The sequence below is a fragment of the Heteronotia binoei genome, chromosome 20, assembly GCF_032191835.1.
Source record: "Heteronotia binoei isolate CCM8104 ecotype False Entrance Well chromosome 20, APGP_CSIRO_Hbin_v1, whole genome shotgun sequence".
Taxonomy (NCBI): Eukaryota; Metazoa; Chordata; class Lepidosauria; order Squamata; family Gekkonidae; genus Heteronotia; species Heteronotia binoei.
In genome coordinates this window covers 21388944-21461032 of record NC_083242.1, presented here as the reverse complement: position 1 = coordinate 21461032, position 72089 = coordinate 21388944, and positions in this window count along the sequence as shown.

The window sequence follows — 72089 nt, the reverse complement described above, 5'->3', positions numbered from 1 at the left end:
GCCACTACAGCCCTGCGCCTATTACTCGCGGCAGCTCACTGCTGCAGAGAGGAACTATACCATCTGGGAGAGGGAGTTGCTCGCGATCAAGGCGGCGTTTGAGGTTTGGCGACATTACCTCGAAGGGGCTCGCCACCCTGTTCAAGTGCTCACCGATCACCGGAACTTGGAACACCTCCAGACCACCCGCCGTCTCAACCAGCGCCAGATCCGGTGGTCCCTATTCTTCTCTCGCTTCGACTTCCGGATCTCCTACATCCCCCATACCCAGAACCGGAAAGCAGACGCGCTCTCCCGGAAACCGGAATACGCCCCTGCCTCAACTGAGACCGCGCCCGCTGCTCCAATCCTGCCGCCCTCAGTATTTGCAGCCACCTCCACTTCACCAGCACTCGTGGAGGACATTCGGGCTAGCCAGGCCAATGATCCCTGGGTCCAGCAACACCTCCAGGCTCTCCAAGATGACCCAACAGGGGAGTTCACGACTCGAGGCGGCCTCTTGCTACACCGCGAACGCCTCTATGTGCCGCCCGGGCCCTTGCGGGCAGAAGTGCTACGCCTGACCCACGACTCGTTACCCGCCGGGCACTTTGGACAGCATAAGACCACCCACTTGCTGACAAGGGAATTCTGGTGGCCACGAGTTCGCGCTGATGTTGCCCGCTATGTCAGCTCCTGTGACGTCTGCCGACGGGCCAAAGACATCCCAGCCAAACCCTCAGGGTTGCTGCAGCCCTTGCCCACATCTTCAGGACCCTGGGATACCATCTCGATGGACTTCATCACGGAACTTCCACGCTCCAAGGGTCAGACTTGTATCTGGGTGGTCGTCGACCTATTTACCAAGATGGCCCACTTTGTTCCGTGCCCGAAACTCCCCACAGCTCAGGAGACGGCCCAGCTTTACCTGCAACACATCTTTCGTCTGCATGGACTCCCAGCCCATCTGATCTCCGATCGGGGCCCTCAGTTCTCCTCTCGGTTCTGGCAAGCCCTCCATTCCAGCCTGGGTACTCGAGTGCACCTGTCCTCGGCCTACCACCCACAGACAGATGGCCAGACAGAGCGCACCAATGCCACGCTAGAGCAATATCTCCGCTGTTACACCTGTTACCAGCAGGATGACTGGACCACTCTATTGCCCCTAGCGGAGTTTGCATACAACAACGCGGTCCATTCATCCACCCAAATGACCCCGTTTGCTGCAACCTACGGGTACCACCCTCGGTTCTTCCCAGCGATCCTACCACCCACGAATGTCCCCGCCGTCGATGCCTACCTGCAAGAACTCCGTGCCAGCCAAGACTTGCTCCGAGAGCAGCTACAGCAAGCCAAGGAGGCATATAAACGGGCTGCGGACCGAAAGAGGCAAGAAGGCCCTCCAGTGCAGCCGGGGGATCAGGTGTGGCTCTCAACTCGCTACCTGCGCCGGCCTGGTCGGTCTCACAAGCTGGATGCACGGTTCATTGGACCCTTCCCCGTCGTTGAGCAAATAAACCCCGTCGCCTTCAGGCTCCAGTTGCCACCCCACCTCCGCATTCACCCCGTGTTTCATCGCTCCCTCCTTGTTCCGGCTGCACCCCCTGACCCAGCTCGGACTCCTTCCCCACCGCCGCCACCACCAGTGTTGGTGGATGACGAGGAAGAATATGAGGTGCGCCAGATCCTGGACTCCCGGTACCATCGTGGAGGCCTCCAGTACCTGGTGGACTGGGAGGGATACGGCCCAGAAGACCGGTCTTGGGAGCCCGAGGACAATCTTCATGCCCCGGACTTGGTGCACCAGTTCCACAACGACCACCCCGACCTTCCAGGTCCCTCGACGGAGGGGGTCCCTGGGGGGGGGGGATAGTGTCATGGGTGCTGGGGACCCTTCAGAGGAAGTTGAGTCTGATGAGGAAACTGTGCCCCTGCCACCTGCACCAGTGCCCCTGCCTCCTGCTGGAGAAGATCCCAGCCCCCCTGCCTCGCCCTCTCGGGTGGCTCGTGTGCGTGACCGCCTCCGGCAGGACCTCAGGGATCGGAGGAGGGCGGCACGCTCACAAGCAAGACGCTCCCTGAGCCCTGAGTTCTGAGAGGATTCTGGCCCTTCTAAGAGCAAGGATGCTTGAGTGGTAACAGGATCCTGGCTGCCTCCCTGAGCCAGCAATTAGCCCAAACGGGCAACAGCCAGCAGAGGGCTATATAGCTGTGGGCTTTGGGAGGAAGCTTTGTGGAAGCAACTAGTCATCTCCCTGACATTCTAGCATCCACTCCGGCTTGACTTTGGTTCCTGACTCCCTGACTTTGGCTTTGGACTTCTGGACTCCCTGACCTCGGCTTCTGGACCTCAGACCTGCGATACTTCTACAGTGATTCGGATTTGGCGCCTCGGACCCTCCTGCTTACTGGCTACAGACCTCGGACTGCCTCTGGACTTTGCCTGACCCGGCCCCAGCCGTGACAGGCAGCTGCTGTGAGAGCCCTCTCATGTCAAGTCGACGGATTCAAGAACGAGTCAAAGTTGATACTAAGAATACATTTATTGATAACCAGTACTCTGGCGCAAGCCTCTAGCTTGCTAAGAATGAAACCAATACATTGATTCATGGGTTTTAAGATACACTTCAAAAACATTCCTGTGGGGGGGGGGGGTCCGGAGGAAACATTTACACATAACTACCAGATGCTTTCTCAGGCGATAGCAGTCCGCCTGTCCTTGCATTATCATGCAAGGCTTCCTCCCACCTCAGGCCTTGAGAAGGTGCTGACTATTTCTTTCACAAAGTTGCAAATCAAAATAAGAAATGGGGAAGGGAAGTAACTAAAGGTAGAACATTAGCAGCAGTGGACCCATTTTGATTTTAACCAGGCCTAATACTTAGGCCAAGATCCCCCAGTCTTTAGTCATAATCAGTCGATCTTGACATCTCAGCCCCACCCACCTCACAGGGTGTCTGTTGTGGGGGAGGAAGGGAAAGGAGATTGTGAGCCGCTCTGAGACTCTGCCCTTGAAAGGGCAGCTGCTGTGAGAGCCCTCTCAGCCCCACCCACCTCACAGGGTGTCTGTTGTGGGGGAGGAAGGGAAAGGAGATTGTGAGCCACTCTGAGACTCTGTCCTTGAAAGGGCAGCTGCTGTGAGAGCCCTCTCAGCCCCACCCACCTCACAGGGTGTCTGTTGTGGGGGAGGAAGGGAAAGGAGATTGTGAGCCGCTCTGAGACTCTGCCCTTGAAAGGGCAGCTGCTGTGAGAGCCCTCTCAGCCCCATCCACCTCACAGGGTGTCTGTTGTGGGGGAGGAAGGGAAAGGAGATTGTGAGCCGCTCTGAGACTCTGTCCTTGAAAGGGCAGCTGCTGTGAGAGCCCTCTCAGCCCCACCCACCTCACAGGGTGTCTGTTGTGGGGGGGGGGAGGAAGGTAAAGGAGATTGTGAGCCACTCTGAGACTCTTCAGAGTGGTGGGCGGGATATAAATCCAATATCATCTTCTTCTCCTCACTTCAAGAAGGATGTGGACAGAATGGAGAGGGTGCAGAGGAGAGTGATGAGGATGGTCAAGGGCCTGGAGACCAAGCCCTACAAGGAAAAGCTGAGGGGCTTGGGAATGTTCAGTCTGGAGAAGAGGTTGAGGGGAGACATGACTGCTCTCTTGAAGGCTTTGAGCTGTTCCTTTTGGCAGCAGAGGAGAGGACATTCTTTAGTCTCCCTAGCAGGGAGGGATGGTGGCTCAGCAGTAGAGCATCTGCTTGGTAAGCAGAAGGTCCCAGGTTCAATCCCCGGCATCTCCAACTAAAAAAGGTCCAGGCAAATAGCTGTGAAAAACCTCAGCTTTTGAGACCCTGGAGAGCCGCTGCCAGTCTGAGTAGACAATGCTGACTTTGATGGACCGAGGGTCTGATTCAGTAGCAGGCAGCTTCATATGTTCATCTTGAATACTGCCATAGAAAAACTAAGATACTAAAGAAGGCAGTAAAGGTGCTGAGGTGGGGAGAAGACTGAGAACTGCTAACCTGTTTGGGAAAGGGAGAAAGAGAGACCAGGTTCCCTCTGCCAAAAGTAAAGGTTTAGGCTGGCTCCTGAGGAGACTGAGTAAGTACATGCAGTTTTGAAAAGAACAAGAATTGTTTTCTGAATGTTCTCCATTACTACTCATAAAATACTGAGCCCTACTTAATTCAACCTAGGGAAGGTTTGCCCATTTAAGCAAACATTCATTTAATACATATTGGTTTAGCCTTGATGATTTAGAAATTGTACACACACACACAAATGTATATATGTTTTTGTGCATATTCACAGAATTATAGAGTTGGAAGGGAATTCTAGTCCAACACCCTCGCACAGCGCAGGAAATTCACCAATACCTCCCCCCTCCATCTCAGTGACCCCTGCTCCATTCCCAGTAGATGCCCCCCCCCCAAAAAAAAAAACCCCTCCGAGATCCCTGGCCAAACTGGCCTGGAGAGAAAAGTTGCTGCCCGACCTCAAAGTGGCAAACATCATTTCCCTGGGCATGTAAGAAGTATATATTAGACACTTAGACATATTTATTAGACATATATACCCTGCTTTTCTTGCCATTGGGCACCCAAAATGACTTGTAATATTGTCATCCTCTCCTAATAATGTAAAGCACTATTGTTGATATTTGTTTAAATATTTATGCCTGGGTGTGCTTTTGCTTACAATCACAAATGTGCTTACATCAAACCATTTAAAAAAGCAAGGAGTCATAAAATTAAAGAGCAGCAAAGTGCTAATTGAAAAAAATCTTAAAATGAATACTAAATGTTTAAATTATCTAAAAACAGGACAAATGAGTAAAGCGGAATAACAGTATTAATAAATATCTCTGCAAACCAGCCAGCTAATGTTATGATTCCTAGTAGGATTGCCAGGTCTGACTCAGGAAAATCTGGGGACTTTGGGGGTGGAGCCAGGAGCAAGGTTGTGACAATCATTTTTGAACTCCAAAGGGAGTTCTGGCCATCACATTTAAAGGGATCACACTCCTCTTAAATGCCTCCCCTTCCATTGGAAATAATGGAAGATGGAGGCACCTCCTTTTGGGGCTCATAGAATTGGACTCCGTGGTCCAATCTTTTTGAAACTTGGGGCTTTCTAAAAGGAGAGGCACCAGATGCTATGCTAAAAATTTGGTGCCTCTAACTAATAAAAACAGCCCCCTTAGAGCGCCAGGTTCCCTCAATTCTCCTTTATACCCTAAGGGAACCAGTCTTCATAGGATATAATGGCGTGCTCAGTGAACATTTACCTCCCCCTCCTGCTTTCTTCTAACCCTGAAGTGGAGGAGGGGGGTCCTCCAATTCAGAGGATCGGCTGCCCCCAGCTTCCTAGGCAGAATTATAAAACATTGTATAAGGAAGAGGAAAAAGATGTTTTGTTACTACCTAACCAATGAAATGCTGGGGAAAACAAATATGTTTTAAGCTAGCACTAACTATTTGGACTCCAAACTGTGCAGAGGGCATTGCACAGTCAGGGCACCACAACTGAGAAGGCCCTGTTTCTTGTGGTCACCTGTCTTACTTCAAATAATGAAAACAAGAGTGAGAAAGCTCCTAAAGAAGATAGTGACAACCAGGAAGGCTGAAATAGGAGTGGACAGCCCTTTAGACATCCTGGTCCCAAGATGTTTAGGACTTTACAATCACTGCCAGTGATTCACTGGCATTCTCAACTGGACTAGGTTTTTGCAGAGCCGGATTAACAATGAGGCCAAGCAGGTACTGGCCTATGGACCCCCATAAGAAAATAAGAGAAGCCATGTTGGATCAGGCCAATGGCCCATCCAGTCCAACACTGTGTCACACAGTGGCCAAAAAAACCAGGTGCCATCAAGAGGTCCACTAGTGGGGCCAGGATACTAGAAGCCCTCCTACTATAGCCCCCCCACCTCAAGCACCAAGAATATAGAACATCAGTGCCCCAGGCATAAGAGAAGCCATGTTGGATCAGGCCAATGGCCCATCCAGTCCAACACTCTGTGTCACACAGTGACATATATACAGACACTGTGGCTAATAGCCACTGATGGACCTCTGCTCCATATTTTTATCTAACCCCCTCTTGAAGCTGGCTATGCTTGTAGCCGCCACCACCTCCTGTGGCAGTGAATTCCACATGTTAATTAGAACTTATTAAAAGCCTCTTTTATTAAGCTGCAGGGGAGAGGCAGAGATAGGCAAACTTGGCAACAATGCCAGCAGCAGTCGTACCAGGCAAGTTGGGCAAAGAGCATACATTCCTTTAGCGGCCCCAGGCCAGCTCCCGCGCACCCCATTTTCCCCTTGTTTCCAGCCCTCCAAGCCTGCACGCACAGCTAGCAACTGAGCTGCTCTTTGCCCAACTTGCCTGGTACGGCTGCTGCTGGAGTCGTTGCCAAGTTTGCCTATCTCTGCCGCTACCTTGGAGCTTAGTAAAAGAGGCTTTTAAGAAGGTGCCTGCAGGCTGCAGCAGGGGCCATGGGCGGTGTGGTAGGTGCTCAGATTTCGACTGCCTAGGGGCCTCCACAGGGTTTAATCTGGCACTGGGTTTTTGTGTTTTTTTAAAGGAAGTGACTGTCCGTGGAAGATGATTGCCTAAATTTGCATTACAAATTATTTTACCCACATAAAGTACATTTTAATAATCACCGCCACATTGTTTGCAACAGGCATTGCCTAAAAAGCAAGTAAGAATATATATCTGGCCCCCTTATTATTTTTTTTAAAGAATACATTATTTATGAGCAGATATTGACTTGTGTACAACTCCTTATGTATTCTGCTTTCAATTCTGAAAGCCTTCATTTATCTTGCTCACACTTTGACATTTTTTTCTAAATCTCTTAGGTTACTTGCAGGTTGCTTTTTCCTCACTGGGATTTCACTCTGTATTTGACCTTAGAGGTGCTTCTAGCTGTTTTTATCACAAAGATTGGGAACGGTAGTGGTAATATCTAAAAAGTTGTCCTTTAATGATTAATGTCATGAAACAACAACAACAAAAAATACTTCTGGAGATTTTGCGTGCAGGGATTTTTTTTTATGTTAGTCAATGTGCCACCGAACACAAGTTCTGATCAGGAAGATGGCTGACCAGACAGGAACATGGCCAACAGGAGCTCTTGAAGGGTTCACCAGATCAACACCTCTGTCTGCTTAGAATGGAGATGTCACACTCTGTCTTTTCTTTCCCCCATCCAGACCACACAGTAAAGCCACAGTTAGCCTTTCCCATGCAATACAGCTGTCATATTTCCAGCTGTTACTTCAAAAACACAAAGGAAAAATAAATAACATCCCCTATAACCAGAGGTCGTTTTGTAGAAAAATAGGTGGTGGAGCTCATCCAGGGATTGTTATGAAGCTGCACTTACTGTTCAATGGACAAGGAGGTGGAACTCTCAGAAGGAGGAGGAGGAACTCAGAAAGGTTCAGAAGCTGCACTCCTGTGAGCTCCCACTGACTCCGAGGCCTGCCTATAACCAGCAGAATATATGAACATATGAAGCTGCCTTTTACTGAATCAGATCCTCGGTCCATCAAAGTCAGTATTGTCTACTCAGACTGACAGCGGCTCTCCAGGGTCTCAGCTGAGGTTTTTCACTCCTACTAGCCTGGACCCTTTTTAGTTGGAGATGCCAGGGACTGAACCTGGGACCTTGTGCTTACCAAGTAGATGCTCTACCACTGAGCCACCGTCCCTCCCCTAGAACAGAAGCTTCTAGAAATGTCACTAAGCTCAAGACTTTATGTTTTGCGGGGCATTCTTCAGCAGAGTTACATCCTTGGCTTCACACTGGGTGCAATTGCACAAGAGATTTGGCCCAACCTAGCCACCCCTCCATGCAGATTTAATGTGCTCAATCACGTGTGTATCTGCCTCCCAAGTCCTGCCCATACCTACCTTGTCTGAGGACGGGCTGGAACCAGATTAAATAGCTACCAGGAACTTCCCAGTAGCAAACCTATAAACCAGGGGTGTCAAACATGTGGCCCGGGGACCAAATCAAGTCTCCAGAGGGCTCCTATCAGGCCCGCAAGCAACTGGCAGTCATCTGCTTCCTTCTCCCTCTCTCTTGCTTCCTTCTGCATCACAGCTTGCTTTGCCAGGCTTGCTCAATCACACAGGAGCTACCTGTATTTTCTCCATTGGCTAAGGCTCCTCCCTTGGGGAAGAAGGGTGGGGAGAGCCTGCTTTGCCAGGCACAGCAGAGCTACTGAACCAAACCTCTCTTCCTTCTGTTGGCTGAGGCTCCTTCCCCTCCTGCTCCCCTGATGAAGGAAGGAAAGAGCCAGAGCTTCCTTTGTCCAGTTCTCTGGGCCCCATGGGAGAAATAAAAAAAAAAACACCTTGAAGACTAAGTGCTGATATTTTAAGGATGTTTTAAGGTTGTTTTTTTTTAATCTTTGTGTTTGTCTGTGTCCTTTATAAAGTTCATATCTCTGCTACCTAATTATGAACAGGTACACACATGCCCCAGCACAACCCGACATGGCTCAGCCCAACAAGGTCTCATTTCTGTCAGATTCGGCCGTCATAACAACTGAGTTTGACACCCCTGCTCTAAACCATATATAGGGTGCATTTCCAGGCTGTCTGAATGGCCAGACATGCGCTGCACCCATCCCACACCTGCCTGGCATGTGCATGATCAGTCTGAATTCTCCTCTTGTGTATATGTGACCCGTGCCTCTCCCGGCAGCAGGGCAGGGGCTGTGTGAATGCTGAAATATGGATAAAAGAGAACCAACTTTTTCAGAGCTGGGATACTGCCGCCCTAAATCTCTAGTGTGATCACACCCATCCTCTCTCAGCTTAATTTTCCTCATGGAGATGTTGGGTGTTTTTACACTGACAGTTTGTGGCTCTCTATCTCTGCTTTGGGAACTTATCTTTTACACTACATAACATTCTCACAGCTGTTTTGCTTCGTCGCTGCCCAAAGCATCTACATTTGTTTTGGTGAGATGGGTTCTGAAGCTGCTGTTGTAACGTTTTTCTCAAAACTAGTTTTGCTCTGGACATTTCTCTACAGGCGTTTCAAACTTGTATTGTAAAAGTTTTCAGGCATTTTAAAAGACTCCTCCAAAAGCCACAAGGTGCAGTAATTTGCATGAGAACTGACAGCACTTGAGATTTTTATATATCATTGCTTGCCTCATCTTGTAATTTAAATTTGTATTGTTTTTGCAGTGTTGACACAATTTTCAAGCAATCGTATACATTTAACTAAGCACTGGCATTCCGTCTGCCCTCTGATCAGAGACCCCCCCCCCCCAATTGAAACGCTTTCAGCAGGAAATGCAGAAGTTTGGCTATGCAAAATGAGCGCAGCAAATCCACCAATGTAAAAAGGAAAATAATTAAAGCGGAACAATGGCAGGCGATTTGAAGGCTCTAAAACTCTGGATCAAACTGAATGTAAAAACACCCATTGTTAGGCTAAAAGGTGAAAAGGAAACCACAGACACCACTCTGGGCTCCTTGGAAGGAGGGTGGGAGAAATCTGTGCTAGATAGATAGAACTTGTGTTTAGTGGCACACCATTTCTGAAAACAGATGTTCCATTTAGTTTTCTTGACTGATACAATCACTGAAAGACTTACTCTCCCTGAAAGCCTGCCATTTCACATGTTGCTGCTAGTGTGAGATGCATTTCAAGCTGGGAAGGGTGATCTTAAGACAAGCTTTGTGTTTTTTTAGCTGTGTATCCTTGGTTCAGTATCTTCTTTGCATTCACATTGTTGTCGCCAACTTGTCTCTTTTTTTTTGCTTGTTGTCTAAACATAAAATTCCTTTCCAACCCCACTCTATCCAAATAATAATAATAATACACTTTTATTTATATCCCGCCCTCCCCGCCAAGGCAGGCTCAGGGCGGCTAACAAGACATGGTAAAACCATGATACAATAAAACAATATATAATATAATTAATAATTTAAACAGTAAAACCAATAAAACAATATAACATTATAATATAATCAAATTGTGTATAAGATGGCTCGGTGTTATTGATGTTATCAGGGGTTCCGTCTTAAAAAGCTAGCTGGAAGAGGACAGTTTTGCAGGCCCTACGGAATTGGTTAAAATCCCGCAGGGCCTGCACTTCTTCCGGCAGTTGATTCCACCATTGGGGGGCCTTCATAGAGAACGCCTGTTCTCTGGTAGTTTTTAGTTTGGTTTCTTTTGGCCCAGGGATTTCAAGAAGATTTTTTTAACTTGATCGTAGTGCTCTCTGGGGAACATATGGAGAGAGGCAGTCCTTAAGGTAGGCAGGTCCTCGACCATATAGGGCTTTAAAGGTAATGACCAGCACCTTGTAACGGACCTGGTAAACAATTGGCAGCCAGTGCAACTCCCGCAGCCCAGGCTGCACATGTTCCCACCGAGGCAGTCCCAATAACAGCCTGGCTGCTGCGTTCTGCACTAGCTGCAGTTTCCGGGTTCGGTACAGGGGCAGCCTGTATAGCATAATAATATAGCATAGTTTAATGTTTTTGTTTAGAAGGATTCAAGAACATTCATCAATATATAAGGGTAGTGTAAACAGGTAAAGGTAGTCCCCTGTGCAAGCACCAGTCGTTTCTGACTCTGGGGTGACATCGCATCACAACTTTTTCACGGCAGACTTTTTACGGGGTGGTTTGCCATTGCCTTCTCTAGTCTTCTACACTTCCCCCCAGCAAGCTGGGCACTCATTTTACCAACCTTGGAAGGATGGAAGGCTGAGTCAATCTTGAGCTGGCTACTTGAACCCAGCTTCCACTGGGATTGAACTCAGGTCGTGAGCAGAGCTCGGACTGCAGTACTACAGCTTCACCACTCTGTGCCATGGGGCTCTGTGTAAGGGTAATGCAGGAGGACTCATTTATTGATGTTTGAAATATGTCTAAGAGGGTTACAGACAAAACAGGGATTTTACCCCATAAATGTAGGGGAGTATGTTGTTTCACAGCCTAAATAATACTTAGAGTTCAAATATGGACAAATGTCTCATTTGACTATGGGATAGACTAGACTTTTGTTAATTTGCCACCTAGAAGCCAAGCGCTCCTAGGCTGCGATCGGATGGGCATTTTGGCCTGACATAGTCACTTTTCCCAGGTGGATTTAAATGGCTTAGTCAGACAGGCACAGCTGTCAGCAGTTCCCCAGTCATACTTACCTGCTCTATGATGACTCCAAGACAGAGTAAATAGCCACCAGGGAAAATCCGGTGGCACTAGGTCCCCACGCATTCCTCTCATGTTTCTGAAAGTCTGAATGCGGAGGAGCACAAACAAACAAAATGGATTGGCGGTGTAAATCCACAAATCCATTCCTGGTGGTTTCCCGCCCTCCACAATCTCTCTCTCGGCTTGGCTTCGCAAACGAAGATTTAAGAAGGGTGCAATAGTCCACGTCTGCTGCAGGCTCGCTGGTGGCTGACAAGACCAATGCGGGACAGGCAGGTCCGGCCACAGTGGCTGCAGGGAAAAGTCTGATTTAGGGCTGGTGCTGTAGCAGTGCGATTCTTCCTCAATCTCCTTTTGTCCTCAAGACCAGCTATGCATGCGTTCTCAAAAGAAGAAACAGCCTGGTGGATGGTGTGCCTCCATGCTTTGCGATCTGAGGCTAGGTCAGACCACTGGTGATGGTTGATGCGACAGGTGCCAAGGGATTTCTTCAAGGAGTCCTTGTACCTCTTCTTTGGTGCCCCTCTATTTCGATGGCCGGTGGAGAGTTCGCCATACAGGGCAATCTTGGGAAGGCAGTGGTTTTCCATCCTAGAAATATGCCCTGCCCAGCGCAGCTGCGTCTTCAACAGCAGTGCCTCGATGCTGGTAACCTCCGCCCGCTTGAGAACTTCAGTGTTGGTCACAAAGTCACTCCAGTGGATGTTGAGGATGGTGCGAAGGCAGCGCTGATGAAAGCGCTCAAGGAGTCGCAGGTGATGACGGTATAAAACCCACGATTCGGAGCCATAGATGAGGGTTGTCATCACAACCGCTTTGTAAACATTGATCTTTGTGCCTTTTTTCAGATGCTTGTTGCTCCACACTCTTTTGTGCAGTCGGCCAAAGGCACGGTTTGCCTTTGCCAGCCTGTTGTCAATCTCCTTGTCGATCTTAGCATCTGAGGAGATGATGCACCCCAGGTAGCTGAACTGCTGGACTGTTTTCAGAACTGATTCACCCACAGTGATGTAGGGAGGGTGATAATCTTCCTGGGGTGCAGGCTGGTGGAGAACTTCTGTCTTCTTCAGACTAACTTCTAGGCCGAATAGCTTGGCAGCCTCTGCAAAGCAGGACGTCATATGCTGCAGAGCTGATACCAAGTGGGAGACGAGTGCAGCATCATCAGCAAACAGTAGCTCTCGGATGAGTTTTTCCATTGTCTTGGAGTGGGCCTTTAGTCGCCTCAGGTTGAACAGGCTGCCATCGGTGCGATAGCGGATGTAGACACCATCGTCATCATCTAGATCTACTGCGGCTCTTTGAAGCATCATGCTAAAGAAGATCGTAAAGAGAGTTGGCGCGAGAACGCAGCCTTGCTTTACACCTGTGCCTATTGGGAAGGTCTCCGAGAGGTCGTTGCAGTGTCTGACTTGGCCTCGCTGGTCTTCGTATAGCTGGATGATCATGCTGAGGAACCTTGGGGGACATCCTAAACGTTCCAAGATTTGCCACAGGCCTTTCCTGCTAACGGTATCGAAAGCTTTGGTAAGGTCGACAAAAGTCACACACAGAGCCTTGTTCTGTTCCCTGCATTTCTCTTGGAGCTGCCTGAGAACAAATACCATGTCGGTGGTGCTCCTGTTAGCTCTGAAGCCGCACTGGCTCTCTGGGAGGAGTTCTTCTGCAATGGCGGGCACCAGTCTGTTCAGGAGTATTCTGGCAAGGATTTTGCCTGCGATGGAGAGCAGAGTTATCCCCCCGTAGTTGGAGCAGTCTGACTTTTCCCCTTTGTTCTTGTATAGGGTGATGATGATTGCATCACGAAAGTCCTGTGGTAATTTGCCTTGTTCCCAGCAGGTGACAAGTACTTTGTGAAGTGAGCTATGTAGTACTGTGCCCCCATGCTTCCAGATCTCTGGTGGGATTCCATCAACTCCTGCTGCCTTGCCACTTTTCAGTTGCTTGATGGCTTTAACAGTCTCTTCTAGAGTGGGGATCTCATCCAACTCTGTTTTCACTGGTTGAAGTGGGGTGAGGTGAATTGCTGAATCTTGAACTACACGGTTGGCACTGAAGAGAACCTGAAAATACTCCGACCACCGGTTCAATATGGATGCCTTGTCTGTGAGGAGCACTTGGCCGTCTGCACTATGCAAGGGACTCTGAGTCTGATATGATGGACCATATACTGCCTTCAGGGCTTCGTAGAACCCTCTTAAATCACCAGTGTCTGCACACAGCTGGGTTCTCTCAGCAAGCTTGGTCCACCACTCATTCTGAATGTCTCGAAGCTTGCACTGGAGGTTGCTACATACAGCGCGAAAGGTTGCTTTTTTCCCAGGACAGGAGGGCTGAGCAAGATGTGCTTGGTAGGCAGAGCTCTTTTTCGCCAGTAAATCTTGGATCTCTTGATTGTTCCCATCAAACCAGTCCTTGTTCTTCCTTGTGGAGAACCCGAGGACTTCTTCAGAGATCTGCAGGACTGTAGTTTTTAGGTGTTCCCAGAGTGCTTCTGGAGAAGGGTCTGTGGGGCAACTGGGGTCCTCAATTCTTGACTGGAGTTTTGCCTGGAAGGCAACTTTAACTTCGGCTGACTGGAGACTGCCAACCTGAAACTTCCTCCGAGGGATACCTCCTCTCCTGGGTGTGGGTTTAAAGTGAAGACAGAGATTGCAGCGTACAAGACGATGATCCGTATGACATTCTGCACTGGGCATTACTCGGGTGTGTAAGACATCTTGAAGGTCTCTCTGGCGCACCAGAATGTAGTCGATAAGGTGCCAGTGCTTGGACCGTGGGTGCATCCAGGTTGTCTTCAGACTGTTCTTCTGCTGGAAGATAGTGTTCGTGATGGTGAGCTGGTGCTCCATGCAGAATTCTAGCAGGAGGCGCCCGTTGTCATTGCAGTTGCCAATGCCGTGTTTGCCAAGTACTCCTTTCCAGGCTTCTGAGTCTTTATCTACTCTGGCATTGAAGTCGCCAAGGATGATCACCTTGTCCTCTGTAGGGGTCTTCTGTACGAGGTTGTGTAGATCAGCATAGAACTTGTTCTTTTCTGCAGGATCTGCTTGAAGGGTTGGGGCATACACACTGAAGAGTGTTGCATGCTGCTTGTTTTGAAGTGGGAGGCGCATGGACATGATGCGATCTGAGTGACCTGTTGGCAGGTTTTCGAGTTTGGAGGCAATGGAGTTCCTGACCATGAAGCCAACGCCAGAAAGGCGGCTCTCAGCCTTTGACTTACCTGACCAGTAGAGGGTATAGCCAGCACCGTGTTCTTGAAGACTACCTTCCTCAGGGAAACGGACCTCACTGAGAGCTGCTATGTCGATATTCAACCTGAGAAGTTTGTGGGCAACTAGAGCAGAGCGTCGTTCAGGGCGACCACTGTCTACTGTGTCAAGCATGGTTCTGATGTTCCAACACGCAAGCTTTAGTCCATACCATACCATACCAAACCTTTAATGGCATAATAGATTCAGATAAAAATACACAGAATATAAAAATTTAAACATTGGAGATAAAATCAAAATAAAACCGAGCTTACAGATACATTCAAACATGCTCAGAATTAAATTTAAGGATGTCAGCCAGAAATTTTGCCACAGCCTCACTAACCACCCCCTCAGTATCACTCAATAAATAATAACAGGGTGGCAGAATAGACAAATCTGGAGAAAAAGAAAGCTTGCCAAATAAATCTTTACGGAGGTTATGGTAAAAAGAACAATCAAGCAATATATGCTGGATTGAGTCAGGGGTATTCGCTCCACAGGAGCAAAGTCTGTCGGCTAAAGGGACTCGCTGATATCTCCCTTGTAAAACTTTGGAGGGAAACGCGTTTAGTCTGGCCAACATAAATGCCCTGCGATGACTTGGAGTGGTTAGGTCTGATAGATAATTGGGCATTTTGCCACAAAAAGCATAAAGACCTAAGGAAGCTGGAGAGCAAGTATAAGGGAGAGTTGGCCGTAATTTCGTTTCCTCCAATTCCCACAGTCTCAGTTTAATACATCTGAAGATATATGACTCTTCAGAGGTAGAAAAATCATCTACCTCTAACCCCAATTGATTGAGTTTAGACAGAAGCACTGCTGTCCAGGACGAAATATATGGGTCTCTTTTCATACAATCAAGAAGGCTGTTGGGATCTGTTCTAAAATGAATTTTGAGCCAGAATTTAAACACTGCAATCCAGGCTTTTGTCTCCACCAAAGACTGACCCACTTCAGAGCAGAGAGCAAAGTAGGACACACATTTTGGCAAACCAAGAATTTGTCTAAAGAATGAGGCTTGAATGCCCTCCACTTTCCTGGTAAAAGCTGAGATCCATATAGGGATACCATAGAGGATTTGGGCAAGCGTTTTGGCTTTGAATACTTTAATAGCTGCTGGAACTAATTGGTTGCCCCTTGCAAAGAAAAACTGTTTAATTTGAGCAGCTGAACACTTAGCCAAGTTGATGGTGTTGTTACGATGTGAAACCCAGCTTAACTTGTGGTTAAAAGTGATCCCCAAGTATTTAAAATTTTTTGTTTGCTCGATTGTTGAATTGCCAATAAACCATCTCTGTGGGCCCCAGCAATTTGAAAAGACAACTACTTTAGATTTGGTATAATTGATAGTAAGTGAATTACAATTACAGTAGTCATAAAAGGCATTCAAATACCTTTGCAGGCCCACTCTTGTACAAGAGAGGATGGTAGTGTCATCGGCATAAAGTAATAAGGGGACCGCTCGGCCTGCAAGTTTAGGCGGATGACCATTGATAGGGGTCAAAAATTGTGCCAGGTCAGTTAAAAATAAATTAAAAAGATGTGGGGCCAGCACACAACCTTGTTTTACCCCCTTTAACACTGGGATTTTACTAGTCAAGTCACCGCTAGAAGAAAATTTCACTTGGCAAAAGGTATTAGAATGAAGTTTCCTCAAGAGAAACAGCAGACGAGGGTCCATTCCCAGGTAACCAAGCTTGATCCATAGTTGGGCTCTATCTATTGAATCAAAAGCACCCTTCAAATCGATGAAGGCAGCATATAATTTTTTTGACCCGGTATGCATATATTTTTCAGCAAGGAAGGCCAGAGTGCAGCAGTGATCCATAGCAGATTTGCCTTTGGAGAAGCCAATCTGTTCAGGACCTATGATGTTGCCTAGGCGCATCCAGTCAGTTAATCGGAGTTCTAAATGTTTTGCATACAATTTGCCCACTATAGATAATAAACTAATGGGGCGGAAGTTTTCTGGTAACTCCAACCCCCCCTTTTTGTATATTGGGATAATTATAGAGTCAAGCCAAGAGTCAGGGATGGAGCCATGCAGATCGATAAAAGAGAACAATTTTGCAAGGGGCAAGAGCCACCAATCGGCAAACTTTGTGAATACCTCAGCGGGAAGGCCATCAGGGCCAGGTGCTTTACCCGCTTTTAAATCCTTCAATAACTCACTGATTTCCTCTAGAGTTACTGGAGGCCAGACCGGCATATCAGTAACTGAGGGGTTTGCTAAGATAGGAGGGGATACACATGGGGCAGCAAAAATGTTAGAGAAGTAATCAACCCATGTTTGCTCAGAGATATTTGGGTCAGTAACAGAATTGTTTTTTAGATTACCTGAAATGATTCTCCAGAAGGCCTTATTATCGTTAGATTTTATCGAGTGGTAAAGTTGGTCCCATTTATTCTGAAAGAAAGCTTTCTTTTTGGATGTAGTAAGCTCCAGGTAGGCTGTCTTGTAAGCAATGTAGGCCTTAATTTTTGATTGGTCTTTGGAGTGACAAGCCTCTTTAAAATGAGCTCTCAGTTCTTGTTTCCAAGCTAAACAATCTGTATCGAACCAGCTGGAGAAACTAGACCTAGACAAGATCACCGGTTTAGCTTTGGCACTACAATAATCAATTAATAATGAAAATCCTGAAAGGATTGAATCATCTGAATTGGAATTTATGATTGAATCCCTTAATCTGCATAGCGCTTCAGAGCCAAAGAGGGAAGAAAACTCCCTTTCTAGGGCCGGGGACCACTTGATTTTTTTTAGAACATTCTCAGGGGCCTTCATGGATTGGGAAGGTGATACCATATTAACCTCCAGATCCAATCGTAGGGATAGAGTTAGGGGCAGGTGGTCACTTTCTGTGCGCGGATCGATGTAAAAGTTATCGATAGATGACAGAAGGTTGGGTGAGCCCACACAAAAATCTATCACACTGCAACCCCTTGTGGAAAAAAAAGTAAAGTCATTTGCAGCTGGAAATTTAGAGAGACCATTAAATATTATAACATTGTGCGCTATGCAGAATTCAATTAATCTAAGACCCGCCTTATTGGTTAAAGTATCTTTAGAACAACGGGGTAAACATAGTTGTAGTGGAGGGGATTCAACCGCTTCAAAGCCAAAATGAGAGATCCATTTCTGATTGTTACTGCCTATCCGAGCATTAAAATCACCAAAAATCATGAGCTGAGCAGTATGGAATTTCCTAGACAAAGACGTCACATAGTCAGAAAATTTCTCCCAGACAGCATCTAACTCCAGCTCACCATTAGAAGGGGCTAAATAAACATTAATCATGATTAGGGTCAGTGCTGGGGAGGACAGCAATAAAGCCTGGGCAATTGGCGGGCAAGGATCCAGGAGGATCACCTTAAATGGTAAGCTGGATTTCACCAAAGCAGCCATGCCTGCTTTACTGCGACCTTTAGAGTGAGATCTATAAGCGGGGAGATTAAAAACTTTAAAATCCGTCAGTCTAAAACTGTCTTCTGCCCATGTTTCCTGAAGGAAGACACAATCAAAGGATTTCAAAAAGTCCAAAAAATCTGAGTCATTCGCTTTACTCTTCCACCCAGCAATGTTCCAGGAGATGATGTGGATCTTCCTTGTGGCTTCCCTAGCTGGTAGTCAATCGATAATGGATATCCTTTCTAGAACCCTGGAGTCATCAGTGAAAATACAACCATTATGTTGGGGTGCCCTTGAGCCAGTTAGAGAGAGTTCCATAGACAGATCAATTAAGTCAGCTGATGGGGGACAAGGGGGCAGGGGGTTGCTTGCAGGATCTAGGTTGATTGAAGGAACTGATTTCCCCGGCTCTAAAGACCTTTGCAGCTGCAGCTTAGTACCTTCAAGTCTTATGAGTATCGCCTGTTGATCTTTTGCTGGAAGACTCCCAAATGACTGCAAAAGGTCATCTTCTAATGAAACATTAAGGGGACTATGCGTCACATCCATAGAGGGCTGCACTGATGACTCATTATGCAACTCGGGGTTTGCTTGGGACTGACCAGATCTGGATACCTTAAGACACATTGCAGCCTTATATTTTGCCGCTGAAGATGATGCGTTCTTCAAGAGATGGGGATTACTTCGTGTCCTGACCCCTGCGGACAGGTTAGGCAGCAGAGCATTAGTTTGAGAGTTAATAAAAGATCGAACAGGGAAAACCCCCTTTGACCATAGGTAATTCTTTCGCCTCAAAATTAGTGAAGGAATGTTGGAGGATTGAAAGGTAAGCAGAATCCTCTGCATTTGAGACTGATCATTAAGAGATTCAATGGTAATCAAGCTTTAGTCTTTGCACACTTTGTGAGGCAGGTGCAAGCCTTTTCTTTGTTGTTATTTTTTGACCGCAAGTAAGGATGCCCGTTGACCGTGGCTAGCCAACTGGGGTGGAGGAGACGAGCTTTGTTTAGGCCACCTTTTCTAGGCCCCTCTCCGTGTGGAGCAAGCAGTGCTGTCCTTAGATAAGGCTGCTTGGTCGTTCAGGGTGCTGCCGAAAAATGCTTTCGTCTCCGGGTTAGCATCAGGCGACCAATACCCTGAACCGCCTACATGCAGGATCGGGACTGCGGCTTCCAGTGGCACCTTCCACCTGCCGTTTCGCCCCTTGCCCATCGCTGCAGGACTTGATGCGTTGTGGGTTGTGTATGTGGATATGCCCTTCAGGCCTGCGCAGAGGAATTTTTTAGGTGAAGCCCAGTGTGCGCGGTACTGGCTCCACCCTTTCACCTGGGGGTCATCTGCCATGGCCCAGTAGGCCGGGACGCCGGCAGCGAGTCCTCCAGGTGGTAGGTGTTACATTAACGAGCTCTATCTGCCCGGGTTTGATGTTAGAGTTTTCCTTCTCTTAGGCTGGCAAGGTTGGTGGGCCCAGCCTGCCCATCCGGTTATACCGCCGGACAATTCGGTCGCACCATGACGTAGCAAACTCTGTGAAAAATGGGGGGGGACCAGCGAGAAGGTGTTGCTACGGATGCAGTAATGCAGGAGAGGCCATTGCAGTGACCATCTGCCAGGCATAGCCAGACAGTGACCACGCGGCATTCACTACACCGGGAGAGGAGAGGCTATGTATTGCGCATGCACTTTCCCTGGGGGGGTAGGATACCCAGAGGGAGCCCCCCCCCCACCCCCCCGCCCTCCACAATACACCAGGGGTATTTGTAAAACAAAAACAACAACCTTCCTCGGTGGATGGTGCGGCAACTGTGTGACTGCTCCGCTGTGACCCTCCTTCAGTCTAATAGCGCATTGAGGTGCCTTGTCTGACCATGATTCTCCATTCCCAATTAAAAAGTATAGTGTCCAGATCATGTGAAGTGATGGTATTGCTTTACTCTGTTCTGGTAAGATCTCACCTGGAGTATTGTGTTCAGTTTGGGGCACCACATTTTTAAGAATGATATAGACAAGCTGGAATGGTTCCAGAGAAGGGCAATGAAGATGGTGAAGGGTCTGGAGACCTATGAAGAAAGGTTGACATAGCTGGGCATGTTTAGCGTGGAGAGGAGGCAGCTGAGAGGTGATATGATCACCATCTTCAACTACTTGAAGGGCTGTCATATAGAGGATAGGGTGGAATTTTTTTCTGTGGCCCCAGAAGGTAGGACCAAAACCAATTGGTTGAAATTAAATCAAGAGTTTTTGGCTCAACATTAGAAAAAGCTTCCTGACAGTTAGAGTGGTTCCTCAGTGGAAGAGGCTTCCTTGGGAGGTGCTAGGCTCTCCTTCCTTGGAGGTTTTTAAACAGAGGCTAGATGGACATCTGACAGCAATGAAGATCCTGTGAATTTAGGGGGAGGTATTTGTGAATTTCCTGCATTGTGCAGGGGGTTGGACTAGATGTTCCTGGAGGTCCCTTCCAACTCTATGATTCTATGAAAAAGGAGTTATTTGTGGTGCCCGCAAATCACCCCAACTGCCAGTCTGATCGTAGCTGTAGTTTTGTGACATGTGTCACAATGATGCATTATGTAGGCTGTTTAGGTAACCAAACTACTGTTTCTATTATCACCCATAGATTTCCCTGAGGCTCGCTGGGACAATATAAAAATATGCAAACAATTGTAACTTGTGATGTGAAAGTGGTGGGGAGGTGAAGGAGGACAGCAACAGTGACAACTACTGAATAATTCAGAGAATGGCATTGGCTCCAGCTTGTGTCCTTTTTCATTCTAGGGTATGTATGAGTGACTGTTAGTTTGTCTTGAAGGATGACCTTCCTGTTATGGCAGAGAAGTCTCTCTGAAGTCTGACAGTAATCTTTCCAAAGTGATTGCTTTGGTTCCATGCAATATTAACGGGCTCACAATGAATTATAAACGCTTCCTGAGATAATTTGCTTGTTTAAGTTTAGACCCCAGGATTCCTCACGAGTGACAGCTGTGCTTTAGTAGTTTGTGATTTCCAGTGTGTTTGAATGCTCAGAAAATGCTCATTGATTCTGTGGCAATCCATGGCAATAGGTTGTTTAGGCTGGCCATTAGCCAGATGTCTTGAATCCAAAGGTTGCTATGGGTTTAATGAGGGGTTGTTTTGTAGAAAAATAGGGGGTGAAGCTCGTTAGCATAACTCATTAGCATATGCCGCTTCCCCCCACCAGCCAAAAGCAACCCTATGCAAGAAAGGAGAGCCCTGGGTAAGCGAGGCCTGCTTGGGCTGGCTAGAGAACCAGCCAGCCCAAGCAGGTCTCACTCTCCTGGTGCTCTTCTTGGCCGCCACCCTCCCCCGGCAGTCAAAAGGCCAGCAAGCCACCTGCCACCCAAAATCATATCAGAAGTGGAGAAAGGGTGGCATGGGCTTCTCCAGGGGTTAATGAGGGCTGCTGGGGGCGTGGAAAAGCTCATGGTGGCTGGTTGCCCACCCTCATAATCCAGGGATTGTTATGCAGCTGCACCTACTATTCAATGGACAAGGCAGGTAGGTAGGAAGGAGGTGGGGTGTCAGGTAGGTTCAGGAGCTGTGCTCCTGTGAGGCCTGGGTTTAATGCTTTTTTTTTTTTTTTTTAAATCTTGCTTTGTGTTCCTCCATTACTCCAAGATCTGATTGATGCACATGTTTTTCCCCTCTGCCATTTTATCCTAACAAAAAAACCCAAACCCTGTGAAGTCAGTAGGCTTAGAAGGGTGTAGCTCCGTTTAGGATTGCACAGTACTTAGGCTAGTGTTTTAGTTCTCTGCATTTGGATCCTGAAAGATCTCCAAGATGGCTTACATAACACAACAAATTAAACTTGGGCAGCTTCCATCCTATCCAAGTCAGTGCAGTCTCACAACCCGCCTTATAATGGAGCAGGGACCATGTATAGCAGGAGAAAAACTGAGGTGGCATTCCACATCTTTCTGCACTTCTGAGCCATTTTAGGAATCCAGCCCTTTCATCATCTTCTTCGGAACTTTCCTAAGATGCCTATGACACAGAGATCAGGGGTGTCAAACTCATTTGTTATGAGGACTGGATCTGACATAACTGAGACCTTGTTGGGCTGGGCCAGGCTGTGTTGGGCCAGGCTGTGTGTGTACCTATTTAAGATTAGGTTAGCAGAAATATAAACTTTTTAAAGGACACAGACAAACAAAACTAAAGATTTAAAAAAAAAAACCCTTAAAACATGCTTAAAACATTAGCACTTGTTGATTTTGAAGGTGCTTTCTTTGTATTTCTCCCACGGGATCCAGGGAACTGGGCAAAGAAAGCCCTGGCTCTTTCCTTCACCCCCCACAGGACCAGGAAGGGGAGGAGCCTCAACCAATGGAGAAAATCAAGGTTTTGCTTTGTAGCTCCTGTGCAATTGAGCAAGTCCTGCAAAGCAAGTTGAGATACAGAAGGAAGCAAGAGAGGGAGAAGGAAGCAGACAAGAGCCAGTTGCTCGGGGGCCTGATGGAACCTCTCCGGGGGGGGGGGGTGTCTCATTCAGCCCTTGGGCCACATGTTTGACACCCCTGATATAGATCCAGGTGGGTAGCCATGTTGGTCTGAAGCAATGTGACAAACTTAAAGTCCAGTAGCAGCTTTAAGACCAACAAAGTTTTATTCAAGATGTGACAAAGTGTGCATGCGCATGAGAATCACGTCCTGAATAAAATGTTGTTGGTCTTAAAGGACTCTAACTTTGTCGTATGGCACAGTAAGTTAGATACTTGGTTTGGTTTCTCTTCCGTGCCTTGATGCAGCTAGATTGTTGTGGATGACTTGGAATAAAGATCTAATAATTTCAGAAAGTGGATTCAGTGCTCTCTTTTTCCAGCAGCTTTACCTAACTCTGTATTTGGCAAAGTGTATCTAACGCACAAGTGTGCGTTTCCCCCCCCCACACACACACAGACTCCCTCTCTCTGAAGTCAGATACTGAAAATTAAGTTCCTACTGTCTCTCTCTGTCAGTTGCAGCTGTTTGCCACTAAAATTACCTGGAAGCGTTTCAAACAAAGTTGTAAGCAATTCCATTCCCTACCCCCTTGCGCATCGAGATACAAAAGCCAATTTCTAGAGCTTCGCATGGGGTTTTAAGCCCAATAATAATCAGAATTTGTTTCCACTGAGGCATCATATTTGGAGAGGGAGTTTATTCTTTGCTTTGCATCTCAGTAAATATGGCCTTCAGTCTGTTTGACTTCTCTGTAATCAACCATCCCTGAAATGAATACGTGTGTTGACAGTCTAAGTAGCATATTTATTTTAGCAATGAAGAAAAGGCCTCTCCCGTGGATTTTGCTTGCCATGAAATATATTTGCGCTCCTTATTTTGCTGGGCTTATGAATTGTTTGTTCTTTTCATCTCTTGGGTGGTGACAGGTTTGTTTGTTTTTTAAATCTTGCATAGTATTGGAGGAAAGCTGGGGAGGTGACAGGCAGGGATGGTTGGGTGCTAAGATTCTTGGCACAGTCAGCATCTGGTTTTCCATTAGCCTGGTTCAGATATGAAGTGACCTTGTAGAGGAGAAGGAAGATCGCTGTCATCTGCTCTGCCTTTTTCTTCAAAGGCCTTATTGTACATGGAGGCTGAAAACGCCTAGGCTTTCATACGTGCAGTCCTACTGCCACAGAAAACAAAGGGTGTCACTCACGCATAGAGGATCCAATCCCAGACATTTCATAGGGTTGCAAGGTCCAATTCAAGAAATATCTGGGGACTTTGGGGTGGAGCCAGGAGACATTGGGTGTGGAGCCAGGAGCAAGGGTGTGACAAGCATAACTGAACTCCAAGGGGAGTTCTGGCCATCACATTTAAAGGGACCGCAGTCCTTTTAAATGCCTTCCCTCCATTAGAAATAATGAAGGATGGGGCACTTTACTTTAGGGCTCATAGAATTGGACCCGCTGGTCCAATCTTTTTGAAACTTGGAGGGTGTTTTGAGGAGAGGCACTGAATACTATGCTGCAAATTTGGTGCCTCTACCTCAAAAAATAGCCCCTCACCAGAACCCCACAGATCAATTTTCTATTATACCCTAAGGGAATCGGTCTCCATAGGGAATAATGGAGAGCCCAGCAGAAATTTTTCTTTTCCTCCTTCCTCTTTCTGATGATCCTGAAGTGTGGGGAGGGCCTCCAAACCAGGTGATCCTTTGCCCCCACCTGGGGATTAGATACACAATAGGCTACACAGAGGAATGAAGTTGCAACCAAATAAAACAAACCACTCTGTGAAAAATACTATTCCAAAATATAATTAATACGAGGAAAAAAGTGCATTTCAGCAACCTCATATTTTACATTACACATTTGCATAATTATGCACATATATACAACAGTGTGCAAATAGTCCAAATCATGAATAAGTCCAAATCATAAGTCCAAAAAGAGTTCCAATGGGCCACTAGCAGAGTAAAGTCCGTTTTGGACATCCAGGTCCTTCCTCCAGGGAGCGTCTTGCAAAACTTGCGGTATATGTGTAGAAAATACAAATTAATTGCGTAATTAACTTGCTGACCAGATGGAGGCACCAGCGTTCCGATTTTGGGCATGAATTGGTGAAAGAACTGAGCATTGTGAATATTTTTTACACATATACTGCAAATTTTGCAAGATGCTCCCCGGAGGAAGGACCTGGCCATCCAAAACGGACTTTACTCTGTTAGCAGTCTGTTGGAGCTTTTTTTGGACATGATTCGGACTTATTCATGATTTGGATTATTTGCCCACCTGGGGATTGGCAACCCTAACATTTCATGACCCTGAGAATGCGGATGTGAGGCCAGCAGGTATAGCTCCATCTCTGTCCTCTCACGTGAGCTCATTTACACCTCAATCAGTACTGTAACAGAAGCTTTGTATCATCATGAGTTGGCCAGATATTTGCTGAGCTCAGGCCCTACCACAAGGTCCGACTCAAGAAATATCTGGAGGCTTTGGGGGTGGAGTCAGGAAGCTTTGAGGGTGGAGCCAGGAACCAGGTTGTGACAAGTATGACTGAACTCCAAGGGGAGTTCTGGACATCAAGAAGAAGAAGATAGAAGAAGATATTGGATTTATATCCTGCCCTCCACTCCGAAGAGTCTCAGAGCAGCTCACAATCTCCTTTACCTTCCTCCCCCACAACAGACACCCTGTGAGGTGGGTGGGGCTGGAGAGGGCTCTCACAGCAGCTGCCCTTTCAAGGACAACCTCTGCTAGAGCTATGGCTGACCCAAGGCCATTTCAGCAGGTGCAAGTGGAGGAGTGGGGAATCAAACCCGGTTCTCCCAGATAAGAGTCCGCACACTTAACCACTACACCAAACTGGCTCTCCATTGTGAAACCAAGATTCATAACTGTGAAACCAAGATTCATAACTCTCACATATAAAGGGACCATGTTCTGTTTAAATGCCTTCTCTTTAGTCGAAATAATGGAGTATAGGGACACCTTTCGAGGCAGGTAGAATTGGATCCCCTGCTCCAATCTTTTCAAAACTTGGGTGGTTTTTTTAGATGAGCCAGATGCTATGCTGAAAATTTGGTGCATCTGCCTGAAACAAAACAATCTGCCTGAGCATCAGATACCTAAAGATCAATTCTCTATTATACCCTATAGGGAGCAGTCTCCATAGAGTATAATGGAGTGCCCAGTGGACACCCGCCCCCAGATTTCTGCTAACCCTGAAGCAGCTGGAGAGCCTCCAAACCCCTGCCCCCAATTAGACACTGGTAACCTTACCCACCACCAACCAGAAAAGGTGACCAAAATTTCCATTCTGTTGGCTATATCAGAACTTGTGCTGTAGCTAGTATTTTTTAAATACAATTTTTATTTTACAAATTACAAAAATATAACAAAAAGCACAACTTGAAAAAATAAATCATTCTAGTGAGCTTTTAAAATCAATGAATGGGAATCGAACCCAAGTGGGGATATGGTTATGATGCTGGGTGGGGGTTGGTGTGAGGGATCTGGAGACTATCCTATGAAGAAAGGTTGAAGGAGCTGGGCATGTTTAGTGTGGAGAGGAGGCGGCTGAGAGGTGACAGGATCACCATTTTCAAGTACTTGAAGGGCTGTCATATAGAGGATGGGGTGGAATTGTTTTCTGTGGCCCCAGAAGGTAGGACCAGAACCAGTGGGCTGAAATTAAATCAAGAGTTTCTGGCTCAACATTAGAAAGCACTTCCTGCCTGTTAGAGCAGTTTCTCAGTGGAACAGGCTTCCTTGGGAGGTGGTGGGCTCTCCTTCCTTGGAGGTTTTTCAACAGAGGCTAGATGGCCATCTGACAGCAATGCGGATCCTGTGAATTTAGTGGGCGGTATTTGTGAATTTCCTGCATTGTGCAGGGGGTTGGACTAGATGACCCTGGAGGTTCCTTCCAACTCTATGATTCTATGGTGAGACCCACATTCAAATCCCCACTCTGCCATGGAGCATACTGCATGACTTTGTACCAGTCACTTTCGCTTAAGCCTAATCTCCCTCACTGGATTGTGAGGATAAAAGGAAGGTGAAAAACACATATACTGCTTTGAGCTCCTTGACAGAAGGGCAGGGTACAAATCTAATAGATTGGTAATGGCAGTCCAAGAATGATTCCTCTTTGGAAGGAGGCCAAACTGTGGCTCAGGAGCCACATGTGACACTTTCACACATATTGTGTGGCTCCTGAAGCCCTCCATTGCCCCATCAGCCAGCATGGAGAAGGCATTTGTCTCTTTAAATCTCTTCTCCACGACAAGCCAACCAGCAGCTTGGATAATGTATTTAAAGTTAAAGTTGTTTTCCTTCCACATCCACCTCCTCGATCTATTTTCCTTCCTTCCCCCCATCCATCTTGCAGCTCTCAAACATTTGACATTTATTCTATGCGGCTCTTACATTAAGCAAGTTTGGCCACCTCTGCTCCAAGGTAGCAAAGAAAAGTTTGAGTTCGATCAATGAAAAAAGATCATTGTTGCAATTATCTTTCTATTTCCTCATGAATAAAACAAACAATGGAATACAGATTTATGAACAGGCAGATGGCATCTTTGGGTGCAAACATCAAGCATCCATAGTACCTTCTGCATCCTAAATTGCTGACAATGGCTGGCTGCCAGTTTCAGATGTGCTGTTTGTTGTCGATATTCATGCAGATCACAAGCTATTCTCCCTCAATTTATTCTTAAATATTTGAAATAATGTCTTTGTAGTAGCTTAGTGCGTGTTATTTTGTTTTTGTTTTGACACTGTTCTTCTTCAGGAGCGTACTGGGTGCATTTTGATGAACAATGCCCATGAATGACGGATTTGGGCTTTAAATGAAATTGTGTTCCATAAACTGTGAAACCAAGATTCATAACTCATCCTCAGCTCTGCACACATTTCAGTGAAAATTATCTTTCATGCTTTGATCTACACTGTATCATCTTCACGGAGTGTCCTCGCGCCCGGCATCAATCAAGGCCTGTGGAAGGTGCAGGAGAAATCTCATTGAAAACTCAAGAATACAAATCATGAACCCATCTGCTGGACAGAAAGGAAAATGTGCCGGGAATTGCAGTTTTGGTCTTGCCCGATTACAGCTGAATGATTCCTGCGGAAACTCCAGAGAATAAAGTTTTGATCTTGCTGGCATCTACTCTTTTAAATTTATATTGTCCAGTTTTTCTAAATAGACTTGGACCCCAGTCAAGAGATATCCAAGATCCTGTTGTACTTACAGAACTTCCTCTTCCTCTCTCCTGAAGGAGAATCACAGAGTTGGAAGGGACCTCCAGGGTCTCTAGTCCAACCCCCTGCATAATGCAGGAAACTCACAAATCCCTTCCCCCCTCATATCCCTACTGACCCCTGCTCCATGCTCAGAAAATGGCATAAAACCTCCAGGATTCCTGGCCAAAGTGGACTGGAGAAAAATTGCTTCCTGACCCCAAGTGGTTGTCATGACTGGGGGGGGGGGGGGGTTACCAATTGCTGCCACCACTCTGGGTTAAGGGTCTCCCTTGAGAAGGCCCAGACTACCCTCCCAGGCCCTTCTTAGCTTAGGCCAAATAATGGTCGTGAGGACCAGGCAGAGTGAACAACAACAAAAAGGTTTATTTTAGTGCAATATAAATTAACAAGGTGCATTAACCAGTAAAAGGGTGACGGGAAAATAAACAAATGCCCTAACGCATCTATCTCTACAGTCCCTACTCTAATACTACACTTACCCCCCCCCCCCCTTGGGCCTGTCCCTTGCTTCCAGTTCTCCAGGCAACAGCCTGCCACCAACTAAGTCTTCCAGGGAAAGAACACCCACTTCCTGGGCTTGGCCTTTATATACTCTCTTCCCATGCCCCACCCACCCTCTGGGCCTGTTTCCCTCCAAAACCCTCACTGCCCAATCAGAGGGGATCCTGGGAGATGTAGGCTTTTCCCAGTAACTCCTAAGCAGGCTTCCCTGGGGCCTGCAGGCCTTGCTAGGTCCAGGATCATGACAGTGGTGAATAGCATTTCCCTGTAAGAAAAAGCCTTGAGAACTAAGCAGTGATGCAGCCCTTCCTGCCCTCCCTCTCATGATCTGCTTAAGTTCACAGAATCAGCATTACTTTCAGGTGGCCATCTTGACTCTGTTTGAAAACCTCTGAAGGAAATCCCACCACCTCCCGAGGAAGCCTGTTCCACTGAGGAACTGCTTCGTCAGGAATGTTTATCTGAAACCTCTTCTGATTTAATTTCAACCCGTTGGTTCTGGTCTGACTTTCTGGAGCCACAGAAAACAACTCCGCAAGCATCCTGTATATGATTTTTCCCCCAGCCATTCCAGATTAGCATTAAACTCCTAACACTAGACTAAATTCTTCTTTTAAAAGATTGTACAGATGGAAAACTTAACCAATGGTGGAGCTTGTACACTGATGGGGGGAGGAACCACTAATGGTGACTCCATAGTAAATTCAGCTTGAAGAATCTCCTATTTCAAAAGACACACCCAGTGTGAAACTGCCCAATCAGAAGAGACCAACCCCCCAAATTATCTGGGTTTTCTCATTGGTATGCAGAATATATACTCCTTGACTCTCAATAGAAAACTGGAGAAAAGTACAAGATGCAGAGTGCAGGCACAACATTTGAAGTGAACTCCAATCAACTAGATTTCAGGGAAAAATCAAAAGTAGGCTGTGCGTGCATGAAGGGCAATAGTCTGACTCAGGCCCAGCCCAAGGGCGCATGGTGCCCCAGGCAGCCTCAATGCCCACCCCCCCACACCGCCCCTGTCCCCCTCTACGGAGACTCCTCCTCCCTCCTACCCACTCTCCCAGTTTTAACACCTGGAGAACCGGCGGCCAAGCGCCAATTCCTGGGGGACCCCCTCCCCTGCTGATCAGCTGATCGACGGGAAAAGCCTTGGGGAAGCCTGCACTCTCTAGAGGTTTGTCACGGGGGTGGCAGGGGGAGAAAAACCAGTGAGCTGATGAAACAGCGGTGGCCGCTGCTTCCTCTCCACTTCTCTGCCCACCCCCACCCCGCATGATCAGGCTGGTACTGTCCAGGTGAAGGGACTGGGAAGAGAAGGGAAAGGGGAGCTAAGGCCAGCTGTGTAAAGACTACTAAGATGTCTTTCTTGGCAACTCAGATTTACAAATCATCTTCTCATGTGTCCCCATTTTCTACCCTACCATATTTTGAAATGTGAGATTTGATGCATAAAAATCCAGCTTTAAGGATAGCAAAAGACAAACATCTGTGAAAGTAGCAAGCATAGTTTTTAAAAACACCTGCCTCTCTGTAATAAAATTGCTTATGTCCTCATTGAACATCAGGTAAATCTTCCAACATTGATATGTTTACATGTTAAAATGCTGAGTTCAGATTGGGAAAGGTACAGATTTAATTGAGTTCCAGCTCTTAACTTCATTGATTTTAATTTTAGCCAGGCGTTTTATTTGCTGAGTTCCAGGATGTTTTCTTTTTGCCTTTGCTTGTTTTAAGGAAGCATGGGAGAGAAAAAGAGGCAAATGTTCAAAGCAAAAGACTCTAGACTTCTGCATTTTATTAACCTCTGTGAAAACACTCTTGGGTTGGTTTACAGGATCAACCTCTTAATCAATCAATCAATTAATTGAATGTCTCTTTCATTTTTTGTGTATTCAAGAAGCTCAAGCAAGCTGTCATGATCCTCCTGAGCCTAGCGAGGCCCGCAGGTCCCAGGGAAGCCTGCTTAGGAGTTATAGGGAAAAGCCTACATCTCTCAGGATCCCCTCTAGCCCTCTGATTGGGTGGCAAGGGTTTTAGAGGGAAACAGGCTCAGAGAGGGGTGGGGCCTGGGAAGAGAATATAAAGGCCCAGCCCAGGAAGTGGGGGTTCTTTCCCTGGAAAGCTGAGCTAGAGGTAGGCTGTGCCTGAAGAGCTTGAGCAGGAGAAAGCTCCCTCACCTAAGGAAAGGGGTGAGTGCTGGTTTGTAGTTTAGGGACTGTAAGTTCAGACGTGTTAGGACTTTTGTTTATTTTCCCTTCATCCTTTTACTGTTTATTTTCCCTTCATCATGCACCTTGTTAATTTATATTGCACTGCAATAAACCTTTTTGAGAGCCAATTTGGTGTAGGAGAGCCAGTTTGGTGTAGTGGTTAAGTGTGCGGTCTCTTATCTAGGAGAACCGGGTTTGATTCCCCACTCCTCCACTTGCACCTGCTGGCATGGCCTTGGGTCAGCCACAGCTCTGGCAGAGGTTGTCCTTGAAAGGGTAGCTGCTGTGAGAGCCCTCTCAGCCCCACCCACCTCACAGGGTGTCAGTTGTGGGGGAGGAATGTAAAGGAGATTGTGAGCCGCTCTGAGACTCTTCGGAGTGGAGGGCGGGATATAAATCCAATATCTTCTTCTTCTTCTTTTTGTTGCTGTTCACTCTGCTTGGTCCTCATGCCTGTTATTTGGTTTAAGCCACAGGAGGCCTGAAGGGCTTGGGAGGGGACTCTGGGCCTTCTCAAGGGAACCTTTAACCCAGAGTGGTGGCAGCACTTGGTAAGATCCCCCTGAGTCGTGACACAAGCTGAGAATGTGACCCTGGATAATTAGGGGCTTTCAAAAAATCCTTATTTTATCCCAGAGGAAGTGATCAAATGAAAAATAGGGCAGTTCTTACCTTTATTATGCGCACGTGGGAGTTTCTTGTGGGCACCAGTGATCTATGAATGCTTTTCAAGGTTAGTTATGAAGGAAAGGATGAACATTTGTGTCATCTTAATAAGTCTTCCACAAAGCATTTGCATCTCCCCCTTTTTTGGAGGTAACAGAGAATTAGATTCACTTTTAGAAATGCTTTGGGTTGAAATAGAGGGCCCAAAAGGAAATTTAACTATGGGAGTTTGTTATCGCCCACCAAATCAAAAGAGAGAGGACGATTATAATATGATGGAAGGCTTAAAGACAGCGGCTAAACGTAAAAACTGTATCGTAATAGGTGATTTTAACTACCCGCAGATTGATTGGGTCAATATGTGTTCTGGTCGAGAGAAAGCGATTGAGTTTCTTGATGCTCTCAATGACTGTGCTATGGAGCAGATGGTCTCAGAACCTACCAGGGGTGGGGCGATCCTGGATTTGGTCCTAAGTAATGCCCAAGACTTGGTGAGAGATGTAAAAGTGATTGCGCCGCTTGGGAGCAGTGACCATAATGTTATTGATTTCACCGTTTGTATAAATAGGGAGTTGCCCAAAAAGACCACCACAACCACGTTTAACTTTAAAAGGGGTAAATACACTGAGATGAGGAGGCATGTGAGGAGGAAACTGAAAGGAAAAGGAAATACGGTCAAAACCCTTGGGGAAGCTTGGAGACTATTTAAAACTATAATCCTAGAAGCTCAGATAAAATACATACCATAAGTTAGGAAAGGCACAAACAGGCATAAGAAAAGGCCTGCATGGTTAACAAACAAAGTAATGGAAGCTGTAAAAGGTAAGAAGGACCCCTTTAAGCAGTGGAAAACCAGTCCAAGTGAGATTAGTAAAAGGGAACACAGGCTGTGGCAAATCAAATGCAAGACTGTGATCAGGCAGGCAAAAAGGGACTATGAGGAGCATATTGCAAAAAACATAAAGACCAACAATAAAAATTTCTTCAAATATATTAAAAGTAGGAAACCAGCCAGGGAGGCAGTGGGGCCCTTGGATGACCATGGGGTAAAAGGATTACTGAAGGAGGATAGGCTGAGAAGCTGAATGAATTTTTTGCCTCTGTCTTCACTGTGGAAGATGAGAACTTTTTGCCCGCCCCAGAACCACGAATTTTGAAAGGGGTGTTGAAAAACCTGAGTCAGATTGAGGTAACAAAAGGTCCTACAACTGATAGACAAATTAAAAACTAATAAGTCACCAGGTCCGGATGGCATACATCTGAGAGTTCTGAAAGAACTCAAAGTTGAAATTGTGGATCTTCTAACAAAAATCTGTAATCTTTCATTGAAATCTGCCTCCGTTCCTGAGGACTGGAAGGTAGCAAATGTCACCCCCATCTTTAAAAAGGGTTCCAGAGGAGATCCGGGAAATTAAGGCCAGTCAGTCTGACTTCAATACCGGGAAAGTTGGTAGAAAGCATTATCAAGGACAGAATGAGTAGGCACATTGATGGACATGGGTAATTGAGGAAGACTCAGCATGGGTTCTGTAAGGGAAGATCTTGCCTCACTAACCTGTTCCATTTCTTTGAGGGGGTGAACAAACATGTGGACAAAGGAGACCTGATAGATGTTCTTTACCTTGACTTCCAGAAAGCTTTTGATAAATTTCCTCATCAAAGGCTCCTTAGAAAGCTTGAGAGTCATGGAGTAAAAGGACAGGTTCTCTTGTGGATCAAAACTGGCTAATTAATAGGAAGCAGAGAGTGAGTATAAATGGGCAGTCTTCGCAGTGGAGGACGGTAAGCAGTGGGGTGCCGCAGGGCTCGGTACTGGGTCTCATGCTCTTTAACTTGTTCATAAATGATTTAGGGTTGGGAGTGAGCAGTGAAGTGGCCAAGTTTGCGGATGACACTAAATTGTTCAGGGTAGTGAGAACCAGAGAGGATTGTGAGGAACTCCAAAGGCTGGGTGGGTGAGGCTGGGTGAGTGGGCATCAATGTGGCAGATGCGGTTCAATGTGGCCAAGTGCAAAGTAATGCACATTGGGGCCAAGAATCCCAGCTACAAATACAAGTTGATGGGGTGTGAACTGGCAGAGACTGACCAAGAGAGAGATCTTGGGGTCGTGGTAGATAACTCACTGAAAAAATCAAGACAGTATGCGTTGGGAATAAAAAAGGCCAACGCCATGCTGGGAATTATTAGGAAGGGAATTGAAAACAAATCAGCCAGTATCATAATGCCCCTGTATAAATCGATGGTACGGTCTCATTTGGAGTACTGTGTGCAGTTCTGGTCGCCGCACCTCAAAAAGGATATTATAGCATTGGAGAAAGTCCAGTAAAGGGCAACTAGAATGATTAAAGGGCTGGAACACTTTCCCTATGAAGAAAGGTTGAAACGCTTGGGACTCTTTAGCTTGGAGAAACGTCGACTGCGGGGTGACATGATAGAGGTTTACAAGATAACGCATGGGATGGAGAAAGTGGAGAAAAGTACTTTTGTCCCTTTCTCACAATACAAGAACTCATTGGCATTTGATGAAATTGCTGAGCAGACAGGTTAAAACGGATAAAAGGAAGTACTTCTTCACCCAAAGGGTGATTAACATGTGGAATTCACTGCCACAGGAGGTGGTGGCGGCCACAAGCATAGCCACCTTCAAGAGGGGTTTAGATAAAAATATGGAGCAGAGGTCCATCAGTGGCTATTAGCCACAGTGTGTGTGTGTGTGTATATATATATATATATATATATATATATATATATATATAATTTTTTTGCCACTGTGTGACACAGGGTGTTGGACTAGATGGGCCATTGGCCTGATCTAACATGGCTTCTCTTATGTTCTTATGTTCTAACTTAAGCCTGTTCTTATTGCGGCCTCGTGGCGCAGAGTGGTAAAGCAGCAGTACTGCAGTACTGTGGTCTGAACTCTCTGCTCACAACCTGAGTTCGATTCCAGCGGAAGCTGGATTCAGGTAGGCGGCCCAAGGTTGACTCAGCCTTCCATCCTTCCGAGGTCGGTATAATGAGTACCCAGCTTGCTGGGGGGGAAGTGTAAAAGACTGGGGAAGGCAATGGCAAACCACCCCATAAAAAGTCTGCCGTGAAAACATTGTGAAAGCATCGTCAACCCAGAGTCGGAAACGATTGGTGCTTGCACAGGGGACTTTTCCTTTTCCTAAACCTGTTCTCAGCCAGAGATGCTTTTGAACTAACCTATTAATTAACCTATTAAGATTGTCTGGCTTCATAAAGTAAAGGTAAAGGTAGTCCCCTGTGCAAGCACCAGTTGTTTTCGACTCTGGGGTGTATTTGCTTTCATAACGTTTTCACAGCAGACTTTTTACGGGGTGGTTTGTCATTGCCTTCCCAGTCATCTACACTTTCCCCCCAGCAAGCTGGGTCCTCATTTTACCGACCTCGGAAGGGTGGAAGGCTGAGTCGACCCGGAGCCGACTACCTGAACAAGCTTCCACTGAGATTGAACTCAGTTCGTGAGCAGAGGGCTCCAACAGCAGTACTGCAGCTTTACCACTCTCCGCCACAGGGCTCTTGGCCATCTAAAGTTCTACCTCTTTTAACCACTAGGTAGTGAGTGAGTCATTTTTAGGGTTGAAAGACCTCTGAGAGCTGTGACTGACCCAAGCTCACCCAGCTGGCTCCATGTGAAGGAGTGCGGAATTGAACCCAGTTCTGCGGATTAGAGTCCACCACTCTTAACCACTACACCACGCTTGCTCTCGAACTGGCTTGCGTCCTGGTGTGAGCCATGTTGGCTGAACCATAGCACTTGCTCAGGACGTTCTTGTAGCCCATCACCTGGGGATCTGTTGAGTTCTATATTTGTGTGTATGTTTCTATTTTACTTTATGAACCTCTTTGAGCCCATAGTGTGGGAGAAAAACAGGGATCCTGGAGTTTTGGCCATCTTCAGAGCATGGAGATGTATGTGTGTGGGTGAGGTATTTGTGAATTTCCTGCATTGTGCAGGGGGTTGGGCTAGATGACCCTGGAAGTCCCTTCCAACTCTGTGATTTTATGAAATTCATATATGATGGACAGAATAGGGTGTGTGCAGAGGAGAGTGACGAGGATGATCAGGGGGCCTGAAGACCAAGCCCTATGAGGAGAGGCTGAGGGACTTGGGAATGTTCAGTCTGGAGAAGAGGAGGTTGAGGGGCAACATGATGGCTCTCTTGGAGTATCTGAAGGGCTGTCACTTGGAGGAGGGCAGGGAGCTTGTTCCTGTTGGCAGCAGAAGAGAGGACTCACAAGAATGGGTCTAAATTAAAGGTGGGAAGGTACTGACTGGCTATTAGGAAAAACTTCTTCACAGGAAGAGTTGTTCAACAGTGGAATCAGCTCCCAAGGGAGGTGGTGAGCTCCCTCTCACTGGCACTCTTGAAGCAGCGGCTGGACAAACCCTTGTCAGGGATGCTCTAGGCTGATCCTTCATTGAGCAGGGGGTTGGACTAGTTGGCCGATATGGCCCCTTCCAACTCTGTGATTCTATGTTTCGGTCCTGTGCAGAACTACTATGCTTCTGAAATGGGTTTAGATGGGAGTAGCTTTCCTTAGGGTTGTGCTGTGATTTTTTTCCTTCTGGCCCTGGAGTAGCTCCTGAGACTTGCTTTCCCCAACTCTGATCCTAGAGACGTCACAAATATTCACATGGTCTCCTGATAGTTTTTCCCTCCCCATCACCGCCTATAACTATCATCAGTTTTTGGCAAAGAGCTGTTGGCTGAAATGGCACGTCAGGCAGGCAGACTGAGCTGAACTTTGCTACAGAAAACAGCGAATGCAGAAAACAGACAGTGACAGATTCACATCATGATCAAAAGCAGCATCATTTCTGCTCAAGCAGACAATTCTGATTTGGAGCCCTATCTGCCGGTGGTTTGCTTTTTCACCGGCTGTCAATCAAGGGAGACAAAGCGCTGCAGAGAGCCCTCTTCAGTACATTAGGGATCACCTTTTGCAACAGACAACTCTCTCAGTTTGGCTTGCCTGGCGCTCTCCAGAAATTCCTGGGGGAAAGTGCTGGAGAGGCTTTAAAAAAGCAAAACAAAAACAGGAATAAAAAGCTGAGGCCTTGCTGTGAAGAGAGGTACAGAACTACCCAGAGAATAAAACAGGGAAGACATTTGCTTCTCATTTTGTAGTTTTGAGGGAGGGATATGATTGCTGCAATCATTATATTATGCCAATAAAGATACTGACTGACTGACAATCATATATTAATGAGCGATAGGACAAATAGAATCTAAAGGTACATTTGAGAAAAATGGGGCTATGAGTGGATCTAGCTGGCATTTGTTTACTTCCAGCAACTGCTTGGTGAGCTCTGACACTTTTAAGAGTGCTTCACGACAAGCATCGTTCTAAGATGAAGGCAGTTGATTGTGTATTGTGTTAGAAGAATAGGGGCATTCTATCTAGTAGAGTCCTACATAAAACGCCTTTCTCATCCCAGCTTCAAAGCCACTTGGGTTTTGTTAAGTGTTCTGTTCTTGACCTTCTTGACAACTCCAGAATTAAAATCCCAGGATGTTTGCATTAAATAAATTAATTGGTGCTGCTGAATTCTGCTTAGGAGCAAGAAAGGATTTAGTGATGGAAGGGAAGTTCTGTAGAATCAGAGAATCAAAGAGTTGGAGAGCTCCTCTGGAGTCATTTAGTCCAACCCCCTGCACAATGCAGTTGGAGTCCAGGAAGAAAAGAAGGAGAAGGAGGAGGAGATTGGATCTATATCTCACCCTTCACTACCCAAAGGAGTCTCAGAGTGGCTTACAATCTCCTTTCCTTTCCCCTCCTCACAACAGAAACCCTGTGAGGTAGGTGGGGCGGAGAGAGCTCTGCAAGAATTATTGTTTGAGCAGTACAGCTCTGAGAGTTATTATTGATCCAAGGCATGGGGAATCAAACCAGGTTCTCCCAGGTAAGTGTCCAGTCACTTAATTACTATAACAAACTGCCTCTTAATCACTACACCAAACTGGTTAGCATGTCATTCTAGTCCCTAATAGGATGCTGGTGAGTGTTGTGGCGCCTGTTGACACCAATTCTGTCGTGGTGCCTGTTGACCCTCCAACAAGCTCGCTGTACCTCGTTGGTAGGGTGGGTGCAACTTGCGGGGGAAGTCGAAACCAACATGAAGAGGGTGGCTCTCCAGCGCCAACAGCAGCAAGGGAGTAAGGGGGGACGTGAGTCTCAGCCAGGGGCAGAGACGGAAGGGCGGAAGACAGGCCAGTCCAGGAGGGCATCCAAACCACCCATCCCCCGGCGCTGCTTTCCACATGGCTGCAAACTGCTCTGAGAGGTCTCAAGGCCCCCCCCCCCTCAATCCGAAGACCAGCGCACCCAAAGCAAAGAAGACAGAGGAACGAGCGAAGGAGCCAGCGAAGGGCAGCTCGGCAGCAGCAACCCCACGGAAAGAAGAGATCATCGTCATCAATGAATTGGGGGAAGAATCCTGGGAAGAAGAGCCGGCAGGAAATGGGAGTGACCTGCACTGAGAGGTGCTGAGCAGCAGGTTGTGGAACTAATGGCGCCACTGAGGGTGAGAATTACAGGGACTTTGTTTTTCATCCCACTGACTTTACTGATTCCTAATCTTAAACATTTTATACATGCTTGGGCGTTACTAGATTCTGGGTGCACCAGAGACATAATCACCCCCACACTAGTAGAGGCTCTCGGACTCCCTACGTGTCCCTTGCAGCATCCCATCCAATTTGAGCAGATGGATGGAAGAGTGATGAAGGGAGAGCCCTGCATGGAAAAACCCAAAGGGTGTCGGTAGGGATCAAAGACCACTGGGACATGGAGATTTTTGTCGTGGCCCCCTCATCATCTTTTGAAATCGTCTTGGGCGTGGGCTGGCTGGCTAAACATGAGCCTAACATCAAATGGGGGGACCAAATCATAGACTTTAGAGACTTGGTGTGTGAGCCCCACAAGTGGAATGCGGGGTGGGGCCCCAAACCTGAGAAACGATGCCTCCCCATAGAGGAAGTGAGATCGATCCCGAAGGAATGTTGCGACTTAAAACAAGTATTTAGTGAAGAAGAAGCTAACGAGCTCCCCCCCCCCCACCACCAGGACACTGACTGTGCCATAGAATTAATACCTGGGCAGAGCCTCCCCAGAGCAAAAATATATTCCATGGGGGTGGGCCGAAAAGGCAGAGCTCTGCAAGTTTTTAAATAACCTAAAACGTGGTTTCATCCGGCCGGCCACCACCCCTCATGCCGCCCCAATGCTCTTTAGGAAGAAAAAAGATGTGGGGCTGAGGCTATGCGTGGATTTAGGGGGATTAACGCTATTTCTGTGCATTTCGCCCCATACCCCTCATAAAAGACCTATTAAGCATTGTTTCAGAGGGAAAGATTTTTACCAAGCTGGATCTGCGGGATGCCTACTTCCGGGCACGCATAAAAAGGGGGACGAATGGAAAACAGCATTTAACACACCGATGGGACAGTTTGAATACTTAGTCATGCCATTCGGCTTAAAGGGGGCCCCCGGGGACTTCATGAACTTCATTAATGAGATGCTGCAGAAGTATTTGTACCGTGGGGTGGTAGTGTACCTAGATGACATAATTATTTATTCAAAAGACCTCCCCTCACATGGGAGATTATCGAGGGAAATATTGGCAACCCTCTATGAGAACCAACTGCATACAAAACTAAGTGTGAGTTCCATAAAATGGAACTGGATTACCTGGGCTACAGAGTGTCGGGGAAGGGATTGGCGATGGATCCAGCCAAAATACAAGCTGTGTTGGATTGGGAACCTCTGAGGACACGTAGACAGCTCCAACCCTTCATTGGATTTGCAAATTTTTATTGTAATTTTATACAGGGGTTCACCCACACAATGCTCCCCCTGACGAACCTCCTTAAAACGAAAGGGAAAGGTCCCGGGGCCAAACGGCCAAGAGCCAAACTGAAATGGACAGAAAATTGCCAAGAGGCGTTCAATAAATTAAAGAGACTGTTCACCAGTGAACCAATCCTGATATACCCCAATGAATTAAAACACTTTGTGGTTCAATGCGACGCCAGCGATGTTGCTATGGGGGCAATTCTAATGCAACCAGATGAAGGGGGGGTCCATAAAGCCCTGCGCTTACATCTCCAAAATTTTTTCCCAAGACCAAAGGAACTGGTCGGTGTGAGACAAAGAGGCATTTGCTGCAACGTTCATGTTAAAGACATGGAGATCATGGCTCGAAGGAGCAAGGGTCCCATTTGAGATATGGACAGACCATAAAAATGGCCTTGAAAACTAACTGAGAAACAAATCCGGTGGGCGGGGTTCTTCGCCAAATTCGATTTCAAGCTAAAACACATCCCAGGGTCTAAGAACTTTTTAGCGGACGCTCTGTCATGCTTTCCCCAGCACAACAGCCAAAGAGAGGAGGTGATTGATTCGTTAATCTCCCCCAGCCACGTGGGGAGCAGTGACCACCTGCTCACAATCAAAGCACGAAGTGACCGAAGAGCAATGGGGGGAGAAGCTGAGTAAAGAGATAGCAAAGGAAGGGCATGTAAAACCGGAGGGGGTGAAAAGAGGGAAGGAGGCTTTTGGTATAAAGACAACAAACTATACGTACCAGAGAGCCTCAGAAAAGTACTGCAATCCTGCCATGACAACAAGATAGCCAGTCATTTTGGGTATGTCAAAACCCTGCAGCTAGTGAATAGACAATTTTGGTGGCCATTTATGAAAAGGGACATATCTGAGTATGTGGCCTCCTGCCCAATTTGTCTAATGGCAAAACGGCGAAGAGGAAAACCGCTGGGATTATTGCAACCACTAGAGACAGCAGCCCGACCCTGGTCGGTGGTGTTGCTGGACTTGATCGTGGAGCTCCCTCCTTCCCAGGGAAAAACCGTAATTCTTGTAGTAGTGGAGACCTTTTCTAAACAAGCACACTATAACGTACTCGATCAGGAGACGCGAGTCGGGCAACATTCTTTATTAGGAGCACGTTGCAAGAGAGAGAACAGGCGGGCCGGGTCCCGCTTATGTACAATCCCCGGTACAGCCTACTGGACAGGTCAGGCCAATCCTGACCTGTTAAACTTCCCGCCACAGCTGGCGATTGGCGGGGATTTCGCGCCCCGCGCTGGAGGCGCGTGGGACCGCCCAGTCGCCTCTGCGCATGGCGCGTATGGCTGCCGATACACTACACACACTTTATCCCATGCTCCCAAATACCAACGGCTAAGAAACTAGCCCAATTATTCTTTCAACATGTGGTGAAATTACACTCCTTCCCAGATAAACTGATAAGTGACAGAGGAGTACAATTTTTTGCCAAGTTCTGGCGAGAGTTCTGGAAATTAACCAGTATTGAGCAGGGACTGAGCTCCACGTATCACCCTCAGACGGACAGACAGACTGAGAGAGTGAATGCGTTGCTGGAACAGTATTTAAGGTGCTTTGTGAACTACCAGCAGCTGAATTGGGCAGAGTTGCTCCCCTTTGCGGAATATGGGGGAGCATGCATAGCTCCACCAAATCTTCCCCCTTCCTGGTGGTGAATGACTATGAAGGAAGCCCTTCCCCCAGTTACCGGGAGGACCGACAGCAGAAAGCCCATCCACCTTCGAGCAGTGGTGGGGGAAATTGGGTAAGGCCTGGAGCAATGTCCAGGAAAACTTGGAACTAGCCAAAAAGACATACAAAAAGCATTATGATAAGCATCACTCACCTGCTTGGGACTTTAAAGTGGGAGATACAGTCTTTCTATCCATCAAGAACTTGCAGTTACCACAAACATCTAAAAAACTGGCCTACAAATTCTTGGGACCGTTTTATATAAAACGTTTGATTAACAAAGTGACTGTAGAACTAGATTTGCAAAATTGTTTAGTAAGATACACCCAATTTTTCATTGCAGCTTACTTCGAAAAGACTCTGGAGTGACGCCCTGGCACCCTAGACCAAAAGCACCGGATCCTATCCTGGTGGGAGATCAGAATCACCATGAAGTAAAAGAAATCTTAGATGTTAAGCTGAAACGGTTATACTTTCTGATTAGGTGGAAACATTTCTCAACAGCCCATGACGAAAGAGTAATAAGTTCAAATGTGAGGGCCCCAGCATTAAACAATTCTATGCTAAATATCCATCAAAGCCCAGAAGGGGAGCTTAGGGGGGGCAGTATGTCAAGAGCGCTTATTTCTGGACCACATTTTACTATGTAGAGAGCACGTCACCAGCTCTCCCCCATTATTACAACCCAGAGGGCACTTAGCAGAAACATCTGGCCCTGGGATGTTTATGGTATAGGCTGGCAGTTGGTACCTCAAAGCGACCTCCCCTGGTTTCACACAGACAACCCTAATCTGTTCTCAAAGAAGTGTGAGAAGGTTTCTGATGTTTTCAATAGCCTAAGATGCCTTAGTAATAATATAGATAGTTGCTTAGTAACCATTGAACCTGTGACTCAAGTATGCATCTGTAATGTAACCTTTGATGCTATCCTTTACAGCAACTGTGTAACTGCTGGTACTGCATTATTCCCAAGGCTTATGTCGTTGGTAAAGCTCCAAAGTTTCTTGCAATAAACATATTTTTTGATTCAAAACAAAAGGACTCTGTTATTGGAAAATATTGGTGCTTGACATGCAGATTTTTAAAAAATGTCACTTTGGCAGCCGCTGCCACCACAGCACAAGGATCTATACCAGGGGTGTCAACTGATACCACCGACTGCAGAATTGGAGTTTGTTTTTAGATTGTATATTGTTTTATTAAACGTATCTGATTTTAACCTTGTATTATTGACTGCTGTTTAAAGAAGAAGAATTGCAGATTTATACCCCACCCTTCTCTCTGAATCAGAGACTCAGAGTGGGTTACCATATCCTATATCTTCTCCCCCCACAACAGATACCCTGTGAGGTGGGAGGGGCTGAGAGAGCTCTCACAGCAGCAGCTCTTTCAAGGACAGCATCTTCCAGAGCTATGGCTAACGCAAGGCCATTCCAGCAGGTGCAAGTGGAGGATTGGGGAATGAAACCCGGTTCTCCCAGATAAGAGTCCACACAATCACTACACCAAACTGGCTCTCACTGCAATAGTGACTGAGTATTTGACTGCAATAGTGACTCAGTAATTGGCTGTTGTACTGTATAAGGGCTACTCTATATCTAGGAAAAGGCTATGAGTATTTGATTAATTTTGTTTTTAGTATTTTTTTCTCAGTGACATTGTCTTAATTGCTTCTTTCATTTTAGTTCCTGTTTGTATTTTTATTTATTATTTTATTATGCCATTAAAGGTCTTGAATTTGAACTTGACTTGACTGCTGTTACCTGATCAGAGCCCATTTGAGAAAGGGAGGGCTATAAATCTAAAATAATAACAAATAAACTCATTTGTTCTGAAGGTTGGATCTGACATAAATGAGTCCTTGTTGGGCCAGGCTTTGTGTATCATGAAATGTAATGCAGAGGTATAAACTTTATAAAGGACATGGACAAACTTAATTAAAGATTTTTGGAAAACTTGAATATGCTTAAAAGATTAGCACTCTTGCAATATTTTGTTTATTTAACAGTTTCTGATAACTGATACCTCTTGCTCTTAATTATTGCATCGAAATCTGGAGACAATGTCTGTGCTGCAGCAATCTTGAGTATGCTGTTCAGGTGTTGTCCAGGTGTGTATCTGTAAGTTGCAAACCTACTTTTGATTGACATTCATTACAGAAATCCCTTGGTCAATGCTTTGAGCCTAAGACCCAGAGGAAAATGAAATGGCTGGGCATTGCGAGCATTTGTACATAAGTTGCTTTGTGTGTTGGTCAGCCAATGGAGAAAATAGAGACTTTGCTCTGTAGCTTTTGTGTGATTGAGCAAACCTAATAAAGCAAGCTGTGATGCAGAAGGAAGCAAGAGAGAGAGAAGGAAGCAGATGACAGTGTGTTGCTTGCGGGCCTGATAAGAGCCCTCCAGGGGCCTGATCCGGCCCTCGGGCCGTATATTTGACACCACTGATCTATACTGTGTTCCTGAAGTTAAGCAGTGGCTATTGTTTTGTGGCTGGCTTGTCTCTTGCTGCTGCCATTTTGTGGCAGCCATTTGTTGCAGCTCCCTTAGGGTTGCCAAATCCTACTTTCTTCCAAGCAGGGGGATCTCTGGGCTTTCCCCGAAGCTTTGTGTGCATGGTGCAATGATGTCACCAGGATGTGACATCATCATGCCACTGACATCATTCTGTGACTCTCTAGTTTTGGGGCAAAACTCTATAGTTGAGCCCAAATATACCTCAAAACTATAACATTACTGTGGAACATCAGCAGCACAATGATGTCAGTTATGGGTGACATCATTGCGCCACATCTTGGCACATCTGCAGGTGAGGTTTCTCTCACTGGCCAGCTTAGGGCTAACAAACTCCCACTGGGTTCCCTGTTTGAGGCTCCCCAGCCTGCTGGCACGGAGTGGGCAGCCGGGGGGATCCCTGCCCCAACAGAGCTCTGTTGCCACCAGTGCGGTGATGTCACCCAGAAGATCTTTTTTGAAGTGACATCAGTTCTGGCCTATGTAACTGTTTCAGTTTTTTTTTACCTGTGACGTACCTAAAAACTCATGAGTCATGAAAGAATTTTTTTTTTGAACAGACATATTAATGGTGAGCTTGCAGCCTTGATTTGGTCCTTTCTGGACCCCCAGTACCCAATAAAGCATACTCATTTCCTCTCTCCATGCTTGTCTCAGTAGGTAGTGCCTTCATTCTACCTGGTGATGAATTCTGAGTAATCTGAAAGCTTGCATGCTTCTGCATCTTCACTTATTGCTTGAATGGATAAAACCACTTTGCAGATATCCTCTCTCTTCTTCAGCAAGTTCTAATTATGCATTTATTTTCAGCCTGTCATTTCATATTCTGCAGGATGGCTGGCAGATAACTAGCCCGATATCTAGAGATGGAAATAAACATACATTTTTAGAATTTAAAAAATGACAGTTTTAAAAAGTTGTTCGCTCCAGGCAATTGTGAATGTCTTGCCCCTTATTTTTTCCGTTCCCGTTTCAGAGTTGAATTTAAAAAAAAATCCCCTGGTGATCATTCAGTCTTTCCTTTTGCAGGCAGCAAATCTCTCTCCTTTTCTAGATTAACAACCAGGATAAAGAGCCATATGAAATTACTTGTCTTTGTCTTTCCATCTTTCCTGGGGTTTCATCAAGAGATTTTATAACAAGCAAAGTAAGGTGGATCATCATCATGATTACTACTTCATTTCCAGAAGCAATTCTGGTTCTTAAGAAGGCATGAAGTGAGAAACTAAGATTCCAAGGACCATTGGCTAATGGACTTTTGTTCATTGAACTTTGTTGTTGTTGTTCCACCCATTCCCCCATGGGGGCTCAGAGGGAGTACATCAAATATATGATAATAAAACAATTAAACAGCTAAAATCATAATAAAATCATTTACGGCATTAAGCTCAGAAACTAATCAGCACTTTACATACCATATATTATGATGCGGCATAACCCACTGATGTCGCATAACCCACTGTCAGTAACAACAGTCCAAATAATGATGGAATAGCAATGCTATATTAACAGCATAATTTTTTCAGCACTGATGATGGTATGCCATGATGGTACAGCAGGGGAGGCCAACTGATCTAACATGGATGCCCGCTGCCTCATCCAAAAGCCTGGTGGAACAGCTCCGTTTTACAGGCCCCGCGAAAGGCTAACAAGCCAGGTAGGGCTTGGATCTCCGTAAGGAGCTGATTCCACTAGGTCAGGGCCAGGACCGAAAAAGCCCTGGCCCTGGTAGAGGCAAGACGGGCATCTCTTGGGCCGGGGCCGGTCAAAAAATCTTGGGAGGCCGAACAAAGTGACCTCCAGGACATATATGGGGAGAGACCTTCCCGCAGGTATGTTGTTCCCAGGCCATACAAAATACACACATGCAATTTTGACTGTGCTATTATGATTTGCATTTAAAGGGGAATGCATTTCGTTTGCCTTTGGGTTAGGGATTTCCCTGGGTCTGTTTCTTTATTGTTACTGGGGCATCAAATTATTCTGTGTTTCATTTCTGTTCAGTTCAGTTTATTGCAACTTTTAAACACCAGTTTTACACTTTTGTGCATTTTCTTTTTTGTGCAATTGATGGGGGGGGGGAAGGGAATGATGGGGGGGGGGGATACCAGAGTATCGTTACTATGAACTGGAAAGAGGACAGCTGCCGTTTTATCCCAAATGTGGAGAAGCCATGAAAGCACTTGGAGCTTTCAAATGGAAATAGGTGCATCATATAAACTACTAACCTCCCTAATCAGAGTCTGCCTTTCTTGGAACAAATCTAGGCCTGAGTTCTTTGAACAAAAATCTTATCAGAAGATCCCATCATACAGAGAAAGCAGTCTTGGTTGTACTATAATTCCTTTGTCTCAATGTTGATGTGGACTTGTCATATGTGAGACTTCAGGCAATGCCCACCATTGTCCTCTCCCTACAAAGGGCCCAAGTTGTGTGTGGACTCTTATCTTGGAGAACCGGGTTTGATTCCCCATTCCTCCACTTGTACCTGCTGGAATGGCCTTGGATCAGCCATAGCTCTGGCAGAGGTTGTCCTTGAAAGGGCAGCTGCTGTGAGAGTCCTCTCAGCCCCACCCACCTCACAGGGTGTCTGTTGTGGGGAGGGGGAGATAAGGGAGATTGTGAACCACTCTGAGATTCGGAGTGGAGGGCGGGATATAAATCCAATATCTTCTTAAGGCAAATAATTTAATTTTCTGGGGTTTTTTTTCCTTTAAAAGGAAGTTTGCTAATGACAAAAGAAACCCTGCACTTTGAGCTCCAGCTTAGATTTGCATCTGGCTTGTAGCTCAGCTCCTCTGTTTCTATATTCTTTGCATAAGGAGAGCCCCCAGAGAGTTTTTTTTTGGGGGGGGGGAAATCTGTTTCCTCTGGATGCAGTGTACCATAACAGGCTGTGATCAATCACATTAGAAGCTGTAGCTGGGATAATAAAATTGTACCTGCCAGCTGCTTTATGTATAAGATCATGCCAAGCAAATTACAGGATGGTTAGCAAGAGGCTATGCAGGCTAGTCCGGGAGAAAAACTAATCTGTCATTCATAAAGCAGATTCAGGGAATTAGCCGTGTCATTTGCAGTTCAAGCCCTCCAGTGCCACTAGGAGAATAGGAGCACAAGCCCTACAATGTAATGAGGGTTAGCAACTGGCCCAGAAGCATTAAGCAGCTTTTGAAAGGGGATCTGAGTACCTACATTTGCACAGAAAAAGTCCCTCAACAGCTATGTAGTATGGTGGCTAATTAAACCTCCTTGTTCAGAGTCAGTGTACCCAGGAGTGGAATTCTAGCAGGAGCTCCTTTGAATATTAGGCCACTAGAGCTGCCAACCCCCACATCTGGGCGGGGAATCTCCCGCCCGGGAGGCTCTCAACCCAATGACATCACCTGGAAGTGATGTCATCAAAATGGCGGAGCCCGTGCGGGACCGCTCTAGGCTTTTCCAGGAAAGCTCTATGGTTTTCCCAGACGCTCTAGCCATTTGGGAGGTAAAATTCTATGGTACAATAGGTGTCAAGACGTGGAACTTCAAGTAAAGACGAATCATAGTGTTGTAACAATTAATCCATTTACTGAGAACAACCAGTCAGCAGAGAGGCAGATTGAGTTTGATACTGGCCCAAGGTTGGGACCAGCCTTTTCTACATTTCTAAAAGCAGGAAACAATACAGCCCTTTTCACACCCCCAGAGGCAGCCGGGTCTTCCCAGGGCTTTATCTCTTTCTCAGAGGAAGAGTCCTTGAAGCTGTGGACTTCAAAGCCGCAGATGGCTTTTCGGCTGGGTGTGAGATTTTACTCTTTTACTCTTTGCGGTTACAATATGCTTGGGGAAAGGGCACTTGCTACAGTTCTCAGGGTTAGTAAAGCAGAGTTCATATTAAGGTACAACATGGCGTTAGTCATGTCAAGCATCTCTAATCTACAATTCAGTTCCAGTAAGTTACACGTTTGACAATAGGTGCCATAGAGTTTTAACCTCCCAAATGGCTAGAGCATCCAGGAAAACCATAGAGTTTTCCTGGAAACACCTAGAGCGGCCCTGCATGGGCGCCATTTTGATGACGTAACTTCCGGGTGACGTCATTTAATTGCATGGTGCACAGCGCGCACATAGCTGTCCCCCACTGGGGGATCAAGAGGACTTGGCAACCCTATAGGCCACACATCCCTGATGTAGCCAAGAGCTTACAAAAAAAAAAGCCTTGCAAGCTATTGGACGATTGGCTACATCAGAGGGGTGTGGCCAAATATGCAAAGGAGCTCCTGCTAGAATTCCACCCGATTGTACCTCTGAATTCCAAGTGTTGGGAGAGGGCAACAACGGAGGTATCTGTTGACCATGCCTGGATTGTAGGGCTGAGGAAATACCCACGGATCAATTCTCCTTAGGGTATAATGGAGTGCTCAGCGGTCAACCCCCCCCCCCATTTTTGATAAACCTGAAGTGGGGGGAAGGCCTCCAAACTGGAGGATCCCCTGCCCCCACCTGGGGATTGGCAACCTTAGGTACAGGGGAGGGGTGATGGGTTATAACTGTAGTCAACATCCTATGCTATGTCGGGCTTTTGGGTGGGACCCTGTTGTGGGAGCACTTGGACTGTCCCTTTGTATGGTGCTTCACACTTCTTGTGCTTGCACAGGAAAGCTTTACCTTGAAGAAAACTTTGCTGGTCTTAAAGGTGCCACTGGAGTTTATTATAGCTGTTTCTTAAGTGTGCTGATTCAATCCTTGGGTCTGTTAGAGGTTGCAGCCTTGGCTTTAAAGATGAACATTTATTTATTTTGAGAGGGTCGAGAAGACTAAAACATTAGTACAAAAGCTAACAAACCTAGGCTTAAAAGGAGCATTGAACCCCCTAAAGTGATATTCACACAATAGTCCTCACATTAGAACAGGGGTAGCCAAACTTGCTTAATGTAAGAGCCACATAGAATAAATGTCAGGTGTTTGACAGCTACAAGACATGAATGTCAGATGCTTGAGAGATGCAAGATGGAAGGAAGGAAGGAAGGAAGGAAGGAAGGAAGGAAGGAAGGAAGGAAGGAAGGAAGGAAGGAAGGAAGGAAGGAAGGAAGGAAGGAAGGAAGGCAAATAGGTGGGGGAGGTAGAAAGAAAGCAACTTTAACTGTAAATGCATTCTCCAAGCCATTTAGGTCTTTAAAGGCCAATACCAGCACCTTGAATTGGGACTCAGTGTCAGTGGACCAAGCCTGGAGTGATATGGTCTCTACAGTCTGCTCCAACCAGCAATCTGGCAGCAGCATTCTGTACCAGCTATAGCCCCTGGACTCCATTCAAAAGCACCAGCCTGTAGAGTACACTGAAGTAGTCTAATCTAGCCATGACTTGATGGAAATTCCCCATTGGGAAAGGCTGCAACAGGCTCACTAATCTGCTACCCTACTCCCATCAAGCAGTGGGAGAAAAAAAATTAACCCTGGTGTTGTGGCATTACTTCTGCAGAAAACCTGAAAGTGACAATACGTCAGTCTAGGAATTGCCAGAATACTTTTCAGCAGGGCTTTTTTTGTAGGAAAAGCCCAGAAGGAACTCATTTGCATATTAGGCCACACCCCAATGTCCCCATTGTTTTGTGCAGGACTTTTAAAATAGGCCACACCCCCTGATACCAAGCCAGCCGGAACTGTGTTCCTGTCAGTTCCTGCTCAAAAAAAGCCCTGGTTTTCAGGCAATTCCTAAAGTGATGTGGTGTGATGTATGGTTTGTCCCAGAAGTGATGTTGTGATCAGGGCTTTTTTTTGTAGCAGGAACTCCTTTGCCTATTAGGCCACATCCCCCTGATGTAGCCAATCCTCCAAGAGCTTACAGGGCTCTTCTTACAGGGCCTACTGTAAGCTCCAAGAGGATTGGCTGCATTAGGGGGCATGGCTGAATATGCAAAGGAGTTCCTGCTACAAAAAAAGCCCTGGTTGTGATGCACATAATGCCAGTGCCTCCATGTTTCCATCCCCAGAGCTCTTCCTGGTTACCAGCCATGGATTGACAACTTGACTGACCAGTGAAATCTGATAAAAGGTGCTCTTGGCCAACAGTAGGCCTGGGAGGCCTCCACACCTGTAGCAACAAGGAGAACCCTCACCCTGTAGAAGCAGCCTTACTTGCAAGCGAATGATGCTGATTGGGAGAAATGCTGACCATGAATTAGCATTTGGGGCTTCCTTCGTACTTTGCTGAGTCTGAAAAAGGTCCAGGTTGTTGCCACGCTGATTCCATCTGCAGACTTGGGCACAACATTGGAGCATTTTATGGTCTTCTTTTTGATTTGCAAAGACTGGTGCCACCAATAAACCATTTTTACTACATGGCTATTACATCATCCTAGCTTCTCTTTTGGATTACTTGGCTGTTTTAAAAGCACACTGGGTGGCTGTTGCAGGTGCTTGGTGGGATGCAATTTATAGCAGGCGACAATAACACTGCTGCAAGAAAAATTCTAAAAAGCCATCTTTGCACAGAACAAATAATTGACTGTAGATCTATTTCAGATAGGGTTGCCAGGTTCGACTCAAAAAATATTTGGAAACTTTGGAGGTGGAGCCAGGAAACTTTGGGGGTTGAGCCGGGAGCAAGGTTGTGACAAACACAATTGAACTCTGAAGGAAATCGCATATAAAGGGCCATACACTATTAAAATAATAATAAATCCATTTCCTCCATTTGGAGGGAATAATAATAAACATTTTCCCTCCTTTTGGAAATAATGAAGGATAGGGCCACCCCTGGTCCAATCTTTTGAAATTTGTGAGGTGTTTTGAGGAGAGGCATCAGATGCTATGCTGAAAATTTGGTGCCTCTACCTCAAAAAACAGCCCGCCCCAAGTCCCAGATACTCACAGATCAATTCTCTATTATATTGTATGGGAACTGGTCTCCATAGGGAATAATCCCTTGCCCCCACTACAATGATCACTGTGTATAAAGCATTTTTTAAAAAAATTCTGATACATTCATACTCATATTTTGAAACTATCTCAAATTATACAATTTATAACACTTAATCCAGTTTCAACGCCCATACAACAATTTTTATTTGTATCCCGCCCTCCCCGCCGAAGCAGGCTCAGGGCTTCTCACAGACATGGAAGTACCATGATTACATTTAATACATTATACGGTAACATACATTAAAATACATTAAATAAATAATTAATAAATAATTAGTTAAAACCATTACAGATAACGTACAATTAAAATGCCAGATGATAATATTAATGATACTTCACCAACTGTCAGGACTGTCAGGGGTAAGCAAAAATTCCCTGTTTTGTTTCTTTTTATATGTGTTTATGGTTTTATCACCTCTTTTTGGTTTTTCACTGTTGTTTCTGCGGATCTGTTTGTGTACTTAGGTCAGAGGGGTTTGACATGCAGTTTATAGGGGGAGTTTATACAGTGTAGCTATGGGCAGTGTACTGCTGAACAAAGAACACTAGAAAAACCATATTCATGTGTTTAATGGGGAAAATACAGTACAAGGAACATTTATCAAAGAATGTCATTTCTACAGCATGACTCGAGCACATGTTTACCTTGTCAATGTGAGGGGAGTTGAAGTCACCCAATATCACAACATTATCTGCTTTAGTCACCTCCCTTATTTCATTCTCCATCTTGAGATCACCCTCAAGGGTTTGATCAGGTGGACAATAGTACACTCCCACTTTTAAATAACCCTTAGGGCCCAGTATCTCTATCCAAATAGCTTCTGTTGGGGAGCTCACCTCCCTAATGTGTTCTATCTTATTTGACTCTGCCTTTTTTAATATACAACATACCTTCCCAACATGTCCCTTCCTGACCTGCCTGTAGAGCTTATACACAGGGATGACCATATTCCGTTGATTTTCCCCAGTCCACCATGTTTCTAAGACACTCAGTATATCTAAAAGTTCATTTAGCACCAAGTGCTCTCCATTTTGGCTTGGAGGCTTGTAGCTTTGGCACACCTATCACATGATTCCCTCTCCAGGAATCCTTATCGCCTGCGATCTTTCAGGCACAAGGTCCTCCTTTGTCATTCTGCTTTCACTCCTAAATTCTTTTGTGCTCCTACCAGTATTACCCTGAGCATTTATGTTATCAGGCCTTTGGACTGAATTTTCCTAAAAGCCTGTCTCTTTTTTACAGGTTTGTTGTGCCCCAGAAAGGTCCACAGTGCCCAGGGTCGGCCTGACAAATAATAATAATAATAAGTTTTTATTTATATCCCGCCCTCCCCGCCAGGGTAGGCTCAGGGCGGCTTGCTGCCTGGTGCCCCCCCCCCAAGTGCGCCCCCACGGCTACCCCCCTTCGGTTCCGCACCCCCTCCCCTCCGTGCCCCCTCCCTCCCCCCACATATCAATGCCGGAACCGACTCTAACACCGCGTTCCAGCACCCCGCCCCCTGCCCCCCCCCCAGTGCTTTGCTGGCCTGCCCAATGCGGCTAAAAGCAGCGGCGCTCCGCTCGGTCTCTCCATTCACCCTGCTTGTCGCTGGCCAAAAGTAAATTTTGCTGGCTTCGCAACTTGTGTCTGCACGTTTTAACACGCAAGCACGAGCTGCGAGGCCAGCAAAGCTTACTTTTAGCCGGCGACGAGCAGGGGGAAAGGAGCGAGTGAGACACCACCGCTTTTAGCCGCGTCGGGCAGGCCAACGGAGCGCTGGGGGGGGGAGGCAGGGGGGTGGGACGGAGTGCGGGGGGCGGTGGCCTGGAGGGGGCTAGCAGCGGCCACGGCAGCAGCGGAGGGGAGGGTGGAGGGAGACAAGCTAAGCGCTTGCCTGGGGCACCAGAGGGGGTGGCGAGAGCCCAATTTGCTGCCCGCGCCTCGGCTCCCTAGGCAACCACATAGTTTGCCTAGCGGGAGGGTCGGACCTGACAGTGCCTAACAAATCTAAACCCTTCCTTCCAGCACCCATTCCATATTCCTAATCTGTTCCTCTCTAGCTGGCCCTGCATATGAAATCAACAGCCATTCTGGGAATGTTACCCTTGAGGTCATCGCAAAATTTCTGCTTTACATAGAAAGTGATTAAAACGGGGAATTTGCTGTCAGAGGATGTAGTCATGGCCACAAGAATAAACAGCTTGAAAAGGGGATTAGATAGATTCATGGAGGATAAGTCTATCTGTGGCTACTAGCCACAAGGGGAACCTCCATATTCAAAGGCACTAAGTCTCTCCAGTGCTAGAAGGCAACATCAGAGGAAGGCCTTGGACTCTATGCCATGTTATTGGCCTTCCAGAGGAGCTGGTTGGCCACTGTGTGAGACAGGATGCTGGATTAGAGTCAGTATGGTGTGAGAGCCAATTTGGCTTAGTAATTAAGAGAAGCAGCCTCTAATCTGGAGAATGGTGTTTGATTCCCCACTCCTCCACATGCAGCAGCTCGGTGACCTTGCGCCAGTCACAGTTCTCTCAGAGCTCTTTCAGCCCCACCTCCTTCACAGGGTGTCTGTTGTGGGGAGAGAGAAAGAAGGAGACTGTAAGCTACTCTGAGACTCCAAGTGAAGGCCAGGGTTCTTCTTCTTCCTGATCCAGCAGACCATTAGCAATGCTAACCCGTATGGAATTAACCTATTCCCTGAGAACCAAGAGCTCCACAAGTTCTGCCAATGGGCGGATAATCCTACACATGGTACTCCTAGCAAAACCCTGGATAGTCCCAATTTCCCCGACATAATTGGTTTGGTTTTTAAAATATGTTTTAGGGTTGAAGTAGGGTGCTTTCCTGAGTTTATGTGTATTTCCTTAGGAGGAAGGATAATGTGATACTCTTCCCTTCTTGCTAAAGTGGAGCTTGTAAGTCCTTTTTCAGGAAACTCAGACTAGAGGGGATCTCTCCTGTTCCCCCTTGAACCCCCTTGCTCCCTATTAGAAGTTCCTGTTCAAAAGTCCCAGTATGCAAGTCCCCAGAAAACCTGTATGTCACCTTACAGAGTCTGACCTCTATGGAACCCTGATGTATAGCTGCAAATTGTGGCTCCGCTCCCAGGAGATAAAGAACAGTCAGCTGGCTCACCTTACTCAACAGAAGCCTCTCACAGCAGGACTGTGTGCTACTAGAGAACACACCAAAGGCTAGAAGGAGATTGTTCAGACCCCCCAAACGGCTCAGGAACCACACTCAGGGGTGGAATTCTAGCAGGAGCTCCTTTGCATATTAGGCCACACACCCCTGATGTAGCCAGTCCTCCAAGAGCTTACAAAAAAGAGCCTTGTTAGCTCTTGGAGGATTGGCTACATCAGGGGTGTGTGGCCTAATAAGCAAAGGAGCTCCTGCTAGAATTCCACCCCTGACACACACATCCTCAAGCAAACAAACACACACTGACCCTTGTTTGCCTCTTGCACCAATTCCAAGCTCAACGCCCATTTTATGGCAGAAATAAATGGATGCATGTTCTGTCTTTGGTGCCTGCATTATTCATGCTGCCGGCCTGCTGCTCCGCGTCTTCTCCTCTCCTCTCCGGCAAACCGCAGCCCTAACAAACCAGAACACAAGCTGATAAGTCATTTTAATGAATCCATCACTATGCAGATGGCCTGTGAAAATAAATGCCAGGGGTACCAAATTGTGAAGACTTATGGAAGGTATTTAGGGGGCTTTATAACTTACACTTTGGAGTGGTAATTGGAATTTTCCTCTTAATTAAGGGGAGCAGTTGGGCAGTTTATAAGGTAACAGAGCCCCTCCCAATTATAATAAGAGATCACATTCTGCACTTGGATTGGGATATATTCTTTCTGGTATGCTAACTATATATTACTGACTTATATGCAGTGATTGTTCTGCTATACTTCATTAGGCTATTACATAGAACTGGTCTCTGTAGAAGTTGCTGTTGTCATGTTTCAAACACAAGCCATTGTGAACAAGACTAGAAAGTCCACAGGGTTGCACACTCCCTCCCTTCCTTTCCCCTGTTCCTAATCTCCTGATTAAAGGCTGTCACTTTTGCAACCAACAGTGCTTTGTTACCATGTCCAAATTATGGTTCACACTTTCCTCCGGAAACCAGGATTAAACCAATGTTTGGGATCCTGGTTTGGAGACCAAGCTGTAGTTTGTCACTTATTTCATTGTCACATATTTAATTGTCAATCTGCTTGTGTGCGGAGGAACAAGGGAGGTTCTGTGACCCCCCATGTTGTTTAAAGAAGAAGAGGAGGAGGAGAATGGATTTATATCCCACCCTTCACTCGGAGTCTAAAAGCAACGTGCAATCTTCTTCCCTTCCTCTCACCACAATAGACAGGGAGATGGGGCTGAGAGAGCTCTGACTGAGAACTGCTCTTGAGAGAACAGCTCTGAGAGAACTGGGACTGAATCAAGGTCACCCAACTGGCTGCATGTAGAGGAGGAGTGGGGAATCAAACCCAGTTCTCCAAGATTAGAGTCTGCTGCTCTTAATCACTACACCAAACTGGCTCTCATCAGAATTCATTATGTTTACAGAATGCCATTATTTTAAGATAACACCCCTATGTTTAATGTATTTTCACACTTCACAACAACCTATTAAGGTAGGCTATTTAGCTATGGTTACAGACAGGGAACCTGCCCAGGGAGACTGCAACTTGCTCATGGGTACCTGAGCATTATACTTACTTCTTGTGTCATTTTAAGAAAGCAATGCAAACTGAGTGCTCCTTGTCCTTTGAATAGTATGTGCAGCTGCATAACAATCTCTGGATGAGTTCCACCACCTATTTTTCCACAAAATGACTGCTGCTGAGGGGTATATGACCCTGGCAACGTTTGCATTAATATGCCTTCCTTGCCTGACATGGGAGGCTTCTGCCTCTGAATAAAAGATTTAAATGGATCCATGAGGTCCAACCCACTGGATAAAACACTGCAAAAGAAAAACCCTGATGTGAGTGCATGTACAGCTGTAGTGAGGGTTTGTGTGTGTGTGTGAGAGAGAGAGCATATGTATGTGGTATTATTTATTAGTGCATGGTAAAATGCTGCACCAAAACAATGTTGATTCAGTCTTATGTAAGATGAAGGGTTTTTCTTGCAGTATTTTGTCAACATGCACCCTTATGCCAGTAACATGAGTGAGAGATTTGCAAGGATACTGAAGGAACTGTAGGTCTATAGCAATAGATGTGCTCAGGTTTTGGAATTTGTCTTACAAATACTCCAAGGTAAACAAAAAAAAATGGAGAAATTAAATGTACTAGAGAGCAAAATTGTAGAACAATAATGGGGAAACTCTATTCAGGACTGCTAAAAGAGGGGCTTGGGAGGCATAGTTCTGTATGCTCCTGTAACCCATGGGATCCAGGCAAGTCATGTGATTTATCTCATCATTTGTGTTTGATCCAGGCAATGTGAGGAGGAGCTCATCAGATGGTATATTGAAAAGCAAGAAAAGCAGATTGGTGAAGAGTTCTGGAGAACTTAAAAGGTTACATGTTCGTTTCAGGGCTTTTTTTGTAGAAAAAGCCCAGCAGGAACTTATTTGCATATTAGGCCACACCTCCTGATGTAACCGTTGTTTTACAGCAGGCACTCATTTGAATATTAGGTCACACATCCCTGATGTCACCATTGTTTTACAAAGGGCTTTTTTGTAGAAAAAAACCAGCAGGAACTCATGTGCATATTAGGTCACACCTGCTAACTCCAAGCCAGCTGCAACTGTGTTCCTGTGCGTTCCTGCTCAAAAAAAGCCCTGGTTTGGTTGGTCTTAGTAAAAGTTACTACATGGCTTTTGTTTTGGGCTTATGCTAGGAGCCAAGCCAGCTATCTGCTTTTACACTATGGAGCCAACTGGAACAAATGGTTGCGTGAAGCAATATGAATGGGCGTACAGTAATATTAATGACTCCAGAGGCAGAAAACTCTGTCCCAAGAGCTTCTGCCCCGTGAGTGGGACTAGAAAATGGTCAAAAGAATCAAAAGACAGCCTGGAAGCAGCCATGAAAAATTACTTCAGCTCTTCGTAACAAAATAAGCTTGAATAGCAAGGTATGTTATGTATATGTGGAGACTTATTAAAAGGATGGAAAGTTGATTACACAAAGGATTTCAATTACTGCACTTCAAGTTTGCCTAGAATATGAATAGGTTTATGGAAGACGAGTATGTATATAGTACAGTGGAAGTTTAAACGTCTTTTTAAAGAAGCATACCTTACATACACACACAAGCCAAACAAAAAGAAAGAATCAAGGAATCCTTAGAGAACATTCTGAATTTAGACCCGGGGAATGAAGTGAATCGGGTATGGCATATAAGGTGGAAGCGTCTAAGGATGAGCAATCGCAATCCTGTTGGGCTTGCAATATTCATGAGGCTGCGGTGTGCACAAAAGAGAAGCGGAGAGGGAGGAATACCAGGGAAGGAGTTATTGTATGTGGATATTTGGGAGAATGTAACTCCCCTACACTGAGTGGCCAAAGTTATGTTTTTGGAGTTGATATGGAAGATGGTGTGTCTGTAGACTTTTTGAAACCAAAATGTAAATGTCAATCATTTATTTTGTTTTCCTAAGCAACCTTTAGTGGAAAATGGGGTGGAGGAAGCACAGATTCCAAGGCAAAGGAATCAGTGAAGAGAACATAGAGCATGGTGTGGAATTTTCTGTGGCCCCAGAAGGTCAGACCAGAACCAATGGGTTGAAATTAAATCAAAAGAGTTTCCGGCTCAACATTAGGAAGAACCTCCTGACCGTTAGAGCGGTTCCTCAGTGGAACAGGCTTCCTCAGGAGGTGGTGGGCTCTCCTTTCTTGGAGGTTTTTAAATAGAGGCTAGATGGTCATCTGACAGCAATGAGGTTCCTGTGAATTTAGGGGGAGGTATTTGTGAGTTTCCTGCATTGTGCAGGGGGTTGGACTTGATGACCCTGGAGGTCTGTTCCAACTCTATGATTCTATGACCTAGTGAGCATCTGAAATAGCCTACAGTCTATAAACATTTGGGATTCCTATTGGAACACCTTTCTGTGAGAATGATTCTAGGAATTAGTCATGGAATCGTAGAATCATAGAGTTGGGAAGGGGTATGCAGGCCATCTAGTCCAACACTCTGCTCAATGCAGAATCAGTCTAGAGCATCTCTGACAAGGGTTTGTCCGGCTGCTGCTTGAAGACTGCAGTGAGGCGGGAGCTCACCACCTCCCTTGGGAGCTGATTCTACTGTTGGGCAACACTGACTGTAAAAAGTTTTTCCTAATATCCTGCTGAGACCTTCCTGTCCTGAAGTCTGTGCCTTGTTCTCACCCCCACTGGCACTACAGATCTTATGTAGGGATGTGCAAAAAAAAAAAATTCGGTATTACATGGATTTGGAAGTATACGGGGGGGGGGGGGAATTCGGAATTCCTGTATACTGCCGAATACCGCATTCAGAATAGCCGCATATATGGTAGATGCGCGGCTATTTCCGAATATACGGCCCTATTATACCCTATGGGCCATTGAAATCAATGGCAAATAGGGTATATTTGAAGCCGCATGGAGGGGAGGGGGTTTGAGGGAGAGCCCCCAAATTTGCAGGGGACTCTCCCCTCTAACCCCTCCAAGTCCCAAAAAGATTGGGCCAGGGGATCCCATTCCAGGGGCACCCAAAGAGGGTGCCCCTATTCCATCATTATACCCTATGGGCCATTGAAATCAATGGCAACATAGGGCATAATTATAGGCTACTGGGGGGCAGGGGGTTTGAGGGAGAGCCCCAAAAACTGCAGGGAACCCGCAGGGGACTCTCCCCTACAAAATCCCCAAGTTCCAAAAAGATTGGGCCAGGGGGTCCCTGTCTTTGGGCTCCCCAAAAGGCCCATTGCCAACAATGATGGGGAAAGCCCATTAGCCACTTCCTCACTGTAATTGTCGTCAGAAAAGTGGCTCTGGGGAGCAGGGGGTTTTGAGGAGAGCCCCCAAACTGCTGTGCAGCTTCAGGGCACTGTCCCACAGAAAACCCACAAGGCCCCCAAAAAATTGGACCAGGGGGTCCAATTCCTGGGGCACCCAAAGCCAAACCTAACTTCAGACCAGAGAATCTCTATAGGACCCAAATGCACTACATCCCTCTATCTACTCATAAGAACATAAGAACATAAGAGAAGCCATGTTGGATCAGGCCAACGGCCCATCAAGTCCAACACTCTGTGTCACACAGTGGCAAAAAATGTTATATACACACATACACTGTGGCTAATAGCCACTGATGGACCTGTGCTCCATATTTTTATCTAAACCCCTCTTGAAGGTGGCTATACTTGTGGCCGCCACCACCTCCTGTGGCAGTGAATTCCACATGTTAATCACCCTTTGGGTGAAGAAGTACTTCCTTTTATCCGTCTTAACCTGTCTGCTCAGCAATTTCATCGAATGCCCACGAGTTCTTGTATTGTGAGAAAGGGAGAAAAGTACTTCTTTCTCTACTTTCTCCATTCCATGCATTATCTTGTAAACCTCTATCATGTCACCCCGCAGTCGACGTTTCTCCAAGCTAAAGAGTCCCAAGCGTTTCAACCTTTCTTCATATTCTATGAACCCTGCAGGCCTGGAACCAATATAAACTCAGTTGCCAACATCACTGCCACAGAAAACACAATCGGCTCAAGGTCTGCTCTGCAGACCTGGCTGCAGCAAACCCAGGTGCCAGCTCTCCAGCCCTGCCCCAAACAACACGGGGAGAGCTGGCCAACCACAACAAGCCTGCTGGTTCTGGGTCTCTCACCCAGGTGCCAGCTTCCCTGCCACAGAACACACAATCTACAGATGCCAGCTCTCCAGCCCGACCCCAAACAACATGGGGAGAGCTGGCCAACCACAACAAGCCTGCTGGTTCTGGGTCTCTCACCCAGGTGCCAGCTTCCCTGCCACAGAACACACAATCTACTCTATAAAAACAAGAAAGTGACCCAGCCCACACAGCCCACACACACCCTCGCCAACCCCCACACCAACCAGAGGTAATTAAAAAAAACCAAAACAAAACCAGCAGAATCACAAAAGGCCACGTGAAAAAAGTGGCCTTTTCACCAACAAGAAAGCTTAGGCCAAATAAGTCAACAACACCCCCCCTAAAACCAGAACCAGGAAAAGGGGGACAAAAGTGGCCTTTTAAACAATGGAAATTAGGCCAAACAGCACCCCCCCCCCCAAGAACCAGAAGAGAAGAGTAACAGCAGCAGCACAACACAGCAGCAACAAATGAAACACTGAATACTTTTAAAACAGTAAAAAAAATAACTTTTAATAATACAGGAGCTTTGCCAACCCCTCCCCCCCAAAAAAAACCCTTCACCCTAACCCCAAGAAATCCAAGCCACCCAAATCAGGAGAAGTAAAAGGACACTGCACTTTAAAAAGTCCTCTCACTAAATTAAGATATGGGCAAATTAGCAAAAAAACCCCACCCCCAGCAGGACCTAACCCCAACCCCAAATAAGCTACCCAGTACTCACCCACCCAAATCTGGATAAGTAAAGGGACTCTAGTTTTTTTACCAACAAAAACAAGAACCCCAAAACTGTCTTACCTTGTCTTCTCTACTCCTGGGAAGTCTGGTAAGGCTGAGTGAGAGAGCAGCAGGCATCAGCTGAAGCCAAGGGCCAGCCAGCAGCAGCACAATCTCTCACACCAACCAACATACACCAACACAGCAGCAATGGAGGAGTCCAGCCAGGAAGACTCCTTAAAAAGGTTCTCTGGCCCTACAGAGAGCAATTTCAAAAAATAGCACTGCTCTCTGATTGGCCAGACAACAGTGCTTACTTGGATACCCAAGTAAGCAAAAGATCAAAATAACAACAATGTTGCTGATGGCTGGGCCATCAGCTACACAACAGCCCTGCAAAGCATGCATTTGCAATGCATTTTGCAAATGCATGCTTTGGATTGGCTGCTGGGGCTCCTCTTCCCCCTCCTCCCCCTCCCTGATCCCAGGGAGGCTATGGGAGAGGTGGGAAAAGGCTACTAAAGGCGGGAAAGTAGGCAAGCAGCTCCCCTGAGGCTGCAGAAGCCACTTTCCCACCTTTTGCATTGACAGCCGTATTCGGCTGCCGTATAATGGGCTTCAATGGGAATCGGCTGCAGCCGATTCCGTATACAGCTGAATCAGTGGTGATTTGGCTGTAATTACAGTTCGGCCGAACTGAATGCACATCCCTAATCTTATGCTCAGATTAGACAATACATTAAATGTGATTTGGGTTGGGAGCAATCCCCCCTCTAAGCTGTGGAGACTTGTGAGCAATAATTCTACTGGCATTCAAAGTTGTGAGTGAGCAATTCAGCTATTGCTTAAGTTAGTTTGCTCTGGAGCCATCCTTCCTGAGTTAAGACAAAAATGTGTGAGCCAGAGGCTAAAAAAACTGAGGTAGCTCACATTAACTCAATTTAGAGGGAACACTGGTTGGGAGGAATGCCAAACCAACTTCTGTTTAATGTGTGATTTGGGACTCAACTTAAATATAGTGGGAGTGGGGGGGAGCAAACTTGTTCCCAAACACAGCACAGCAGCAGGGGAATGACAGTATTCCCTCTCTTTTGCCTCAGGTGTTTTCCTCAGAAGGAGATGGACAGATATTTGAAATCAGCAACAGGACAAGCAGCCCCCCCCCCCCAATTTCCTTTGGTGAAAGCTTGCAGGGCAGAAGGGAGGGAAAGCCAAACTTGAGAGCTAACTCCCCCCCCCCCCCCCCAGTATTTTGAGTTTAGTCCCAGGTCACTTCTTAAAAGCAAGTTGGGTTGGGGTGTTCCCCTAGCCAACTTGTGTTTAACGCATTGTCTGATCCAACCATTTAAGTTCAGTCCACCACCCAGACTAGGGAGCTGTCTAGCACGGCAAGGACTAGGCGCAAGGGAGCTGAAATAGCAAGGAGCTGTCCAGCAAAGTAGCAGTTGCTGAGGCAAGACTGCATAGAGCTGTTCAGAAGAAGGTGTCCCGCCTGTAACGGAAAAGTTTTATAGTTGCTCATTCAGCCCCATGCTGTCTGGGAGAACTAGTGGGATCAGTCCTGGACATATTCGGATGTGAGACTTTTCCTCAGAAATAGTGCTAAGGGACAGAAGGCCCCTTGCTGACAGATAGGTATCATACTGTCAACATTTGGGAGCAGGTGGAGGAGCAGGAGCAGATTGGATTTATACTCTCCCCTTTACTCAGAGTCTCAGAGTGGCTTACAATCTCCTTCCCTTCCTCTCCCCACAACAGACACCCTGTGAGGTAAGTGGGGCTGAGAGCTCTGACAGCAACTGCTTTTTCCACAACAGCCTCTGACAGAATTATGACTGACTCAAGGCCACGCCAGTAGTTGTGTGTGGAGGAGTGGGGAATCAAACCCCATTCTCCCAGCTAAGAGTCTGCACACTTAATCATTACACTAAACTGGAGAGAACAGCTCTGAGACAACTGTGGCTGGCCCAAGGACACCCAGCTGGCTGCATGTGGAAGAGTGGGGAATCAAACCCAGGTCTCCAGATTAGAGTCCACCAGCTCTTCGTAACAAGATAACTTAACCACTACACCACACTGCCTCTCAGTTGGGCTCATTAGTCTGCTTCTGCTTGGGCTCGTTAGCCTGCTTGGTTCTTGGGGCTCTAACTGTGATCTGGGTGGGGTCAATTTGTGTCCTTGGAATTGGCAACGTCGATTTCTGTGGTTTCTCCAGCAGCTTTCTGCACATCTAGGGGTGGGGGCTCCAGCTACAACCAACAGGAACTGGGGTCTCAACAGGGATTCTTACTTAGGTACTAAGCTCCTGATGCTTCTTCCTCGGATGGTGGGTACTCTCAATTTGCCCTCAGGGGGTCATGGCACAGGACTGTCAACTTTCATTTTAAGAAATGGTTTAGAGCAAGGCTTTTTTTTTGTAGCAGGAACTCCTTTGCATATTAGGCCACACACCCCTGATGTAGCCAATCCTCCTGGAGCTTACAGTAGGCCCTGTATTAAGAGCCCTGTAAGATATTGGAGGATTGGCTACATCAGGGGTGTGTGACCTAGTATGCAAAGGAGTTCCTGCTACAAAAAAAGCCCTGGTTTTAGACCCTTCACCCCCAACAAGTAGGCCCATCAGTTATTTTGATAGTTGCCAGCTCCCCTATTTACTTCCACTTATCAGGAAATGTTTGAACTATCTATTTCTTTCATTTTAACAGTTCCAAAATATCATTGCCCATGCTACTTAGATGCAACATCTCATCTGCTGTGCTGAGTTGAAGGGCTGTTTTAGCAGAATCCCGCCTGAGAAACAGTTTTGTATTTGCTGTAAGGATTAAGTTGACTCAACTGCCCATATCCTATTTAGCTGACCCTGTTATAACTCACTTTGCAATCAATACATTACTCCCTAGCCTGACCGCCTACAGAACATTTCTGAACAGCGGAAACTAAAAATTTTACTTTCACCCGAGGGAAAACAGTACACATATGATCTAGCCACATTTATCCATGCAGCTGCAAATTATCCATAAAATACTTGACATATGGTTTGTAGAACGTTACGGTAGAGGGAAAGGATAGGTGCCAGCCAGCCTCCGTGTTTTATGTTTTTCAGCCAGAAAAATTGGGTATGTCAAGTAAAACAAGCAGAATTTTTTTAAAAAAATTATTATTCAAAAATAAACCCTCTACATACTCAAAACTTATAGTCATCCAAAGATATAAAACATTTTTTATACAGAGGTCTATTACAGATAAAACATTTTTGGAATTTGAAAAATTATGAAAATAAGGATTAGAGGGGAATATTTTGGCAGCAGACAAATATTCAACAGTGTAATAAATTTCTTTTGTCTACCAGACTCAATAGGGATTGATGTATTACTGATTTTTCTCATAAAAAGGTCCCATAATTTATTGGCCCATTGTTCAATTGTAGGTATTGAAGGGTCTTTCCACTTTGCAAGTAAAAGTTTAACAGCTGCTAACAGTGTTGCCAGCCTTTCAGAATCTATTGTATCTAGTTGTAGGGCAGGCCAATATTCTAAAAGAACTATTTCAGGTGTATTATCTAGATGGACCCCTGTGATCTGTTCTACTTGGGAAAGAATTAGGTTTCAAAAAGCATACATTTTAGAACACGCCCACCAATTATGCAAAAAGTCGGAAGAACATACACATAACTTCCAGCATTTATCAGAACCAAATTTATTTATTTTTTGAAGACAGCATGGTGATAAGTACCATCTTACCAGTAGTATGTGTGAACAGGATCTAGGGGTCTTAGTGGATCATACACTGAACATGAGTCAACAATGTGATGCGATGGCTAAAAAGGCAAATGCAAATTTGGCCTGTATTAACAGAAGTATAGTGTCCAGATCACGTGATGTGGTAGTATCGCTTTACTCTGCTCTGGTAAGACTTCACCTGGAGTATTGCGTTCAGTTTTGGGCACCACATTTTAAGAAGGATATAGACAAGCTGGATGGGTCCAGAGGAAAGCGACAAAGATGGTGAGGGGACTGGAGACCAAGTCTTATGAGGAAAGGTTGAAAGAGCTGGGGATGTTCAGCCTGGAGAGGAGGCGGCTGAGAGATGATATGATCACCATCTTCAAGTACTTGAAGGGCTGTCATCTAGAGGATGGTGTGGGATTGTTTTCTGTGGCCCCAGAAGGTAGGACCAGAACCAATGGGTTGAAATTAAATCAAAAGAGTTTCCGGCTGAACATTAGGAAGAACTTTCTGACCGTTAGAGCGATTCCTCAGTGGAACAGGCTTCCTCGGGAGGTGGTGGGCTCTCCTTCCTTGGAGGTTTTTAAACAGAGGCTAGATGGCCATCTGACAGAGATCCTGTGAATTTGGGGTAGGTATTTGTGGGTTTCCTGCATTGTGCAGGGGGTTGGACTAGATGACCCTGGAGGTCCCTTCCAACTCCATGATTCTATGATCTATGAGCCAGTTTAAAATACTGATAACAAATGGAGAAGATAGGGGATAAATTCAGTCTACACTGACAGTCTTGAGTCCATTTATTTTGCATGCGGGAAGAAGCAGGGGACAAAACAAGCAGAAATGAGCTGTTCTGATTCTGTGCTGCAGGCTCAAAGAGCTATAACACGTGGATTAGTCTCCACAGAAACTTTGTGACTTACTTAAATTTCAAATTTGTGAAATCTGTCAAAGTTCTGCTCAGCATGAAGCGAGTGACTCAACCACATGTGCAAGAGAAGAATTAGAGACTGTCATCTTAACCTTTTCTTAGGCAACGACAGAGACATTAGTCTAACCCCATATCAGGCAGCACAGCGTAAAGATATGGATATGGAACTCAGTTCTTCTCAATGGATAGGATTTGGAACTTCAGCAATGTATACATCCCGTTCCCTACCCATACAGCAGCAGCTACAAGAATCTTACTTTGTTGGTATCTCACCCCTTCTCAGGGGTTGTTTTGTAGAAAAATAGGTGGCAGAGCTCATTAGCATAACTCATTAGCATGTGCTGCCCCCTCCCAGACAAAAACAACCCGCTGCAAGAAAGGAGAGTCCTGGGTGAGCGAGGCCTGCTTGGGCTGACTAGAGATCCAGCCAGCCCAAGCAGACCTTGCTTGTCTGTGGCTCTCCCCCCACAATCAAAAGGCCAGCAAGCCACCTGCTGCCCAAAATTACATAAGAAGTGAAGTGGTGGTTTGGGCTTCTCCGGGGTTTAATGAGGGCTGCGGGGGTGTGGCAAAGCCCCTGGTGGATGACTGGCTGCTCGCTCTCCTAATTCAGGGATTGTTATGCAGCTGCACCTACTAGTCAATGGACAAGGTAGCCGGGGAGGAAGAGGGGGAACCCTCAGAAAGGTTCAGGAGCTGTGCTGTGAGCTCCTGCTGAATATGAGGCCTGCCCCTTCTAAACTCTCATACATCAGCGCTCCTCTGACATTATTTTGCTGTGGGGCAAAAGGCTCATTTTACCATTGCTTTTGCACGTGCAGTAAGATGAACTGTTTCTGGAGAGAGAGCCTTTCACAAATTCATTTGATCACAGGGCATTATATCCCTGGTGACCCAACTTTAGTTCTTTTAGACTTATGGCCAAAAATCAAGATTCCTTGCGTTACTAAAGACCTCATTTCCACTCTCTTGGCAGCAGCAAAACACAATCTTGCATCAAATTGGAAATCACAAGATATTCCCTTGATGCATCAGTGGTACCAAAAAGTATGGGAATACTTTATGTTAGATAAGACTGCAGACTGGATAGTGCAATGAAATTCACAGCTTACCTTTAATAGTAATATGTCTAAATCAGCGGTGTCGAACATGCGGCCTGCGGGCCAGATCCACCCTGCAGAGGTCTCCAATCAGGCCCTCCAGCAACTGGCTGTGGTCTGCTTCATTCTCCCTTGACTGCTGTGTTCGGTCGCCATTTTGTGTTTCTCTCCAGCGAACAGTCAGCAAGCAAAGCAGCCTTTCATGGCTCCTTTTCTCCCCCCTCCCTTTTTCCAAATGGAGGAGGAGAGAGGAGGAGCCTTAGCCAATGAAAGAGCCTAGCTCTATAGCTCTGCTGTGTGATGTAAGTTTGCCAGACTCAATTAATCACCCTGTGAAGCTACTAAGCCCAGCCCCTCTTCCTTCCTGACTGAGGCTCCTCCCTCTCCTTGTGCCTTGGGGGAAGGAAGGAAAGAGACAGAGCTACCTTTGTCCAGTCCTCACCATCGAGACAAATATAAAGAGCACTTTTAAGACTAGTGAGGTTTTATTGAAGGCATGAGCTTTTTCCCTTGCTACAGAGAGAGAGAGGGAGGGAGGGAGATTTGTTGGGGTTGTTATGGGTGCAACTGGATTCCCCTCATTTCATTTCATTGTTCCCCTCATCTTTTTCATGCCCTCCAGTCTTTCTCAATAGGAAAGTATGTGAACTATTTAGAAGAGAAATAGCAAGCTAGCATTAGGCAGAATGTATGTGTGTCTAGCCCAGGTTTACCCAGGAAATTTCCACTGACTTTCCTTTCACATTTTCCTTTGATTGGGGATCTTGAATTTAGACTTCCCAGATAGTAGGCTGATACTAATCATTGCACATGGCTGAATCTGTTCTTGTACTGTCACATAGGAGTTGTAGTTATTTTTCTAGAGAAGACTATAGTTTTGCAGATAAGCACATAGCCCTCAGTCTGTGCCATGGTACCTTCACATAATTTTGACCAGCACATGAAGCAACTTATGTACAAAAGCTCACAATGCCCAGCTGCTTCATGTTTTCCTCTGGGTCTGAGGCTCAAAGCATTGACTATGAGATCTTTGTAATGAATGTCAATAAATCAAAAGTAGGTTTGCAACTTATAGATGTGCACACTTGAACAATACTTGAACAGCATATTCAAGACTGGTACAGCACAGACATTGTATGCAGTTTTTGATGCAATAATTCATAACAAGAGATGACATTTATCAGACTGTAAAACAAAATATTGCAAGAGTGCTAATGTTTTTAGTAAGAAAAAAATTGTTTTTCTCCACCCCTCTTATACAGTTTATATGCTCGTTATCTGGCATTACATTTTATGACATACATGGCCCAGCCCGACAAGGTCTCATTTATGTCAAATCCGGCCCTCTTAACAAATGAGTTCGGCACCCCTGGTCTAAATGGTCGGCTTGGCTTTTGATGTTTCAGCAGTATAATATAGTGGAAGAGGCAAAGTGGTAGTGAAGCATCAGCTCTTTATTGATTACAGCATCTTGAGGCATACACATATGACTGACAAACTGGGCCCACTGAGCCAACTATATACACACCTGTGTTCCCACACAAGGGTTTGATTGGTCCATTCAAACCAGTAGGGGGCCCATGATTGGAGCAGGGCAGCAGGGTTTTGGATCCTGCTGCCCATTGTTCCCAAGTCCCCAAGCTCTGGCTGTTTGGCTCCAATGAGCCAGGCAGGAACACACTTTCAGTTCTCACTTGAGTCCGCATACATTACAAGCAGATAGCTCACATATCTTTATCACCAAGTATTTGAAATGTTTTACTATGTTAACTATGACTTGAACTCCGTCTTTTTCTTTGTATAAGTAAGATAAACCCTAAAGGTAATTTGTGATTAGTAAAGACAACCCTTGTTTCCCTACAACCTCACTGATCATCTTGTAGTGTAGTGTAATGTATCGTATTCAGATTTTTAATAAACAGTTTGAAGTTTTAAAAAGGATTATTGTCTTGGAACTGTACTATCTTCCTGTACTCAAGATTACTTATAATTTTCTTAGCTTTGTTGATGATTTGTTACTTTTAATTTTAGAGATTGCAAGGGTGTTTACTCTGGGGGTTGGGTTTATGCTTCTGTTTTAGTTACAATTCTGTGCGTTATATAATTTTATTTTGTCTAAAAGCCTATGACTTATATAGGCACACATATTAATAAATAAATATTTGCTGTACCGCATTAGCATTGTGCTGCAAATCCTACCTGTGAATAGATCATTATATGGATCTTTTAAATGCCATATACCAGCCAAGCAAAGATTTGGGGGACAGTGTTCTGTGTAGCCAGTTAAATGTTAAATTGGCCATAAGACGAACATACTGGTTTCTTTTTTTTGCAGATGAGAGAGGCATGAGTTTTTCAGAAAAAAAAGCCTTTACTTTTTACTCTGGAGTGTCTGTGATCAGGAGGGCCGTCTTGGGGGGAATATTTACAAGGTCATTTTAGAAAGGCTTCAGAGGAGGACGGATATTTCAACCATAAAACAGTGGTCTCCCCCTCCTTCCATCTTTTGACTGGCTTTCACAAAAACACAAAAGCACCGCTATTTTTGTAAAAGCAGTTCTGAAATTAAATATGTCAGATGTTTGATATTGCCAAGAGAAGCATCCCTTTGGTACTGTGTGTAGCTCTGAGGAGATGGGAGTTCTTTTATTCTCCCCAAATCCAGCCATTATGCAAATTTCTTCACCACCTTAACTCCGAAAAGCAGTAACTTACTATTTATGAAGACAGAACCCTTAGGTGGTTGTCATGGAAACTGTTACTTTTACTGGAATATATTGAATGGGCCCCATGCTTTGGTCTGGAGACTCCTGTGTCTTTGTCACTGACAGTTTCCAGTCCAGCACAGCCAAATGTGCAAGAACTCTCGTGTTTCCAGCGTGGCTAGCTCAGGACACCAGACAAGGAGGACCCTACCTTTCTGGGATGGAAAACACAAGAGATTTTGAAAGATAACTTTTATTTGTTTGTTTGTTTTTTAAAAAGTTCTTGCTCACCCAAAGGGTCTCCCTGGCCAGCAACATACCACATTAAAAACATATAAATTAAAAAATAACATCAAAACAAATAACAAATATAAAATTTATGCCCTGGCTGGCATGCCTTTATCCAGATGTAACAGAGATCAAAAACCCAAGCGACCAGTGCTATCTCAGCCCCAAAGCCAGGACTGAAGCCCTGTCATGTGCAGGGGACCAGGATGACTTCTTCTGGCTGCCACCACTCTGGTTAGAGTCTACCTGGGAAGGTTGAGAGCACCCACACAACCCCCGTCATCCTTCTTGGTATAAATCGATGGTGCGGCCTCATTTGGAGTACTGTGTACAATTCTGGTCACCGCACCTTAAAAAAGATATTATAGCATTGGAACAAGTGCAGAAAAGGGCAACTAGAATGATTCAAGGGTTTCCCTGTGAAGAAAGGTTAAAACATTTGGGGCTCTTTAGCTTGGAGAAACATCGACTGCGGGGTGACATGATAGAGGTTTACAAGATGACGCATGGGTTAGAGAAGGTAGAGAAAGAAGTCCTTTTCTCCCTTTCTCACAATACAAGAACTCATGGACGTTCAATGAAATTGCTGAGCAGTCGGGTTAGAACTGATAAAAGGAAGTACTTCTTCACCCAAAGAGTGATTAACACATAGAATTCACTGCCACAGGAGGTGGTGGCAGCTACAAGCATAGACAGCTTCAAGAAGGAATCGGATAAGTATATAGAGCAGAGGTCCATCAGTGGCTATTAGCTACAGTGTATTGTTGGAACTCTCTGTCTGGGGCAGTGATGCTCTGTATAGTGGGGGGCACAGCGGGAGGGCTACTAGTGTCCTGGCCCCACTGGTGGACCTCTTGATGGCACTTGTGTTTTTTTGGACACTGTGTGACACAGAGTGTTGGACTGGATGGGCCATTGGTCTGATCCAACATGGCTTCTCTTATGTTCTTATGTTCTCAGTAAGCACCTTTTATCTGTGACCAAAGGGGCATGCAGACCCAGGCAATAGAAGAACTAGGATTGCCAAGTCCCCCATGGCCTTTGGTAGGGTACTTTTTTGCACATGCATAGCGCGTGCAGCATGATATCACTCGTAAGTGACATCATTGCGCTGGTGACATTGCATGCCAGCCACTCAAGGGGCTTCTGAGAAAACTCCACTGCAGGCTGGGAGCTTGGGGACCCCCAATGCGGGAGATCCCTCGCCCTACCTGGGAGCTTGGCAACCCTGATAACAACAATAAGTTTATTGTGAGTGCTCAAGAACAAACAAGTGGGTTGTAAATTTTGGTGCAATAGTGAACATGGAAACAATAAAGGCGGTACAAAGCAAAATAAAAGCCCTGACATGACTATATGTTTCCTTCCTCTAATTCCAACTGACTCACCACTCTTTGGATGAGGGAACTCTCCTAGCTGCAGCCTTCTCTCCAGCTCAGCCTTTCTAGAGGGAACAGTTTCCCCTCTCTAGCTGGGCCTTTTATTTCCTTTCTTCCAGGTCCCACCCCTCTGGTCTCTACAGGGCAAGTTTTTTCCTCCAAAACTGCTGCCCACCCAATCAGAGGGATAGAAGGAATCTAATATCCAAATCCAATATCTTCATCCTGAGAAATGTAGGCCCTGTAGCTACTCTAACACAGGCTTCCCTGGAGACTCTAGACCTTACTAGGCCTAGGATCATGACAAGCCTGATTGAAAAGGGTCCAGGGCAGATGTCTCATCCAGGAAGACCTGGAACAGCTCAGCCACTGCTCACTCAATTATCTTCCCCTGGAAGGGTAGATAGACAGGTCTAACAATCATCTCTTAAGGGAGTTGGGGAAACAGCCCTCTGAGAGAGACAAATGAATAATCTGTCTCAAAGGGCCACTTATTGCTCTGTGACATGATTCTACCAGCCACAAGGGACAAGGATCCAAGCAGCAGGTACTTTTGACTTCATAGCTGTCAGGATCCTGTCAATATTACAAAGTGAGAAGGCCAGAGTCCAGTAATAGTGAAGCAGATGGTTCAAGCAGAGCCCCCATCCCACTAGCTGCTCAAGTTGGGCAGCCAACTTTAGGCCGAGTGTAGAGACTTTATCCGCAAAAAATGTCACAAATGAATAGGCTTGCCAATCCCCAGGTCCCTAGTGGAATACGTCTCTCAGATGAAGGCGCTTGAAACAATATTACAGGCTTTACTGTTAGAGGCTGATGACTATCCACTATGTATATCAAACCTCTTTAAAGGATGAAAGTCTAAATTAACATCTTAAAATCAAAAATTCTTTTCTGAAAAACAAGGACTATTTGCATTTGCAACACACGGTCGACACTGGCACTTTATTTGTCCCGTGGAGTCGGGTGAATAGTCTTCAAGCATCTTAAGTCGGCAATGGACATGATTAACTGCAAGCACTTTTGAAAACTTATTTTCTGCACTTTATACCTCGTATTCATGAATTCTTGATAATATGCAATAATATGTGATGTCGTAGTGTTTAAAAATAATTAATTATATTTTTGAAGTAATTTTCATGATTTATTCGTTATTTTCCACAGTTTTTTGTGTTGTTGTAGAAATCTCCAGGTCCCAGCGGGTGTCTCCCGCTTTTCCAGAATCCTTCCCACCCACAGTCAGCTGGATGGTGGGGGAAGCCTTCAAACCTGGATCGAGGCGGCGTTGCGGTGCTGATGCTGTTAGATCTGTCGGCTGCATTTGATACAGTCGACCATCGGCTACTGACGCGCCGCCTCGCCAACATTGGGGTTGAGGGGTCGGCCTTACAATGGCTTTCCTCCTTTCTCCTGGGTCGGGGACAGAGGGTGGCTATCGGGAGTGAACGGTCCCGGAGGCGCACACTGGACTGTGGGGTGCCCCAGGGAGCAGTGCTCTCCCCGATGTTGTTCAACATCTATATGCGCCCCCTTGCCCAGATTGCCCGGCGGTTTGGGCTGGGTTGCAATCAATATGCAGATGACACCCAGCTCTATCTACTAATGGACGGCTGGCCCGACCCCGCACCAGGGAATCTCGACCGGGCCTTACAGGCTGTTGCAACATGGCTCAGGCTGAGTGGGCTGAAGTTGAACCCAGCAAAGACAGAGGTCCTTTGCGTGGGTCACGGCGCTCTGGGAAGGGAAATAGCTCTCCCGGCCTTCGATGGTGCGCTATTGAAAGCAGCGCACCAGGTAAAGAGCCTGGGTGTTTTACTGGAGCCTTCATTATCGATGGAGGCCCAGATAGCAGCCACTGCCAAGTCAGCATTCTTCCATCTGAAGCGGGCAAGGCAGTTGGCCCCTTTCCTTGAGCGCCGGGACCTCACAACAGTGATCCACGCAACGGTCACCTCAAGACTAGACTACTGTAATGCCCTCTACTTGGGGCTACCTCTGTGCCGGACTCGGAGACTGCAGCTAGTGCAGAACGCGGCAGCCAGGCTGTTGTTGGGACTCCCAAAACGGGAACATATACGGCCGGGGCTACGTGAACTGCACTGGCTGCCGATCATATACCGGGTCCAGTACAAAGTGTTGGTCATTACCTTTAAAGCCTTATATGGCCAAGGACCTGCCTACCTGAGGGACCGTCTTTCCCCATATGAACCCCAGAGAGCACTGAGGTCAGTTGGGAAAAATCTAATGACCATCCCTGGGCCGAAGGAGATTAAATACCAGAATACTAGGGCACGGGCATTCTCAATCGCGGCCCCTACCCTATGGAACCGACTCCCCGAGGAGGTGCGGGCCCTGCGGAACCTTGATGAGTTCCGCAGGGCCTGCAAGACCGCCCTTTTTAAGCTTGCACACTTGGACTGCTAAGAAGATCGGTAATTAAGGATCCGCCAATGCGGTTTGAAGACTTATACCGCTGAATAACTGTACTCATTGGACTGGTTTTAATGTTGTTAAGTTTAGTGTTTACTGTTTTATATTGTTAAA